The sequence below is a fragment of the Sminthopsis crassicaudata genome, chromosome 4 (genome assembly GCF_048593235.1).
Source record: "Sminthopsis crassicaudata isolate SCR6 chromosome 4, ASM4859323v1, whole genome shotgun sequence".
In the NCBI taxonomy this organism is placed as follows: domain Eukaryota; kingdom Metazoa; phylum Chordata; class Mammalia; order Dasyuromorphia; family Dasyuridae; genus Sminthopsis; species Sminthopsis crassicaudata.
The window spans coordinates 159,987,830-160,059,918 of record NC_133620.1 but is presented as its reverse complement, the minus strand read 5'-3'; the positions used below and the strand labels follow the sequence as shown (position 1 = coordinate 160,059,918).

The 72,089-nt window shown below is 34.3% G+C and overlaps 1 protein-coding gene across 1 annotated transcript; it reads right to left on the bottom strand.

The window, feature by feature from the left end:
• Positions 1-16,034: 16,034 nt before the first annotated feature.
• Positions 16,035-69,145, bottom strand: IL20RA (interleukin 20 receptor subunit alpha). The gene is made up of 7 exons (XM_074309735.1): positions 68,694-69,145; positions 33,027-33,162; positions 27,155-27,333; positions 24,200-24,375; positions 22,544-22,688; positions 19,097-19,236; positions 16,035-18,243 (listed from the first exon to the last, which is right to left on the bottom strand). The coding sequence occupies exons 1-7, from the start codon at positions 68,803-68,805 to the stop codon at positions 17,455-17,457; spliced, it is 1,677 nt and encodes a 558-aa protein (XP_074165836.1). The 5' UTR covers positions 68,806-69,145; the 3' UTR covers positions 16,035-17,454.
• Positions 69,146-72,089: the final 2,944 nt, after the last annotated feature.

Sequence of the window (72,089 nt, the reverse complement as noted above, 5' to 3'; positions counted from 1 at the left end):
AATTAACACTAATACCCTTTTATTTTCTTACATTAAACATATTTTCAATAATCAGAATTGAGAAATAGTATTTAGTTGCTGTTTTTACTTCATGCATTTGTTTTTAAACTCAAAGTGCCATCAACTTTTATTTGAAATTTAATTTTATTATTTTATTTCAATTAAAATACATATTTCCTCTATCCTCCACCACCCCTGAACAGAACAAGAAAAAAGGAAAGAAAAAATAAAGAGAAAACTTATGTAACAAATATGTATAGTTAAATGAGGCAAATTCTCTCATTGACTTTATCTAACAACATGTCTCATTCTACATTTTTAGAATGTCACCTGTGTCAGGAGATGGGTAGTATAATTCGTCTATTGTTGTTTAGTTGTTTCTTATTATTTTTGATTCCATTTGGGGCTTTCTTGGCAAAGATACTGGAGTGGTTTTGCTATTTCCTTTTCTAGTTCATTTGACAAATAAGAAAATGGAGGCAAACAGTGTTAAATGATTTGCTTAGATCACACAAGCTAGTAAGTGTCTAAAGCTGGATTTGAACTCAGGTCCTCTAGACCCCAGGGCTAGCATTCTATCCATTAGTTAGCTGTTCTACCTGTAAACACCCCTATCTATTTTATAATAATAGCTAATTGCTTTCTAAAATTACCTTACATCTACTCTATATACAAGATAGATATCTATCTTGTATATACCAAAGTTATTTACAATCTTTCTTCCTCATCAAAATGTACTTCCTTAAAGACAGGGACAGTGTTTTTGCCTTTCTTAAATCCCTAGTGCTTAGCACAGTGCTTGGTATACAGTAAGTGCCTAATAAGGAATTATTACTTAACTGACAATTGGGAGGACTTCCATCTGGGGTCCATGCAATGCTCCCACATACTCTAGAATAATTATGATTATAGTTGTTTCTGATATTTCTCATTCATTTATCTTAGACCCTTGCTCCAAAGGCTTTTTGGAATCTAGTCAGGGTTTCTAAGGATCCTTCTATTTTCCTCTTACCCTTCCCTTTGCTCTCAACATCTGGAATCTGGGAGAGAAAGAAAAAAGATGATAAATAATCAAGATAACTTTGAGAGTAACAGTAATACATTTTTCACTTGAAATTTCTCTGAGAAAAGACTATACAAAGAATATGGGAATCATATGCAAACACATGCAAATTCATTCACCCTAATGAAGCCCCTTGCCTTAGAATACACTACAAAAGACTATTATGAATGGCAGTCAATACCTAAGTGATAATTATGCAATGAAAACACTAAAATGGGATTTTCAGATTCAAGCCAGCATGTTCTTGAAGTCAGATGAATCATCAGATGTTGACTCAACTGTGTTTAATGAAATACTTAAAGTTAAAGAAATATTCAACCTAATTTAACTGACACTGGAGTTAGGTTGGATCATTTTGCTGAGAATCATGGGTAATCAGTAGATTTAAGGATGAAATAAACAAGTCTTCCAGAATATTATATATTCTTTGATATGTATATATTCTTTGACATGTTAATAATCTTATCTTGGATTGAGGATCTATAGGTATTTAAATAAAAAGGAATTATGACAAATTATATACCAGCCTTAGCTTCTCTATGGAGCTCTGGATGATCTTTTTTAATTCCTACTACATATCTATATCTGGTTGCTCTACTAGCACTCCAAATCAGTATGACCAAAAATTAAGCTTATCCTGTACCCTGTCAATGGCATTACCATCCTTCCAGTCATTGAGGCTTGAAATCTTAGAACTATTGATCTCTTTCTCCATTCTACACTAAATACTGTGGAGTGATAATATTTCCTTAAAATTTCCTGGATCCTTTCCTCCTTCTCATTTCCACAGTTATGACTCTAGTTCAGATTTTTATTACTTCTCCCCTAGACAATTGCAATGGACTCCAAACTGTTTTTCTTGCCTCTAGTTTATCCTTCCTCCATCTCTTATACCACTTCCAGATTCATCTTCCAGAGCTTAAAAATCTTCACTGACTCTCCATTCTCTATGAAATAAGTCTCAGCTTCTTAGCTTAGCTTTAAAAGCTCTTCATTACCACACTCTAATTTTATTTTTAATTTTTACTTTACTTAAGAGATAGCATGAAATTAGAGATAAAGAGCCAGCTCTTGGATGAGAAAAATCTGGATTCAAGTCCTACCTCTGACATATTCTGAGTGTGTAATTCTCACTTACCTTTTAAAATATAAATTTATTTATTTAAAAATTATTCAAAACAAATACAAAATAGGAAAATAATAGAAAAAATATCACCATTTGCACAGAAGAACATGAGAGGATTCAAAATATAAGACGATAAAATTCCATTTCAAAGAAGTCTATATAATAAATAATAGACATTGTGTCCAGAGCTGTTTATTTTGTCTTTGCTTTCTTGTAAGTTTCCTTTTGTTCTCTGCTGTACATTAAAAAAAATTTTTTTTTACTAAAACCTTTATTTTCAATCATGTGCATGCAAAACCTTGTGTTCCAAATTTCCCCCTTCCCTTCCCCTATCTCATCCCCTAGATGGCAAGTAATCCAATATATGTTAAACATTGCAATTCTTCTATACATACTTCCACAATTATCATGTTGCAGAAGAAAAATCAGATCAAAAAAGGAAAAAAAAATGAGAAAGAAAACAAAAAGTAAGCAAACAACAACAAAAAGAGTGAAAATGCCATGTTGTGATCCCACTCAGTTCCCACAATCCTTTCTCTGGGTGTAGATGGCTCTCTTCATCATGTCTGTTGGAATTGACCTGAATCCTCTTATTGTTGGAAAGAGCCATGTCCATCAAAATTAATCATCATATAATCTTGTTGCCATGTACAATGATTTCCTGTTTCTGCTCACTTCACTTATCATTAGCTCATGTAAGTTTCTCCAGGCCTCTCAGAAATCATCCAACTGATTATTTCTTATAGAAAATAATATTCCATAACATTCATATATCATAACTGATTCAGCCATTCTCCATCTGATGGGCATCCATCCAATTTCCAGTTTCTTGCTACTCCAAAAAGGGCTGCCCCAAACATTTTTGTACATATGGGTCCCTTTCCCTTTTTTATGATCTCTCTGGGATACAAACACAGAAGAAACACTGCTGGATCAAAGGGTATGCACAGTTTAATAGCTCTTTGGGCGTAGTTCCAAATTGCTCTTCAGAATGGTTGAATTAGTTCACTGCTCCACCAACAAAGTATTAGTATCCCAGTTTTCCCACATCTTTTCCAACATTCCTCATTATCTTTTTCCTGTCATTTTAGCCAATCTGAGAGGTGTGTAGTGGTATCTCATAGTTGCCTTAATTTGCATTTCTCTGATAAATAGTGATTTGGAGCACTTTTCATATGGCTACAAATAGTTTCAATTTCTTCATCTGAAAATTGTCTGTTCATATGCTTTGATCATTTTTCAATTGGAGAATGGCTTGAATTCTTATAAATTTGAGTCAATTCTTTAAATATTTTAGAAATTAGGTCTTTATCAGAACTCTTGGATATAAATTTTTTCCCCAGTTTATTGTTTCCCTTCTAATCTTGCTGCATTGGGTTCTTTGTACAATTAAAAAAAAATAATATAATAAAATTATTAATTTTGCATTTCATAATGTACTCTAGTTATTCTTTGGCCACAAAATCCTTCCTTCTCCACAAATCTGAGAGGTAAAATATCCTTTGTTCTTTTAATTTGCTTTCATATCACTCTTTTATGTCTAAATCATGAACCCATTTTGACCTTATCTTGGTATATGGTGTTAGGTGTGAGTCAATACCTAGTTTCTGCCATATTAATTTCCAATTGTCCTAGCATTTTTTTTGTCAAATAGTGAGTTTTTATCCCCAAAGCTGGGATCTTTGGGTTTATCAAACACTAGATTACTATAGTCATTGACTCTTGTGTCTTGTGAACTTAACCTATTCCACTAGTCAACTACTCTATTTCTTATCCAGAACCAAATGGTTTTGATGATCACTGTTTTAGGTTTGGTACAGGTAGGCTACCCTCATTTGCATTTTTTTCATTAATTTCCTTGAAATTCTTGACCTTTTGTTCTTCCAAATGAATTTTGCTATTATTTTTTTCTAGCTCTGTAAAATAATTACTTGAAAATTTGATTCATATGGCATTGTATAAGTAGATAGCATTGTCATTTTTATTATATTATCTTGGCCTACCCATGAGCACTTGATATTTTCCCACTTGATTAGATCTGACTTTACTTGTGTGGAAAGTGTTGTGTAATTGTATTCAAATAGTTCCTTACTTTGTCTTGTCAGGTAGACTCCCAAATTATTTTATCTTATTTACAATTATTTTAAATGGAATTTCTCTTTATATCTCTTGCTGCTGGACTTTGTTGATAATATATAAAAATTCTGATGATTCATGTGGATTTATTTTGTATTCTGCCACTCTAAAGTTGTGAAATGTTTCTAGTAGCTTTTTAATTAATTCTCTAGGATTCTCTAAGTATACTGTTATATCATCTGCAAAGAGTGATAATTTGGTTTCCTCATAACCTACTCTGATTCTTTTAATCACTTTTTCTTCTCTTATTGCCAAAACTAACACTTCTAATACAATATTGAATAGTAATGGTGATAGTGGGCAAGCTTATTTCACCTCTGATTTTACTGGGAATGAGTCTAGTTCATCCCCATTACACATGATGCTTTCTGATGGCTTTAAATAGATGCTATTGTCTTATGGGCCAGAACTCTAAAACAAGGATTCTTATAAGACGTTAAGTCACTGGAATTGATGAAACAATGGTTATCTAGTTAAGTGTAGTGCTTAATACTTCTCTAAGTTCAGTATGATTGGTTTAATTTTACAACAAATAATGGTTTCCCAATGATGTAATGATTGATACTCAGTGTAGAGCATATAAGCTGAGACAAACCCAACCAAAGGAGTCAGAGACAGATTCATTTCATCCTCCACCTTTGTGGTGGCTGGAGGCTGAAATACAAACCTTTGGACTCAGACTCCTTTAATCTCATACCACCATGGTGGCCTATCCTCTTGCATTTTCCCCACTGAAACTAAACCCCTCTGAGGACCCCAAGAAAGCTAGCTGAACACCAGGCAAAGGAGATAATAAAGACTTTTGGACTTTAACACCTGGCTATTCTTGTGGTGATTGCTCTACTGAAAGGAAGGCTACTCCAAGACCTCAAGAAAACCAAATAACAGCATTACATTTTGGCCCCAACAAGAACTCTATACTACTGATCATTTTAAAGAAAATTCCATGTATTCCTATATTCCCTAGTGTTTTTAGTTGGAGTGGATGTTGGATTTTGTCAAATGCTTTTTCTGCATCTATTGAAATAATCCTATGATTTTTGTGAGTTTGGTTGCTAATATAGTCAATTATGCTAATAGTTTTCCTAATATTGAACCAGCCCTGCATTCCTGGTATAAATCCTACTTGGTCATGGAATATTATCCTGGGGATAACTTGCTGTGATCACTTTGCTAATATTTGATTTAAGATTTTTGTCGCTAATCAATAATTAGTCTATAATTTTCTTTCTCTGTTTTGATCCTATCTTGTTAGTTCTATGTCATAAAAATAATTTGGTAGGACTCCTTCTTTCCCTATTTTTCTAAACAGTTTGCATGGTATTGGAATCAATTGTTTTTTAAATGGTTAGGAGAACTTACATGTAAATTCATCTGATCCTGGAGATTTTTTCTTAGGGAGTTGATTAATAGTTTGTTCAATTTCTTTTTCTAAAATGGGACTGTTTAAGTAATTTATTTCCTCCTCTATAATCTGGACAATCTATATTTTTGTAAATTTTCATCCATTTTCCTTAGGTTATCTGATTTATTGACCTATAGTTTGTAAAATAGTTTCTTATTATTGTTCTGATTTCTTCTTTATTGGTGGAAAGTTCTCTCTTTTCATTTTTGATACTAACAATTTGATTTTCTTCTTCCATTTTTCTGATCAAATTAAAAGGTTTATCTATTTTATTATTTTTTTCATAACAATGAAAAGTTTTATGAAGATTTGTTTATTAGTTCAATAATTTTCTTACTTTCAGTTTTATTCAGCTCCCCTTTTATTTTCAGAATTTCAGATTTGGTATTTAATTGAGGGTTTTTAATTTGTTCTTTTTCTAGCTCTTTTAGTTACACGTCCGATTCATTGATCTCCTCTTTATTTTATACAAGCAAGCATGTAGAAATATAAAACTTCACCTAAGAACTGCTTTGGTTACATTCCATAAATTTTGGTATGTTGTTTCATTATTGTCATTCTCTCAGATGAAATTTTCAATTGTGTCTATGATCTGTTTCACCCACTCATTCATTGGATCAAATTATTTAGTTTCCAATTAATTTTGGGTCTATTTTCACTGGGACTTTATTACATGTAATTTTTATTGCATCATAATTTGGAAAAGATGCATTATTTCTGCCTTTGATTTTGAGGTTTTCATGTCCTAATACATGATCGATTTTTGTGTAGATTCCATGAACCACCGAGAAAAAAAAAAAAAAAAAAAGAAACTGCTTTCTATCTTGCTTCAATTTTCTCCAAAGATCTATTATGCCTAAATTTTCTAAAATTCTATTTACCACCTTATCTTCTTTTATTTATTTTGTGGTTCAATTTATTTAGTTCTGAGACAGCAAGATTGAGATCCCTCACTAGTATAGTTTTGCAATTTGGTGCATATATGTTTAGCAGTGATATTACTTCATTATCTATGGTATTTTTTAGCAAGCTATGGCTTCCTTCTTTATCTCTTTTAATTAGATCCATTTTTGCATAATAGATTCTGCTCCAGTCTTTTGCCTTTACTCTTTATGTATCACTCTACTATAAATGTATTTCTTGTAAACAACATATTGTAGGACTCTGGCTTTTAATCCAGTCTCCTATGTGCTTCTATTTTATGGGAAAGTTCATCCCACTCACATTTACAGTTAAAATAACTTATGTATTTCCCACCATCTTATTTGTTTTACTTTTATTTTTCCTTTCCTGCTTTCCCTCCTAATATTTTACTTTGGATGGCTTTCTCCTTCAAACAGCCCTCCCCATTTATAGCTCCTTTTCTTCCAGTACAATCCCTTTTCCATCTCTAGCTTCTTTTTTATATTATCACAATAAAATGAAATTATATCTGCCCCCTCTAAGTATACCCATAGAAGAGATACAGTTCTCAAAAGTTAAACATATCTTCTTTCCCCATAGGGATGTAAGCTTTTTCATTTTTAACCCAAACAGTTATTTTTTCTTTCTTTCTTCTTTTTTTTTTTTTTTTTTTTTTTTTTTTTACTTTTTTATGCTTCTCTTGAGTTCTATATTTGAAGATCAGCTTTTGTGTTCAGCTCTCGACTTTTCATAAGAAATAAATAAAATTCACCTGTATCATAGAATATCCATCTTTTCCCCTAAAAGGTAATGCTTAATTTTGCTGGATAGTTGATTCTTGGCTGCAATCTAAGATCCCAGGCCCTACAATCCTTTAAAATGGAAATTGCAAATTCCTGGGTAATCCTGATTGTGGCTCCTCAATATTTGGATATTTTTTTTTCTGGCTGCTTGCAATATTTTCTCCTTGATCTGATTATTCTGAAATTTAACTATAATATTCCATGGAGTTTTCATTTTGAGGTCTTTTTCAGGAGGTGATGCTGAATTCTTTCAATGGCTACTTTACCCTCTGGTTCTAGGACATCAGGACAGTTTTCCCTGATGATTTCCTGAAAGATGATGACTAAGCTGTTTTTCATTTTTTCATCATGGTTTTCAGGAAGTCCAGTAATTCTTAGATTGTCTCTTCTAGATCTATTTCCAGTCCAATTGTCTGTTTAATGAGGTATCTTACATTTTTCTATTTTTTCTTTTTCTTTCTTTCTTTTTTTTTGTTTTGCTTGACTGATTCATGATATTTCATTGAGTCATTCACTTCCATTTTTTCAATTCTAATGTTAGTTAATTATTTTCTTCAATTAGCTTTTAAAACTCCTTTTGCATATGGCCAAATTGAATTTTTAAATGAATTGTTTTGTTCAATGGACTTTTTTTTTCATTTCACAAATTTTGTTATTCAAGGAATTTTTTTTTTGCCATTCTGTCAAATTGATTGCTTTTTCCATTTTGCTGAATTTGTTTTGTAAGGAGTTTTCTTCAGATAATTTCTGTGTTTCCTTTTCCAGACTCTCCTACAATGTATTCATCTCTATTTCCCATTTTTATTCTGACACTCTTTTTAAAGATTCTTTTTGAATTTTTCCAAGAGAGCCTTGTGAGATGGGAACCAACTCATATCAGATATTGTGGTCTTATCTGAAGATGATTTGCCTTCAGTGTCCTCTTCTCTTTCTCCATAAAAGCTATCTATGGTCAGAGTTCTTTTTGCTTTTTTGCTCATTTTTTAAAGGTTAAAGTCTGTTTTTAGGGCAAGTGGAGATTGTCCTATGTTTCCTTTATAGGCAACAGCACCTGCCCTGGGTTGGTACTTCTGACTTCCTTCCTGTGCTGGGGGAGTGTGGCCAAATCTCACCTTATTCTGGGGTTCAGGGGCTCACTATTTGCCTTTTGTATTTGTGTTGGATATCTCATAGCTAATCTGCTGATCTAATGGCTTCTGAACCAGGGGTGTAGCCAACACTGCTATATTTTGGCTAAGAGCCTCCTGGTAAATTCTCCAGAGTGCAGACACCACATTTCCCTGAATTCTTGCACTGCACCTGCGCTGGGCTGCCTCCCTGTGCTGGATTAAAATAAATCTTTTTTGAAGTTCTTCCAAAATATCTTCTGCTGGAAATGTGTTGGATTTCAAATATTTGTGGGTTCTGTCACTCCAAAACTACTTTAGATGCTTGATTTGATGTTGATCTGAGAGACTCCAAGAAGAGCTCAGATAAAAGACCTACTCTTAGCCAACCTGACTCTACCTCCTGCTGTACACTTTTAACTTTTTTCTTTCTCCCCTCTTTCCTCCACTTCCTCTAAGAAAACAGCAATGACGTATATGAAGGAGGAAAGGATCCAAGAAATTTTAAGGAAATATCACTCTACAACATTTAGTCTAGAAGGGAGAAAAAGAACAATGGATCTAAGATTTCAAACCTGCGTAACTGGGAAGGAGAGTAATGCCATTGACAGAGTAGGAGATAAATTCAATTTTTAGTTATACTTGAGTGCTAGTGGGACAAGTAGATAGAATATGTAGTAGTTATATATACATGTGTACACACATTATACACACATGTACATATATATACATATGCATATATATGTTATATATAGTCAAGTTTTCAGGCATTTCTCAGACTCTAAATTTCAATAGATTTGCAGATCTACATTGTCAGGTTCCTCACTGGGAACTCCTTTAACCTTTGAAACCATAGTCTTGATCAAAAAAGGACATAACAAAATTTAAAAACTTACTCTTGGTTTTGTTTTTGTTGTTGTTTCTGTTGTTTAGCCTTTATATCTGAACCCATGGAGAGTTTTCTTGGCAAAGACCCTGCAATGATTTTCTATTTTCTTCTCCAGCTCATTTTACAGATGAGGAAACTGAGGCAAACTGGGTAAAACGATTTGCCTGGGGTTAGTTAGTATCTGAGGTCAAATTTGATCACAGGGCTTCCTGACAAAGTTGGATATCTATCAACTGGGGAATGGTTGACTAAGTTATTATTGTGAATGTAAAGAGATATTATTACACTGTAAGGAATAATAAAAGGAAATGATTCAGAGAAGCCTGGGAAAACTTGTGTGAATGGATGCAGAGTGAAATAAAGAGAACTTTGTTGTTATTCAGTCATGTTCAATGGAGTTTTCTTGGCAAAAATACTGGAATGGTTTGCTACTTTCTTTTCCAGGTAAGGAAACTCAAACACACAGAGTTAATGATTTACCTAGAGGCCAGATTTGAACTGGGGAAAATAAATCTTCCTGATTTTAAGTCCAGTCTTCTCTCCCCTGCACTAGCTGTGCCTGAATAGATTTAGAACAATTTATACTATGACTACCATAATGAAAAGGAAAACATCTGTGAAAACTTGAGAATTGTAGTGATTTCAATGTGCAATTACGATTCCAGAAGACCAATGATGACATTCACATCCCACTTTTGACAGAGAAGTGATAGTCTGTAGCTATAAAATGAAGCATACATTTTCAGACATAAAAAACCAAGGTGCTTAACTTTCATAATTACAAGGCAACCTCCCATATTTTAGAAAGACCTCAGCTTTTCCGTATTTTAGCACAAGTAGATTTTAACACAAGAGAGATCTATTTATAGATATCTCAATAAAGCATGGGACCTTAATCTAACAAGTTACTTGCCTTCATTGAATAATGTACTAATAGCTATTTTCTGTTCATAGACAACTCAAACATTTTATCTTAACTCAGATACAAAAAGATATAGCTTAGGGGAATCTTGGCTTCCTTTTATAAGAGGGCTTTCCTGATTTCTCCAATTATTAGTATCACTTCATCCCTGAAATCACTTTGTATATACTCAAGTAAGCTCTTTAAAGAGCAGGAACTATTTTCTTTTTGCTTATATACTTTTTTTTTTAATCTCTAGGATCCATCATAACTGTCTAGCATGTAGTAGACAATAAACATTGAATTGAAGTGCAAATTAGTCAAAAGTTACCAAGGCGAAAATACTTCACTTCAGTTTGAGATAAATTTGTCTTTTGGGTAACAAGCTTATTTATCAATGATTTGAAATTAGTCGAAATTATTCTAATTCAATTTTAATAGACAAATATCCTTATTTTGTAAATATTAAATTAGATGTCACTTCTGAGATCTGTTTGAAGTCATTGCCAGGTTAAGTACATTTTCTGTAACAAATAGTGCCAAATTCTTACTAAAAACAGAAGTACAGTAATTCTGAGAACTATTCAATAAGCTCATGCTGGTTAATCTAAAAATAACCTAGGCTCATTTCTGGGCTCTAGGAGAGACTCATGCAGGGAAGATGTATAGGAGATGAAAGAAAGATATGTGTCAGATACTTGCATATTTCAAACCTTCATTGAGAATTATAACTAAAAAAAAAGAATTATAACCTACTCATTTCTTCCAAATCGGCTTGGTTCCAGGGATGGGCAGAGAACTAGATTGTATTTATCTCAACCAATGTTCAGCCATCCTCTTAAGCAGCACATGTAATAAAAACAACAACAACAAAAACCATGAACCATATGCCCATCTTCTGGGCCCGAGGATGGACTCCAAGTAGTCTTTATCCCAGAAAATGACAGATTGAGAAATAAAAATAAATCTGCAAGGGTAGGGTAAGCAAGCTAGGCTGGTCAACAATAGAGAGGGATCCAGCTTCTGGAATAACACACCAGCTGACTGCATAATCTGTGGAAAGAAAGGAACAAAAAAGTCTTTCTAAAGAGAGCCTTGAGCACAGTAGAAAGATAGTGCTTCATGGAGAGTTTATACCAATAAACCTCAGCCATCTTAAATGGAATGACATGAATGAAATTCAGCTGCCAGAATAATTAGTCAATAAAATCATTAAAAAAGAATGAAAACATTGTCAGCCTTCAGTGAGATAGAAAACAAGGGTCTTTTGGAGGGTAATTCTGAAGGCTTAAAATAAAATAGTCATACCCTGTATGATTTTGTTGTGATTGAAGTACTCCTTAATATCACAAAATTCTGCTGACGCCAATCAAATCAAAAACTCCTGATCCAAGCTGGCACTATAGGGATGCCTAATCGAGTTGACTCTCTAAGTGTGTTTGTTTATTATCTGCAATATACTTATTTCTTTTATGGAATTAACTGCCTCCAATAAGACACTTTTAAAAAACATCCTGTTTTTGTGGAACCACTATATAGTATTAGATTGGAGTTATTTCAGTAGTGGAAGAGAAATGTCAAGGTCCTATATGGAAAGGTAAAAAAAAATTACATATTTCTTAGAAAAACTGCCCTCCAATACCAACTTTGAGATTTGAGACAGTATCATAAATGTATATAGGTATTTTTCCAAAAGGCATGTTACAGGTTCACTTGAGAACTGGAAAAAAGGGCCTGGCCTATATGGAAAAATTCTTCATGTAATAAATATCCCTTTCATTCAATCTGGATCTGAAATTCTGCATCTTCAAATTGATCTATATTGAGTGAGACCAAATAGCACAGGAAGATTTATTATGTCTTTAGGCAGACGCTCTACACTACCAATGGTCTTTGAGAAGCTACTGGAGATAATAAGATTGGGGACAGAAACTCCGAATGAAATGGTGAAACCAAGCTCTTCCAAAAGCATTGTGCAAAAGTATCTGCATCTCAAATGATATTGTGGGTGGAAGGTAAGTTTGATTTATGACACAGGTGTGTCCAATCGTAACAATCAAGTATTCTATTTAATGCTCTCATCAGAGTTAAACATGTAGGCCTGGCTGCCACTGACTGGGGGCTGTGCAAACACATTTTCTTTCTGCATTTATTTTCATCCCATATGATTGTGCAGATCCCTACAGCCTGTTCACTTTCCCAGGCTGAGGCTACAAATGTCCTCTCTTTAAATAGTCACCCATTTATTTTGTTTGTGACACTGGGCTATTGACAATAACCTTTTTTGCCTGTATCATTGCCTTCTAATTTTTTCCATTTTTGTTACTTAAAAAAATTAATTATGAGTTTGATGGTCATCTTCAGTCTCAAAAGCATTAATGAAAAAGGCCATATCACTCAAACAATTGTCAGTAGAGAAGTATGATAGTTTACCTATGTGGAACTTATGAGATATGAATGTCATTAAGAGATTTCCTTTTTTTTTAATTACAAATTTTGTCATTGTCAACAGTAGCAAACAAATATACTTATAAAACAGGGTTCAAACACGCAAAATTCTTGATTAAGAGGCTTGAAGCAATAAATTAGCAAAACACACATCGGAAATCAAAATAGTATTCTATGTCTCCTTTGAAATCTGCCTGAAATTCTACCATCTTTGGCTATGTTTTCCCCTCTTTCTTTCCATTTACATACGTCCTCCAATACACACATATACATAGAGAGACAATCCAATTAATTCACACACATGTAAATGTGTATTTAGTTCTGGTTTTGCTGATTTCCCTTTGCATCAGCTCATGCAGGCATATAAGTATTTCCTTGACAACTTCACATTTGTTATTATTATTATATAGCATCATAATGTTTCATTGAAAGGCAGTTTGTCACAGTAACTAGAGTTCCAACCATTAAGTCAGAAAGACCTGAATTCAAGGACTTGCTTCTGATATATTATGGCTCTTACTCTGAATAGACCACTTAACCTATTAGTATTTCAAATAAATCTCTTATACTGATGGAAGAAAATTTCATAGTAGGAATTCCCTTATACTAACAAAGCCACATTAAAATACCATAGTTTGTTCCTCTATCCTCTGTTAGATTTATTTATGGTTATTTAGAGAGTTTGAAAGGGAAAAAAAATCTAACATGAAAATAGATTTAGAAAACACTATCATTGTAGGCCAGTTAGTAGATACTATTTCTTTTTCTTTTTTTTTTTTTTAACCATTTCAGTTTCCATTTGAACTAAAACCTAAAAAATCATTCCTTGAATCCCTATATTGTGAGAACAGAGTAGATGGAGCTTCTGGAATAGGTTATAGAAGAAAGAGTAATATAGTATATAAATTATAGGTGACCCCCTGTGCTATGTTGATACTTGAGTGCTCACCAATGAATGGTACATATATCTTTTATGAGAAATTATTTGCTTGAAAATTTGTGTTCATGGTATATTCATATTTTTATTACATTAATATGCTCATAATGTCAAGAAAGGGATATAAATTGCTTCACTAATATTAAAAAAGTTACTAAATCTACCATACTACCAAATGATATTGATTTGGGACTCTAAAGTATAGATAGAAGGGAAGTCAGTGAGTGGAAAACGTGCTGCATTTGGAAGTAGAAGACCTGGGATGTGAATTCTGGCTTCCTCTGCTTTGGAGCTGGGTCAACCTGGGCAAGTCAATTAAACTCTCTGAATCTTGACTTTCTCATCTTATAAAAATGGGGATAATAATATTTTGCTACATACTCATAGGACTGTTATGGAAAAAAATCACAGAAACATTTTATTATAGTTTTTTTGGGAAAACACCCTAAATTTTATTATAGTTTTTTTGGGGACACCCTTAACACAATCCTATTTTCCAATCCTAACTACATTGGTCTACATGCCGTTTCCTTCAGTAAGTAGAGTACAATTTTCTCCCATCCCCATGTCTTTTTGTAAATTACTTTTGGCTGCTCAACATTCTATTTTTAGAATATCTTGAAATCTCAATATATCTCAATATATCTTAATAAATCTCAAATAAAAATGTTTTAAAGGAAGAGAGTGTGTTTACTGCTTGATGAAATTATCTAAAACTATATGTCTTGAAACTGTTTTGGTCTGTGGTCCATATTCAAAGATCATAGGAGTCTATTGATCAGGTTTTGGTACTTTAGTTAGCAGTTACCACTACTACCATTATGAATGCTTATAGCATGTGAGAATAGTTAAGATGAAAATCAAATTAAATGATAGATATTTTAAAATTGTAAATAAATTCCATAGGTAACCAGGTGACACAGTTAATAAAGTGCCAGGCCTGGAGTCAGGAAGACTCATCTTCCTGAATTCAAATCTAGCTCAGACATTTTCTAGCTGTGTGATCCTGGGCAAGTCATTTAACCCTGTTTGCCTCAGTTTCCTCATCTATCAAGCAGAAGAAGGAAATGGCAAACTACTTTAATTTCTTTCCCAATTTCAATCCCAAAATGGTGTCACAAGAGTCAGCTATGACTGAAATGACTGGACAAAAATAAATTCTAGAAACCAATGTGTGGTGTGTGTAATATTTTAAACTTAATATCATGAAGGACAATTTCATGAGACAGTGGAGCTCATTGGGGCACCATAAGTGTATCCTAGATTATACTTTGCTGTATAACTAGTGACTTGAAATGTGTGATTGTGAACATTCATAGATGTAGAACAAAACGGAGTCAAGATAATCTAAAAGTTGGAGGTATTTTGCTATAGTGGAAGGAATTAAGGGCAAAGTCTACAACTTTTAAAGGGTAATGGGAACTTTTGTTAAAACAGTAAGAATGCAAGGCAAAAAAGGTCAACAATTCTATTAAGTTCCCCGATGTTTAAACACCTTAAAAATCTATAATCCTCATGGAGGCATTTAGATATCCAGCATTTATTAAGGTCTACTATTTTTACACTGTGCTAAGGGCTGGGCCACAATGCAAACACTATGTACTCAGTAGCACTACACTGGGCAGGACAGAGCTGAAGATCTTTTGTCTTCTATTCCTTCCTCAAGGCACCATACCTCATCTATCATTATAATCCGATATTTTTTAAAAAGTCCTTCTTTCTCATACAAAGCTCTGAGAGGAAACTCTTGCCACAGAGAAAAGAAGTTGATAGCATTTTTTTTTCCTGCTTCTTTGTTGTGATTGGGTGTTTTAAGACTGAATGAAGTGGTAGAACCTCCTAAATAACTCAGTCGAGAGCTATATAGAGATCTTTATATGTATGTATGTAATGGGGCTCTAGGAATAAGGAAAGTAGATTTTTCTGTTTCCCTCTTTCAACTATTATCACTGTCTGAGCCATCAGTTAAACAGGAAATGGTTCCAAATTATTGTTATGCCAGCTGGAGGGAACTAGATGTCCATTTTCCCTCCATTGATTCAGCACAAGAATTCTGAGGGAGCAATCTGAGGAAACAAAGTGGATGCTGCCATTCCAGAAATGATAGAGTAACACTGCAGAGCCTTCAAATTTCTGTGGCAATGACCTCATTACCTTGCAAGTCCTTAATAATTAAGTAGTGAGGGGCCAAAAGAGTGTGTAGCGTTTCCCCTATTGTGGCAATGGTCCTGGCTTCTAGTGAAAAAGGCTCAATCAACTTCCACATATCATTTGAAGTTAAATTTGAACCCTCTACACTCACCTGCCAATGTGTTGCCTTCAGCCTCTCTATTTTCTAGGGATATAATTTGTCATTCATTGGAAGTCTCTTGATATCTGAAAGTTATGTCATAAGGGATTCAGTTATAAAGTAGAAAATCATCACTCTTATGTTAGTTTTGCTTGATATGTGATTTATTTGCAAAAAGTAACGTATACTTCATTTCAACAAGCATGTATTAAACATTTACTATGTGCAAGTCATTGTGTAGGTGCTGAGGATACCAAAATAAAAACCAAGACAGATTCTTTCTTTCCCCTTCAAAGAGCTGATGTTTTCTGGAGTGATCCCAGTATAAATCAATCACTTAATATCACAACTGTAACATTACAGCTCAACTCCCAGAGCAGTTTAGCAGCAAATGTTTTTCCCAAACACAACTTCAGAAATAAATATGATAATATTTAGCACAGGATTTGGCCTTATTTTGTACACTGGAGTTGATGAATCGCAACAAAAGTATAGTATTTATTAACTATCTAAAATATTCTGAGTTGGAAAGAATAATAATGGAATTTCATGAACTTCTTTATATTCCAGAAATGAACTCATTAAGAAATAAAAGCATGTAAAATATTTTTGCAAATTGTGAGGGGCTATCCAAGTAGAAAGTATTATTCTTATAAGTAAATGTCCAGTTCAGTGTGATGTTTGAAAGATTCAAAAGTCAGTATGAGACTGTAAATGAAAATTTTATGGTCCTAATTACAAATGTTGAATGGAGGTGACCTATTTACACAGCCAGAAGGAAAACTTAAATTGTTTGTGACAGAGCACTGAGCCAGTGAGATGAGAATGTTTCCTACAATCCATCTGTTACTGATTGGTGGATATAGTTTAGAAATCTCTCCTAGGATTCATTCTCTAAATTCAATTTGAAATTGAGGACAATAATACTTGTACAACAAAATCTACCTCAGAGCAAAGGCTCCTGTAACAAAAGGAGCCCTTTCAATGAGATGGAGTAATGAATTATTATTAATATTGTTATTAAATAACTTCATTAATGACACAAAGAACTTTAGGATGACCCTGATGACCCATGCATCTGATAGGTACTCAAAGAATTGGTGTCTCCATGAATTGAGCATTTTAACAAACATTAATACCAAATGAATAAAATATATTTGCAAAACTACATATATATAAGCTTTAACAAATTGCTTGCCTTATCAGTGAGGTAGGATGGGAGAAAATTTGGAATTCAAAATTGTAAAAAATAGAAAAAGAAAGAAATAAAAAGAAAAAAGGTTTAAATTGTTTTTATATATAATTGGGGAAAGATAAAATATTAAAAATTTTAAATCTTTTAATAAAAACTCATCTTTTTCTCTTGTGATTTTGGTGTAGTTGAACTCATCTGTTTGTAGGTATATGCTTTGAAAATATGTCAACAAAACAAACTAAGTTTCTAAAGCTAGTCTTCCATTTGTATGTGTAGTCCCCATTCCTCCATGAATTGCACAAGATAGGTTTCATTTCCTGGAGGGGATTTGTTGGGCACTTGTACATCATAAAGTTTTGACAAAAGTCCCTCCTCTGGATACTCATCACATTCAGAATGTCCTCCTTTCTCATTTACCATATGTTCACAATCAGATAGAGATGGTATACATAGTCTCCCTGTTTGGGGATCCCAGTCTACTAGTATCCTTGATTCTTCTTCCTCTTGTTTCTTCTTTGTCTCTATGTCTTCCTGTGTTTCCTGTTGAAGATTTCTTTGCTGTGGATTGTATGCTTCCTGATCAAAATTTGCTAACGTAGTCTCTGACTCAAGCATTAATTTGCCCTGAAAGGCTATTCCTTCTTGTAAGTTAATTTCCTGATCCTGATATTCTGTACTAAAGTCATTAGGTCTCACATCAAATTCATATTCTATGATTGGTTCATTCTTTGTTCTTGCAGTACAAAGTAATCTGTGTTGAACTGGAGAAAGGCAGTGTAAAGTTTCATTATTGTCACAAAAAATGCCCGTTGCCTTTGAAGCATAACCCAAGTGCTTCACTTCTAGTTCCTCTTGATGGCTCTTACCCTCCATATTCTCAACAGTGCTTAAATCAGAAATGTCACTGATTTTTTCCATTAAATTCAGATCCTTTGAGGAAGTTTTAGAATCTTCTACAATACTGAATGTAATAAAGTTAACTACTATTTTTTCAGTAGGTGCAAAAAGTCTTTGGTCAAATCCAGTTCCATAAATCAATACCTGGAAAAAGAGGAACAGAAATTAAACAAAAAACCAACAACCACCTTTAAAATTTTTAAAATAGACATTTATTTAAAAGAAACATTGGTTTCATCAGATTCTCTTTTTTTAAAAAAAGATTTGGCAGATGCAACCATGACCTGAACAAAAGATACCTCAAAATACTGTCATTCATATCAAAAGTTCCAGGCTTTCTTAGAAATAGCCTGTATGAAGTGTCACATAATGTGACAAAACCAGGGGCAAATCTCATCAACTGAAGAGTTTACTTCAGCTGATTCAATGCATCTAGACCCACAATCTCATCTCTGAACAACAATTAACATGACTTGTTTATGTGGATGAATGAATTTACAAACAATATTTAACAAAGGAAGAGAAGAGCATTGCTTTCTATTTATTCAAAATCATGGTCAGAGGATCCTAGAAATTTTTACTAATATTAACCCATTATTCTTCCTCAAAATATTGAGGAAGGAAGCAAACTTTTAAAGAGGAGAAATTGGACAGACAAAAGAAGGATGCTCATTCATCATTTAGCCAATGTGGTCTTGTCCCCATTTTAAACTAAATAATTATACATTCCTCCCTTGTCTTAAAATGACAATGAAAATTACAAAAAAAAATTATGAATTTTATTTAATCTTCAATTATCCATGTCAATGCCCCTGTGAGTTACTTATAAAGAAAACCTATAAAATATGGGCCAATCTATAATTGTTGCTATCCTGGTGTCAGGGATAGGATTTAAACTCATCTTCCTGGCTCTGAAGTAAGCTCTCTACCTACAATGTCAAGTTCTTGACAAAGAGATGGCCATTATATTTGGTGCTGTTGGATGTTAGGAACTTACCAAATTGGTTGGTTGTTTCTCCTTGCCAATATGTACATATCTGTACATGGAGTAGCCTATTACTGAAAAAATAAAGGCTGTAACAAATATGGGCAAAACATAAAAAAGGATGATTCTTACTTTTAACTCTGAAGTTTTATCTGTCAAGAAAAATGAAAAAAAAATGTTAAAAATGGAGGTAGAGTAGAAAGAAAAGTGAATTTGGAATCTGGATACCTGAGTTTTAGCTCTGATATGAAGGAGAAAGCACTGGATTTGGAGCTGGAGGAACTATGGACTTCAGCCTTAGTTTCTTCACTTTGTAAAACTTAAGTGACAAAATGTATATAAAATTATTTTAAAACTGTAATAAACTGTTGTGGTGCAACTCCATGCCATTTCTTGGCCTGTTCTATATCATGCCAACTCATGTGTACATCTGTTTCCACCCTGTCTGGGTTCCTTTTATGTCTTGTTTTTTCAATTAGTCTATAAGCTTTTTGAGGACCTTGCCTCTTGTTTTTATATCCCAACTACCCAGTAAAACATCTGGAATATAGAAAGCACTTGACAAATTTTTACTCTATTTATCTCTCTATTAATTTATCTGTCAATTTTAGAGTTAAACAGGTAAGAGATCATCTAATCCAATCATACTTAATTATGAAGGATTCAAGGCCCAGGAAGGTTATTACTATATTTTAAAAAGTAACACAGAAGAGGATTATAAATATTCTAGGACTCAAAGACTTCTGAAAGACATAATTAATGCTTACAATCTATAATATAATGGACAAAGGGATAAGCTATAAATAATACCAGAAGTTACATAATTACTCTTCCTATACTAGTCTGGAATATACAAGTTTGTCTTGAATTGATGTCACTTGAGGGTTGATTAAGGAATTAGGCATATTGCCAGAGAGCAGCCTGAAATCAGTTTAAATCTGGTCTCAGACACTTATTAGCTGTGTGACTCTGGGCAGGTCACTTAAACTGTTTGCCTCAGTTTCCTCATCTGTCATGAGCTGAAGAAGGAAATGGCAAATCACTCTCAAGAAAATCCTAAATGAGGTCATGAAGAATTGAACATGATTGAAATAACTGGATACAATAACAAAAATCTGATAGATGGTATATCATCCTTAACTTTTCAGAAAGATGCCATGAAGTTTCTGGAACTGAAGGTTCTAGAATATGCTCCTTCCTTTTTCTTCATAGTATATTTTAGTTTGAAATTTAGATGGGATGGGGAATTGTGTTCACCTATGGGTCCTGTGAGTCTGGGAATATAGCAAAAAAGGATTTAAGCACTTCCTTAAATCAGTGAATTTGAGAGATTAGAGAGGTGGTGGGATGAATTTTAATGTAATCAAAGCAGTTTTTTCTTCCCTTTCAGGTTTCCATTTGGGGGTTTAGTAACCCTCAGATTAAGGAAGAAGGACCAGACATATGCTAGAGCACTTATAATATCTATTATTCCAGTATCTCTCATAGATGAATTTAAAGTTTCACGCAACCTGGTAATCATAACTTAGTCAACTGTTTCCAGGGAGAGGCAAGAAAGAAAGAAGAAAAGAGGGTAATTAAGAAGGAGTGATTAATGAGCTGCTTCTTCCTGCCCCCACAAAATCCAGTGGCCAGATACTAATCATTCTTTGCTGTGCTTTTAATTTAACCTTTTATTTTCCCTGAACATTTTGTTTTATATGAAGAGTTCCTTAGCGCTTATTCTACCAACTACTTTGATACTGAATGACATCCAATGTCACTTCACACAGAAAGCCCTTTCTTTTCCCTTTGGTTTGTAATTCCTAATTCAAAGATCATATTATGTTGAATACTAAGTTATTGGTGTTATTGTCTATCCCCTAATGGAGTAAAAAGTTCCTTGAGGTCAGGAACCAAGTCAGATCTAAGTGTCCTATGCCTCTTAATTACTAGTAGTATTCTTCACATAATAAATACTTTATATGTTTTCCATAGTATCTTCTCCATTGTTAAATCCCAAGGAATCACCTATGACAGTACTATATGTAGCTGAAAAGTAGGGGAGAGGGAAAGAACATATGTATAGAGAATAATTTTATTTATTTATTTTTACAAAATATCAGGTAATGTAGAATATATGAGGGCAGGAATAGTTAAGGAAATATAGTGCATATTTTTAAAAACATTTGCCTCAATCCAAAAAGGAGATAATGTGGTATAGTATTGAATTTAGAACTAGAGAACATAAGTCCAAATCTTGGCTCTCCTGCTTTTACAACTCTGTGATTCCGGACAAGTTATTGAATCTTTCAGTGTCCCAGTATCTTCATCTGTAAAATGAAGAGGTTGGATACCTGGCTTTTGTGGTCTCTTCCAGCTTTAAATCTAGCATCCTATATAATCCTATAAGATTTTAATTTGAATTAAAATCCTTCCATTTAGTACCTGGGTATCTTTGAACAAGTCACTTAATTGCTTTTTTGCCTCAGTTTCCTCATTTAAAAAAATGAAGGCATTGGACTACCTGGCCTCCAAGGATGGGTTCAGGTCTTGTTCCTAAGACTGTGAACTTTGAGATCTAGAAAAACCAATGGAACTAGGAGGCTGGAGGAAGAAAAATGGGGGAGGTCATGCAAGAGAAATGACCAAACATTTAAAAACTAATGGTAAGTATTTTTGAGAGAAACCTGAAAATGTGATCAAGAGTAAGAAGCTTTAGTGAAAGAAACAGATTCAGACAAACCTATAAAGTTCTGAGATGGCAGGAGAATATTATACTGCCAGACAGAGATGTTGCCTAGAGGGTCATTTGGAAAGAAGCCCAGATAAAAGGCATTATGACTCTTCCTTTGGCTTAGAGGAACAGGTCAGGACAGTCTGTCAGTGAGGGATTCAGGGAATAAGTGCAAAGAGTCTTGGGAAATGGATCACATTATTTTGTGATTGCTCTACTCAATTTGCTAAGACTTAAACTGTAGAAAAGATGCTGATGCTCTGAATTAGTGGTGGGAGTTTCTTCACCAGGGAGTTCCCTATACCCATAAAATCAAAGATTCATTTCCTATCACTATCTGTTTTCTACTTGAAAACACCCTTTTAGATTAGATAGTAACTAAAGCAAAGAATAATAGTTATGTTCCAGATAATTATCATTTTTGCCTCTCAGAGGATCATAGGATCCTATATATAGAAATGAAAGGAATTCTAGGAGCTATGTAGTCCAATCCCTACATTTTACAGATGAGCAAGCTGAGGCACAGGTAGATGGAGTGATTTGCCCAAGGTCCCACAGACAATATGTGAAAGATGAAAGACTTGTACTCAGTATCAGAGGTGTATTTGATCTTATGTGCCCCTGCTCTAGAATCTGTTCTTTCTCCTACAACACCCTGCCCCTTGCTTTTGCTTAGATAAGGCAGTCACATAATTCAACTTCCTTCTTCACCCGCTGAGATTTCTTTTTTTTTTTTTACATACCTTTCAAGGTATTGATGCATTGTTTTTCTGAAGGTTTAGTCTTTCGAAGTGGTCCTGGGACATAGACTTGCACAGTGATACAATAGAGTGTCTCTGACTCCAACAGGGAAAGCTCCAAGGTATAATTTATTACAAATTTGTACCACTAGAGGAGGAAATTACAAAAATGTGATTTTTAGAGCCAAATTCAAAGAGAAGATGCTGTCCTAGCTAGAAAGCTGGAGTTGGATTTAAGAAGGTCTGGGTTCAAATCACTCTTCAGATATTTATTTACTATTCTGTGATGACAGGCAAGTCACATAATTTCTCTGAATCTCAATTTTCCTGATCAATAAAGAGATGAGAGATGCTTACTAGTTATGTGATCATGGACAGGTCTCAATTTTTGTCATTCATAAAATGGCAATACATCTTGTCATAATACCCTTATTGAGTTGTCATGAGATAATAATTGTAAAATACTTAATACAGTGCCAGGAACGTTTGTTGTTCAGTTGTTCTTCAGCTATGTTTGACTTTTCGTAATCCCAATTGGGGTTTTCTTGACAAAGATTTTGGAGTGGCTTGCCATTTCCTTTTCCAAGTCATTTAATAAATGAAGATGCTGAGGTAAACAGGATTAAGTGACTTGCCCAATTATCACACAGCTAGTAAGAAAATGTCTGAGGTCAGATTTGAACTCAGGAAGAGAGTTTTCCTAGCTCCAAATCCAGTGATCTATTCTGTCTGGAGCCCAGTAACTTCTATATAAATGTTAGCCATTATTACCAAATGATGTATATAAGATGGTTTGTGAGCTGTAAAATTTATGTAAATGTCAGCCATTGCTTTTTAAGAAAATGTTCTTATCTTTTTCATCTTATATTTGATTGAGATAAAGTAAAAATGGTCCAGAGATAGTCACATTATCTTATCATTGTTCTTTTGAATTAAATGTTTAGAGAATTTTTATGCTGGTGTATAAAATGCTTTTTGTAATTGAATAAAGGATAATGGTAATGATTCATAGGTAAATATAACTCCAGAGAAGAAAAGCAATAAAAAAAAAAGAAATAAAAATTTCTTATTACCACAACTTCTTAAAGGAAAAAAATTACAACTTTCCATCATCTTTTTCCTTTAAAAATAATTTCCAAGTATCTATAATACAGGAACTGGATAGAAGCTATAAATAATAATGCACTAGCTGATTATTATCAAAATCTCCCTTCTTGATTCTTGCCAGCATTTTATAGCCTTTAGTGTGAGGAACTAATGAGTATACAAAAAGAAGATAGGTCATATACTGCATAACTATGATTGCTACATATGACTCTATTAACAAGGCCTACCTATGCTAATAAGGAGTCTCTCTAGAGAAGAAAATCAGGAATTATCTTGCAAGACAAATCTGGAGTCACTTTAACCCATCCTTTTTTTTTTTTTTTTTTTTTTTTTAATAAACATGACATACTTTAGAATAAAATTTTTAAAAAAATAAACAATGCATAAAATTTAAAAATTATATTAAGAAATGCAAAGTGCCTTTCTACACACACACACACACACACACACACACACACACACACAGAGCAATGTGACAAAGTTACCTATAAAAACTGAGTTGCTTGCAATGCAGACATCTACACAATTGCTTCATCCCCACTCTGAATTTACCTTTTTGCTTGTTTTGGTATTGTGGATTGATACATTATATTTCATATTGGGGTAGATTTGGTGCATGGATATAGAAGTATCTTCTGCATTCCTCTTCCACTTCTGAGGGGCTGTCAGAACAACTGAAATTGATTTCTCACCAGGAGTCAAAGCAACCACCGGGGGGCCAATCTGTGCTAAATGGGCAGAAAAATATATTTATCTAATTGCTTAAGATAATGCCACACTAAAAGCACGACAAAATAACATGGAAATCATGAGACCCTTTCTGCCCTTTTGGTTAAATTAAATTTGGTTATATCCTGCATAGGATATAAAGCGAACCCACATTATTTCACATTCTGTGCTTATCACAAAACTGTAACATTAAAAAGGAAAAATAATTGCTTCATAAACCTTGAACTTCAGATTGTTAATAGAATAAGTCTGTGTGTCTTGTATGTAGATAATACTTTTCTAAAAATGACTTCAGAAACCTTGGTAAACATTAAGTTGATGATCATTCCAGATACATAAAAAATCCTCATAATAACTTTTTATGTAAAACTAGACTCTTAAATTTGGCAACATTCTCATGGCCAAAAGGATGGAAGACAAGTAAAAGCAGCCTATTTTTATGGGAGAGAAATCAAGGCATAGATAAATAGAGAGATTTATTGAAGATCTCCTGGGATATGAATAAAGGGTCAGGGTTTGGGATATCAAAGAGAAAAATAAGTGGGTAGAAGTATAATTGGGAGGTTCCTCAGAGCTACTAGAGTGGAGAATCCTCTGTCTCTAGAAGTAAGAAATAAGAAGTTTAGGGTGGGGAAGAATCCACATACCTCCCAGGTGCCTTCCAGGACTATGAGGATCAAATGAAATAATAATTGTAAGGCTCTTAATACAGTGCCTGGCACATACTAAGTGCCATATAATTGTTAGCCATTATTTTTTAAAAGCAGAATCTGCTTCAGATTTTGAATTTGAACTGGAAGGAAAATAATTTTTACTGGTTAATAAAGACGGACCATTGGGAGATAGGCTGATATCTATACTGTTTATGGGAAGACTCAACAAGTTTGGTGACTATGAAACTTTGGTCCAGACTTGAAAATAAACATGGAGATTTTAATAAACCTTTTATTTTAACTTTTTTGCCTTCAAGTCAAAAGTCTGTGCCAAATAGAAAAGGGAAATGAAAACGAAATCGTCATTCTTTTAAATTGATTCATAAGGCATTTTAAATGTTAATTCTATGGAGACTAGTTTTCCATGACAAAGCCAAACAACATCACTGGAAGAATATTGATATTAAAAAGACAGTTCTTTGTTTCAGAGAGAAGCCCTGAGTCACTAAAAGGTCTGTGTAATTTCCCAAGGGCAATTCAGCATGTCTTTCTCTTCAGTTTATCTCTAGGCCCTCTCCTTGTCTATCGTTAGTGTTTATTCAAGATGTAGGTATTGGAAGACCAGCTTCATGAATTTGTTATATGTATATCAAAGTCTGGACAAAAGGCATTCTTTATCCACTTGAGTTTTCCCATGTTACTAGCTAGACTGAAATTTGGGAGGGTGATTCTAAATTTCATTTAGGAGGTTTTGCAATGTTTCAGCACAATGTCATTTCAAAACAGAAAAAAGTATATCAGTAAGCACAATTTTTATTGTGATTCTCTCTTCAATTTAGAAACTATTAAGGATCACCGAAATAGATATGGAGAAACATGTGATGGGCATGAAGAGACTGCAACATGGGACCAATAAGGAATAGAATTTAAAAAATGGCAAAAAAAAACCCCCAGTGGTTTTAAACTCAAATAGAAAGTGGATCCCTACAGGTTGTATACTGACTTAGAAAACCACAAAATAACATTATTTATGCTATATTGCATTTTTATTTATTTTGTTAAATATTTCTCAATTACATTTCAGGGTGGTTTGGGTCACACTCGGAATATAGTAGCCTGTCAAGGGAAAAGGAAAACGTATGCTTGACTTGAAAAAAAAGGTGGCTAGTCATGTATGTGTGTGAGATAATTAATTAATGTTTCCATATTCTACTGGAATTTAGGCAGATTTAGGCAAGGGTTAAGTGTGCTGCAGTGAGAGATTTAGAGTCAGAGGACCTTGGTCCAAAATCTGTCACTGCCTGTGTGACCTCAGACAGATTATTTAAGTTATCTAGTCCTTACTGATTTCCTTACTGGTAAAATGAAGTGATTGGATTTAATGGACTTTAATGTCTCTTCCAGGCCAGTTTGATGGTTCAGTAGATGGAGCACTGGGCTTGGAATCAGGAGATTAATCTTCATAAATTCAAATCTTGCCTCAGACACTTATTAGCTGTGTGACTGTGAACAAGTCACTTAACCGTGTTTGCCTCAGTTTCCTCACCTGTAAAATGAATTGGAGAAGGAAATGGCAAACCATTCCAGTGAATTGGCCAAAAGAACCCAAAACAGGGTCATGAAGAGTCAGAAATTATTGAATAAGGGTTGTTGAAGATCCTCTCCAGCACTCATACTATGTATGATCCTATGATATTGGGCCATCTTCCCTGTGGAAAATTTATGAGGATAAGGCCTAGAGTCATAAAGAATGAGAAAATTTAAATGAGTTGTGATCTCCATTGCTGAAGGAATTACCCATACTGATAATACTACAGATTCATTAAAGTATCAAAGATTAGAATTTTAGGAATAGCAGGGGCTTAAAACCTCTTCATCTTACAATGAGAATCTGAAGCCTAAAAAAGTTAAAAAGTGATTTGCTTAAAGTCATATAGCAAGTTTGTGGGAGGGGCAGAATTAGAACTCCTGACATGTAGTATTATGACCTTATTTTCTATAGTACATTGAATGGTTTTTTAAGGCACTAATAGATCAAAACAGAGAAGTAAAAAAGAGGCTTTCCTTGAGAATAACTGCCTCTCTATTCTGTTTATAACCTTTGATAATAAACTGTGATACTTACTTTCTAACCAAGGATTAAATCGTTCTGTCTCTGCCCATTTGGAACAATGTTTTCCCCAGATGGCCTTAACTCTCCCATAGTATTGTTCTTCATGGTCATAAGTCTCATAAGAGAGGTCGCAGGAGGTCCTGTTTATGTTTCTGCATTCTGATTTATTCAGCCATCTCTTCTGGCCATATCTGCAGAAGAGAAAACAGTATATGATGAGCCCTGAATACCCATTGCTCATTCCAGCCAAAACAGTGGTAACTTAAGTCATTATTAGGATATTCTCTCCAGTAAAAAGCAAGAGTGTCTGTCAGGAAGACAAAGAATGTACTTTTGCTGCTGGCATTTTCTTCATATTCCATCAGGTGAGTCGATGAGTCAATGCTTTTGTCCTTCCCTTTCTTTTCTGGGAATTATCATTTGGATATTTCTTAATGTTCTTGGACTACAGTATGAGTCTTATGTATTGTATGATCTAATTAGGGGGTAATGACATATTCAAGTTTTTAGTCATCATGTATACTACAGTCACTGGGACGGTATAAGGAAAGATAGTCTCATTCTGTTCCTGAACAGTTACTATTGCTAGTTTAATGATTCTATACCTTGAACATTTTGTATAATTTTTAAGTCTGCTTGACATCAAAAAAATCTGATAGAAGTTCAGTGTCAGAGTCCACTAAAATTAGTTGAAAACTAATCATGATAAAGCTTTCATAGCTATTATCTTTCTACTTATGCTGTGTGAGATAGGATGAATAGGAACTATTATTTCCATTTAATAGGCTGAGAAACCAAAGGCAGTTTAAGGGGAGGCAGAGGTAGAAATGGGACTAACTCTGAGGGTTCTTCACACCTGGCATAGTGTCCTCCCCACTAAATCAAGCCATTAATGAAAGTGTATGAATTTTGATATTAGAATTTTCATTTAGATGTATATGATAGAAATATTGTTTAATAATTGGATGCTATTTTTGCCCATTCGATGTATTGGGCAGTTCAATTAAACTCAATTAGTATTCTTAAAACAGCTGGTATGTTTTTCAAATTAAAAGCTCCTTAAGGGTGGAGATTTTTTTTTTTGGCCTCTTTTTTTTTTTTTAGCACAGTGACTGACAAACATATCAATTGATTGCTTCATTGATTGTTTTTAAGACTGGTTCTTATTTCACCCAGGTTGAGAGTACAAGTGCAACTCATAAGTCTGTTTCCATTTTGATTAACAGAAGATCTTTGATCAGCTGTTTCTAAAATGGGCTTGTTTTTTTAACCCTTAAATAAGCTGGAGGACCCCTGCTTCTAGCGGCTTGCCATATTGATGCTGGATCTGAACTACAGAGTTAGTGCAGCACAGAACTCCCAAGCTCAAAATCTATGAGCTTCAGCCATCTTGGTAGCTGACATTATAGATATGTGCCACAATGCCTAGAAACACCTATTTTGTCTAATGCTCAATGCTAGGTGCTAGTGATAACAAAAATGAAGCCAGATAATTTCTGTGTTGAAGGAACAGGACCTTTTCAAGAGCTATTTCCCATGCAGAAACCGTACTCTTTCTTCATCTCTGCTTTAAGAATCCCTATCCCTTCAAGACTTAGGTCAAATATCACTTTCTAGATGAGGCTTTTCCTAATCCCCCTCAGTCTTTATGGGACTCTACCTCCCCAAATTACCATGTATTTATTGTGTGTATATTAGGTACTGTATATTCTTATAAGTGTACATTTTGTCCTCACCCTAAAATGTAGGGTACTTCATTTCTATCCTTATATCTCTAGTGTCCTATCATAGTGCTTGGCACAAAGTAAACATTTAACAAATATTTGTGGCTTGGTTTGATTGAAGGGAGTTTGTAATCTAGTGACAAGAGTAGGGACAGGGAAATATAAAGCCCAGGTAAGCATAACAGAAAGTTAAAATGTGAGTAATGTTATATTCATAGAGGTTTCTCTTGCTTATCATAATTTTTCTATGCACTTATAGTTGGCAGCCACAAATTAGCCCAAATGCATAGGAAATTATGGTAAAGTGGAAAGAGCCCTACCTCTGGAGTCAGGAGACTTGCATTCAAATCCTGCTTTCCTCATTTGATACTTTGGTGCCTTGGGCATCAGCTTCTCCAAACATAAAATAGAGATTAGACTAGATAATTTCTGAATTCTCTTCTCTTCTTGTTCTAAAATCCTTTGAAATTTCTTTAGCCACTCTATGATAGAAGAAATCTTTCCATATAGACACTTGGTATAATGTATATCTCCTATTTATATTAAAGCTAAACAAATCATTCCACAAATGCCTTCCATCAAATACCTTACACTGTACAGAAGGAGGATATGATTTTATCATGTTATCCAATCTAAAATAATAGGTAATTGGATTTATGCAATTGAGGTTTGGCTTTTATAATATGCTATTAAATTATAAAGGGCAGATTGGTGGCATAATGGATAAAGCATCAGGCCTGGAGTGAGGAAGAATTATCTTTCTGAGTTTAAATCTTGTCTCAGATACTTACTAGCTGCCTGATTTGGGCAAGTCACTTAACCCTGTTTGCCTTAGATTCCTTCTCTGTAAAATAAGCTAGAGGAGGAAATGGCAAACCACTCTAATATCTGTCCAGAAAACTCCAAAGGGGGTCAAGAAGCATTGGATGTGATTTTTAAAAATGACAGAACCAGAAAAAATGAAGGAAATATTAATTATCCCCAAACACTGCACAAGAACAATTATCCAAAAAACATGAGTTTAAGATTTGATGATAGATTTGGCACAACAGCTGAGTGAAATTAGGATTTTTGGTAAATGGATCTACCCTCTTTAAAAGAGATATTTATATTTTTGGTAGTAATATATTTCAAGTATGGATTTTGCAAATATACAGTCACCTGTGTTAAAGCCAGCCAAGACATAACAGTGAAAGTTCGATCCTGTTGACCAAAAGGCTTCTTAATCTTTTTTGGCAGGCTAATAAAGCCAATAAAACCCTTATCAAAATAAAGTTTTTAGATGCATAAAATAAAAGACATAGGATTGCCAAGGAAAACACTTATATTGAAATGCAATTATCAAAATATTTTTTAAAGTTAATAAATCTTGAGTTAGTAACTTCTGTTCTAACCAAAATGACACATATCTATTATCACTGCATGAATCCTAATCTGTCAACTATCAACACTAAGAAAATGTTTCTACAGGGATCAGGATAGCCACAATATCTGGTAAGGTGATAGTTATATAGCAGTTCAGATAACACATCAGTAGTAATATTCAACATAAAAAAACAAAAACAAAAACTATTAGATTTTATCTGAGCCTGGGGTAGGAGTAGGATGAGGAGAAAGAAGAAGATTCTGATGGGGAGGGAACCTAGTGTAATGGGGAGAGCAATGTCTTTGGGGTCAGAGTAGATAACTCTGCTAAATACTACCTGAATAACCATTAGCAAATAGCTTCATCTCTTGGAGCCTCAATGTCCTCATTTATAAAATGAGGGCCTTGGACTATATCAAGAGTCCTTATTTTGGGTCTATAGATAGATTTCAGGGCATTCATAAATCTGAAACTTTAAAAATTGTGATAACTTTTTCAATAAAATTGGTTTACTTTTTAATTTTATTTATTTTATTTTATGCATTTAAAAGCATTCTTCTGAGATGGAGTCCATAGGTTTCTCCAAATTGCCAATATGTTCATGCCATATAGAAGAGTAAGATGTCCTGGGCTAAATAGGTTAGAAAGACCTTCCATCTCCAGATCCTGTGTTATGTGCCCTCAAAGTAGTGCTAATAGCTGATCAAAGAGGAAATTTCATGCTATGACTGCAAATACCATCTAGTGGAGTACATAATGATAAGCTATTCCATCTGCATTATTGGGAAGTATACCTCAAAATCAGTGGTCCTCAAACTTTTAAAATAGGGGGCCAGTGTCCTGTCCCTCAGACTGTTGGAGGGCTGGACCATAGTAAAAACAAAATCTCATACTCTGCCTCCGCCCCTCAGCCCATTTGCAATAACCCCGTGGGCCTTATCTGGCCCACGGGCCATAGTTTGAGAACCCCTGTCTTAAATAGTAAAAAGCTAATTACATTCTAACTCAATTTAATTTCATCTCTGTTTATGTAATTTTGTGTAAATTTGTAATCTGTTACCTATAGGTAACAGAATAAATGCAATCTCATTTCTAATCATTGTATTAAGACCAATTAATTTTAAATATAACTGGCAAACTAGCAATTTAGCAAACAGAATGAAAAACAGAAATTCTTATAGTTCAAATAATGCAGTGATTTTTTTCATTATTGTGGAACTGGTTTTATGTTTCTATACCATAATTCCATGATTCCATAATGCCATAAAAACTTACTCGACCTACTCAGGATAGGTATGTATTCAGATATACGCCCATCATAGGCACTTATAAACTATGCCTTTGTGTTATAGCTCATCAATTATGTGTTGTGTCCCCATTAGGTTGTCAGGTCTATTAGGGTGAGTCTTATCTTAGTTAAACTTAAGGACACAGTCTCTTTTAAAATTCCTTATGATCAACAAATGTTGGTTCAGCTGATTTGAAAGGGGTATATAGCCAAACTCTTGCCTTAATGTTTTCACATGGACTTGAAACATGCACAGGCACATAAAAACTCCTTTAAGGCAGATAAATCTTTAAGGCTGCTATTTTTTCTTAAATTATGCAATCAGAACTGTATATTGCTAGCCTACATCATGAATGGTTAATCTTCTCTCCATTCCCCAAACCCCGATCACATTAACAGATAAGGATCAGAATAAACCCTATACCTCCATCTAAAGGAGAATTTTGAAGAGAACAAATACTTAGGAATAAATTCAAATGTAAATCCAACATCTCATTTTAAATTTATAAATTTCCAGTTAAGAAGTTTCTAAATCAACGAGAAAAACTCAACTGGGTAGAAGTCCCATTTTAATGATAGTAATACTGTGAGCTTGTATTTCTCTTTAATGTGTTCTTTTAAAAATGATGTTTTTGTTTATATAGTATCATCAATTTTGGATCTCCTCTAACCTCCAAATCCTTCCCGTATAATAAAGAAAAAGCATTAAATAAAATTACCAACCAGTGACTCTGCCTGACATTATGTATAAAATATTGTACTTGTACTTTCTCACTCTACTACATAAAGGAGAAAGTGAATTTCTTTATCACTTCATTGGGACCAAGGTTGATTAATAGCATTATTCAGCAAATGACAAAGAGCTGATATTGCTGCTCAGGTTTTTGCACCAAATGTATTTGCACCAAATTATTATTTTCTTAAGAACATTTGGGATTATATTAAGCTACTCCTACCCATGAATAAGTTTTATGATATATGATTGTGCCATTCACTTGTGAAGAATAAAAATCATATCTATCCTTTACCACTTAAATATTTATTCCTTGATCAGGACCAATGCTGCTTCTTTAATGAAAACAAACAAAGAATGTTGTTACTTTTACTTAAAAATATTTTGTTGTCGTTTAGTCATTTCTGACTCTTTATGATCCCATTTAGAGTTTTCTTGGCAAAGAAACTTGATTGCTTTGCCATTTTCTTTTCTGGCTCATTTTACAGATGAGGAACTGAAGCAAACAATTAAGTGACTTGCCCAGAGTGAGACAACTAATAAGTGTCTTGAGACCGGATTTGAAGTCAGGAAGATGAGTCCAGTCCCTGCTTTTTATCCACAGTACCACTTCGCTTCTCTAACATATAAAAATCAGAATTTAACAAGAAATTTGATTTTACTTGGCTTAAGAATTATAATTTGATACTATGAGAGGTTTCTCTTCATTCAATCACAAGAATCCTTAGTCAAAGGATGGCAAAAATTAAAAATCAAACAAATAGAAAACTTACATTAGATACTGCACAGTGTAAACAACTTCAGCTCCTCTTAGACTCTCTGGTGAATTCCACTGTAGAACATTCTTCATGTTTACAGATGAGAAAGTGACATTGGTTGGTTTAGGTAAACCATTACTGATACAAGGTGCTGAAAAAAGTAATAAAAAAGAAGCATTCATACAGAGAAAGAAAAACATTTGTCCCTTATTGGATTAGAGGGTGAGTGCTTAAAATCAAAACAACAAAGTTCTATAACAACTTTAAAAATCTTGCTTTTACCAAAAGAATATGATGATGGCTATTACAATATACAAAGTATATTACAATACACAATCAGTGAAAAATAAGCCAATTTGTTAAATAGTTTGTCATGCCAAATTCATGGCATTTAATGAGGATTTAATGAATCAATGGAATATACAGCAAAGCAATTAGTCACTATTTTAGTATAATGTAGATTGTGTATAAAGTGTCTAAATACTACATACTTAGATTTTAAAAGAGGAAGGAAGTCCAATCTTGGAATGAAAACACAAATTTTAATTTCAATGTCAAGAATGATATTGAATGAGAGGAAGAATTTAAATTTCATTTGAGCTCAAGGTAATAGCATTACTGGGGGAGGAACACGTCCTGTCAAAACTGCCCACATATTCTTGACAAGAGGCTAAGAAATATCACAGCAACTACAATGCAGAGAGTCAAAAAGTCTTTCAATGCAGCCATTAAGGATGGGTTCAAAGGGCAGCTAGTGGCACAGTGGATAGAGAACCAGCTCTGAAGTCAGGAGGCCCTAAGTTCAAATCTGACCTCAGACACTTAATACTTCCTAGCTATATGACCCTGGGTGAGTCACTTAACCCCAATTCCTCAAAAAAAAAAAAAAAAAGGATGGGTTCATATATGCTGATAATAGGAATAATAGTAACTGAAATTCATATATTACTTTTAAGTTGGGAAAATCCTTTATATACATTATTTAATTATAGCCTCATTGTAGCCCTATTATTTAGGCATTATAGATAGGTATTACCACTCTCATTTTTAATATATTTATTTATTTAAAACTTAAAGACAAAATAGATAAAAGAAAAAACAAAAGAAAAAAATTAGCATGTGCACAAGTAAACATAAGAATCAAAATATGAAACAGTATATTTTAATTTTAAGACAGAATTTATGACAATTAACTATACATTGTATTCAAAACTGTTCATCTTTTCTTTGTTTCCTTATAGGTTTTCTTTTGTTTTCTGTCATGCACTTATGCACTTTTCACTATTTTTTTTCTCTCTTTTCTCTACTTCCCTCAAGAAGTCTATAGTTAAACACAGATTATATTGATATACGTATATATGTACATACATATATAAATACACATACATATGCACATATACATATATACATATAAATGGATATCTATAATCATAACCAGATACACAACACACACACACACACACACACACACACACACACACACACACACACATAAATGTAAGGTAGCATTCTGCTTGTTTGTCTTGTTTCTCTGGAAGTAGATAACATCAGCCTTCTTAAGTTCAAGTATTTCCATATTTTTCTAAATCCACCAACTTGTTTCCTACACCACAGCAATATTCCAACCTTGTACTATTTAGTTTTATTAAATAGTGTAAAACAATATTGATTAATATGGCTGACTTACAATGTAGCTTCCCTCTTCTTTTTTGATTAAATATATTTTAGCTTTAACTTTGAGATCAATGATTACTATCCCTGCTTTTTTCCCAATAAATTTTATTCCTGATCATCATTATTATTGTTTGTATGTAGCTCTTGTTTCCTGTCCCTGCTAACTCATCTATTTTACTTCTACCTGCTATTTTACCTTGTTATTACTTAACCAATCCCCCTACATAGAACTCTCCCTTATCCTTTCACCTTATTCTTTTCTTTTAACCTTCCCTCTCCATTCCATTCCAATTAATCTACATACCCTTCTATACCCCATCTTATCCTACTTCCTCTCCCTTTTATTTCTTAATGAATTTAAAATAATTTTATACATACACACATATGTTTAAAAAGGTTAAAGAGGGAATGATACATATATACATACATACACATACATACATATACATATGCATAAACACACACACATATATATGAATATCTATAATCATACTCAGATATACACATAGACATATAAGGTTGTATTTTGCTTGTTTGTTCTGTTTGTATATGTGTGTTTACATGTAATGTTCCCTCTTTAATCCACTCTCACAGTGTCAGTAGGATTCCAGAACTACCAGCCCTCTTCCCCCATCTAATTCCTGTGTAAGTTCTTGCTCTTGCACCTCATTTGTATAAAATAATTTTTTAAAAAAAAACCTTTTCTTACATGGTTTTGCTTTTAAGAATCATATCCTATTTAGCTCTACCTTTCTTTTAAATAATCCACTTACTAATGACTATCAAGTATATGGTTTATATTGCTATGTATAAAGTATAAAAAGTTTATCCTTATTGAGTCCATTGGAATTTGTCTCTGATGTTTAGGATTTCTCCTGGATCTTATATGTCACATTGTCTTGAAAGTCTAACAATTCATTGAATATCCTTTTATTTCCACTGAGGATTATTCTGAATTTTTGGTCATAGCTTTCAAGTAGTCCAATTATTCTTATGTTTTCTCTTCTTGATCTGTTCTCCAGATCTGTTATTTTTCTTATGAGATCTCACATTCTCTTCTATTTTTTCCTTTCTTTATATTTTGTTTTCTTTTCTCCTGGTCTCAAAACTTTGCTGACTTTCCCTTCCCCATTTCTGGTTTTCAAGGAGTCCTTTTCTTCCTTAAGATTCTGGATACCCTTTTCTAGTTGGTTGACTTTCTTTTTATAGCCTTCTTGGATTATTATTATTATTATTTAAAAAATTTTTCCTCAATCTCTCTCATTTGATTTTTAAAATCTTATGTATTCTTTCGGAACAGGTGATCATTTGGAATTACCCTTTGGGGTAGGAGAGGCTTTTTTATTTGTGTGCTCCTCTTCCCTATTTGTGTGCCCAATCTTCCCTATTGCTATGGTAATTTTCTATATTTGGGTTCTTTCTCCTTAACTGCTCATTTTATAGCAGATTATGGTGTAATCACTTTTAGTCCTAGAGGGTTAGGGATGGTGCCTCTGGTCTCAGGTCCTCCTTTAGTTTTCCCCTCTGACCTGCAACCCCAAACTAAGAACTCCACCCTCCTTTAAGTATTCACAGCCAGCAGTGTCTCTGCCCCCTGCTTCTGCACTCACTGGTATATGTTGGTTTCTTCTTGCTCAGGGTTGTGTCTTGTCAGCACATATGAGTCTGGTATTCCTTATCAGCAGAGGTCTCAACCTTCCTTAACTCAGACACCCAACTACCCACACTGTCGGGGAGCTGAAAGTTCCTATGGCTGAGGTTGAGTAGTTAATCCCAGGGCTCATTACTTGCTGGTCTGGTGGAACTAACCTGAAGGTGTTTACACTTCACAAGGCTAAATCTCTGTCTACTATCTTTCTTTGGATCTTCTACAATTATCCCAGGATGCCCACTGTTATGCCCCAACTCCTATTTGTTTTTAATCATTCTTCTTTGGCCCTGAGGTACAATTTTCGTTTTTTCATTCTCATTTTTATGGATGAAGAAACTGAGGATCAGAGGATTTTTTGTGACCTCTCCATAATCAATCTCTTTAGGATTTGACTTTCATATCTCATCTGGTATGGAAGTATTCTGAGTTCTTGAAGGTGATATCAGAGGATGATAAGGATCATAGAATTGGAAGGGAACTTAAAGGTCATCTAGTCTAACTCCCTCATTTTACAGATGAAAAAACTGGGGCTCAGAAAAATTAGCAAAATAGCAGCAACAACTAACATTTATGTAGTGCTTTAAGATTTGGAAAGCACTTTATATATATTTTCTCATTTGAGTCTTATAACAACTCTATAACTAGTTAGTAAGCTCTGACAGGTTCTAGCATGCTAGAAAAATCTCTAGCAGGGCCTCCAGCTACAGAAGAATGTTTTTCTCATCTAATTCTAGATGAGAACAGATTGCCTCATCATGTCTAAGTATAGAGAGACACTAAATAGGCTGGCTACTTGATTATTTCTTTGGCCATTGCAATCTACTGAACAAACAAAAATACAAAATGGCCCCCATAACTGTGGAACCTTTTCCCAAGTATAGTGATGATGGGAGAGTGGCAGAAAAGGTAGCAAATAATTCTAAGAATCATAATGTTTAGGTGATCTACGAACTTTACATTGGTTGTTGGTCTTATAAACATGAAAATCTTGGCCAATAATCAATGAGTAGATTTACTACTTTGGGGGCAGTCACATCAATCTTGACATTCTCACTACAAACAAAAGCAAAGAAGAAAGAAAATTGCAGTTAAATAGAAGGATGCTTCACATATTTAGGGAGACAAATAAGAAATTGGTAAAGCTGTTTTTGCATGCCTATTGTCAATAAGAAACAATGTCATAAACTCTTCATAACAAGCTTTTGTAAAACACCTACATGAGAGTAATTGTAACTTATGTACCAATATGTTTGAAGAGATAAATTGTTTGAAGAACATTCTATCGAGAAAAACAAGGAACACAGAAACAATAACTGATCCATCAGTATGAAGCTTTCAGATAAGATACATGGGTTGCTTGAGATAAATAATTGTGAGAAAACTCCTAGCCTCAATCTTAGGAACTGACTGAGTTTCTGGTCAGCATAACCTATGTACTGTTAAGAATCTCTAAGCAGCAGGTAAAGCTGGTCTAGCTTCCAGTCATTCAACAATGCAACAAAGTCCTCTCATAATTTCCACAAATGAACAAAGTTTCCTAACAAGGCAGAAATTGGACTAGCCCATAACTGAATGGAAAGAAAACTGAGATAGGTCTAGAATCGAGTCACAGGATGGAGTGTGGTTCACCTAATTCCCACAATTAACTACTTATTGTCCTAATCTCCTCAGCATAACAGTTCCAAGAGGATCCCTGAAATTGGGAATAGAAATATTCTGTATCCAAGCTAGATCTTTAGGATTTAGGTCAATTCCTACTTCTTACTTCTTTTGTTGTTGTTCAATCTTTTTTTTTTTTTTTTTTCAGTCATGCCAGATTCTTCATGACTCTCTGGCATTTTCTTGGCAAAAATACTGGAGTGGCTTGCCATTTTCTTCTCTTCCCACACCTATATAATCTATATAATTGCCAACCATACTGGATTGAGTGCTGGGCTTACTATAAAGAATTCAGTTTACATCCTAAATGTTTGCACTTTACCATGCTGCAATACTCAGATCTTCAACTGGGTCCAAGATCTTGATTTGGCTGTTCTTTCCAAAGATGTAGATCATAATCTATGAATGCCTGTCTGTTCTATTTAATTTTCATTCGTGTCTTTCTTTAAATTCACTAGAAGGATTTTGCTCAAAGTGCTGTGCTGGGGGCTTTTCTTATTTTCTTCTGATATCAAGAGGAATAGGTGGAACACAGTGTTCCAGTGTCATCACTTATTTCTACCACATAACCTATCTCCTCTTCCTTTCATACATTTCTTTTATGAAATATTCTTTAAAGTTCTCCATACATTGTATATTTCATCCTATTTACACTCACTATGTGCCTCTGAATTTCCCTCTTTGCGATATTAATTTTCAGTTCTTTTAAGGAGTATTACTGCTACATAGCACTACTAATAGAATATTAATATAAAGAAGATGAACATTTATTTCCACAAAAAGCAAAAATATGCTTTTAAAGATTATTATTTTTATTTTTTCAAAAAGATGCTTTTTAATTTCCCAAAGACACTCAAGCCATCTTCTTGCTCAACTATGGACCCAATCTGTTCATTTGCATTATATGTTCCAGAAGAGCTTATCTGTGGCTATTGTTGTTCAGTTATTTCAAATTTCTTTGGGGGTGACCCCATTTGCGGTTTTCCAACAAAGATACTAGAGTGATTTGTCATTTCCCTCTCCAGTTCATTTTATAAATGAGGAACTGAAGCAAACAGTGTCAAATGACTTATCCAGGGTTACATAGCTAGTAAGTGTCTGAGGCCAGATTTGACTTTAGAAGATGAGTGTTCCTGGCTCTAGGCCTGGTTCTCTCTCCATTATACCACCCTGCTGTCCCTAAGTTTATCTATTCAAATGCATATAATCTGGGCAAAAGACATTCTTCATCCGCTTGGTCTTTCCTGTGTAGAGTAGATTAAACTTAATTGTGTGGTTATAAATTACTTTTAGGAGGCTCTGCAGTATTTGGGGACTCAGTGCCACCAGGGGGATACTATCTGCAAATAAAAACTGCTGGAAGATCTCATTATCCATAGGGAACTTGGATTTTTATATAAATTTCTTCCGATATGATGGCAAAATCACTTTGGAAATCCCCTCTCTCTCTCTCTCTCTCTCTCTCTCTCTCTCTCTCTCTCTCTCTCTCTCTCTCTCTCTCTCTCTCTCTCTTTCATGCTTCATCTACTGTTTAGGATTAGAGATTCCATTGTTGAGCATCATTTGTAAAAACCTGCTTGTTCCCTATTAATACCCTTATTAAGCAGCTAGATAGCCCTATGGATAGAATACTGGGCCTGGGTCAGAAAGACCTAAGATTAGCCTAGATTAGCTTATATTTCTATAAGAAATTAATAGCAGGATAATTTCAGAGCGGTCTGGAGAGACTTACATGAACTGATGCTGAGTGAAATGAGCAGAACAAGGAAATAAATCATTATATATGGCAACAACAAGACTATATAATGATCAATTCTGATGGATGTGGCTCTCTTCAACAATGAGATAATTTAAATCAGTCCAATTGTTCAGTGATGAAGAGAGACATCTACACCGAGAGAGAATATTGTGGGAACTAAATGTAGACCACACCATAGCATCTTTATTCTTTCTGTTGTTGTTTGCTTGCATTTTGTTTTCTTTCTTAATTTTTTTTCCTTCTTGATCTGATTTTTCTTGTGCAGCAAGATAACTGTATAAATATGTATACATATATTAGATTTGACATATATTTTAACATATTTAACATGTATTGGACTACCTGCCATCTAGGAGATGAGGAGGGGGGAAGGAGGAGAAAATTTGGAAAAGAAAATTTTTGAAAAAGTCAATGTTGAAAAATTACCCATGCATATGTTTTATAAATAAAAAGCTTTAATTAAAAAGGGGGAAAACTATGTTTTTAATGTTTTTATTTTATGTTAAATTGAAAACTAAAAACTTTTTGGGTTTTGGGGGGGCAGATGGGATAAGTGACTTGCCCAAGGTCACACAGCTAGTAAGTATTAAGTATCTGAAGCTGTATTTGAACTCAGATCCTCCTGACATTGGACTCTATCCACTGTGCCATTCAAGTTACCCTGAAAACTGAAAACTTAAAGAGAAATATTTAAAATAAAACAATCACTTAAATACAGTATTAAGATGTTAGGATTTTTTTAGGGGGTTGGGAAGAGATTTTAAAAGCTAAGTTTTCAAATATATTATCTTGGTTTCAGAAAGTCAAAAGACAATCAGTAGAAAAAGTACTATAAAATATTCCAACAGTTATACTGTATTTTTTTCAGTGGGGAAGTTGTGGTAGGAAAAGAAAAGATAAGGCAATTTGATTACAGTTTAAAAAAAAACACAACTTCTTAAAACTTGATTTAATTTTCCCATTTTCCCATTCTGAAATGAAACACACATTTATATGATCTTGTGGTAAACAGTAGTTATAACTGTGTTGGAACTTCATCTCACCGATTAATTGAACTGCAAACTTGGGGAAAGCCTTCTAAAGCTGAAAGTAGGTCAGAGATTAGACCCAGATATCTTACTTCTTCAGCCAACACTAAGGGAATTACCCAGAATAAATTTTATCATAGAGTCTGCTAATTTTTTACTTACCTTTGATGGGAGGAAATTGAACCATCAGATATTGGGCTTTCATTGTTCTCAGCATATAAGTATCTCAAATTAATATGTTCAAAATAGAACTCATCTTTTCCCCCAAACCCTTCTCTCTCCACAACTTCCCTGTTACTGTCTAGGGCACCATGATCTTCCTAGTTAACCAGGCTCTGCATTTGTCTTTCACAACCTCTCACTCCCATTCATGCCACATATCCAATCTATTGTCATCTTGTTTTTTCTACCTTTACAACATTTTTAGTACATGTCTCCTTTTCTTCTCTCATATGGCCATCACTGATGTAAGCCTCCATCCCTTCCTGCCCATAAAATTGCAATTGCCTTCTGGTCAATTTTTCTGCCTTGCTTCTCTCCCTCCTTAAATCTGTCTTCCTCTAAGCTGCCAAAGTGATTTTCCTAAAATACAGATCTGACCATGACCATGTCACCCCCTCATTCCTTCTAATTTAACAAACTCCAATGATTCTCTAAATCCTCTTAAAAGCCCTTATAATCCAATCTTTTCCTACCTTTCCAGTTTTCTTACACTTTATTCCCTTCCACATATTCTACAATTCAGAGGCACTGGCTTTTTTTCTTTTTTTTTTTTTATTCTTCACATACATCATTCCATGTCCTAATTATTGCTTTTCAGTGACTGCCTCCTTTACCTGGAATGCTCTCTTTTCTCACCTCTGTCTCCTGGCTCACTTCAAGTCTTAGCTCAAATTCTACTTTCTAAAGGAGACATTTTGTAGTCACTCTACCCCCATCTTATTGTGAATGTATCCCTTTGAGGAATGCCTCCTATTAACAAAAATTTTTGTGCAGTTTTAAGTTTATTTTGCTGGTGTCTTGGAAAGTATTCAATGCAATAATTTCATGTTATTATAATGTTATATCTTGTATTACCTAGTTGTTTTCATCTTTTCTTCCTGTTAGAATATGAGCCCTGAGTGTAGGGAATGTGTGTGTGTGTGTTTTTAACTTTTATTTATATACCTAACACTACATTATCTAGTAGTACATAGTAAGTAAGCACTTCATAAATGCTTATTGACTGACATTTCTGAGAATGAAAACTTCATGAATAAAAACTTTGTTTATTTCAATGGACAAATTCCTGATTCATTGAAATCTATATCATCCTCATTCCCATGGCTTGTAAGATTTACAGGTAGAACTAGATGAGAGCTTAGAAACCATTTAGTTCAACTTCTTCATTTTATAGATGAGAAAATGAAAGCCTAGAGGGGTGAAAAGACTTGGGACCAGATCTTATTGGCATATCTATGGTTTACAAGGAATCACTTGAGTTTGATTTAAGGTAATTTCTGTTCTTTCACTGGAAAATGAACAGATGCCCATCAATTAGAAAACAGTTGGGTAAATTATGGTATATGAATGTTATGGAATATTATTGTTCTGCAATTAATGACCAACAGGATGAATACAGAGAGGCTTGGAGAGACTTACATCAACTGATGCTGAGTGAAACAAGCAGAACCAGAAGATCACTATACACTTCAACAATGATACTGTATGAGGATGTATTCTGATGGAAGTGGATATCTTCAACATAGAGAAGAGCTAATCCAATTCCAATTGATCAATGATGGACAGAATCAGTTATACCCAGAAAAGGAACACTGGGAAATGAGTGTAAACTGTTAGAATTTTTTGTTTTTCTCCCCAGATTATTTTTACCTTCAGAATCCAATTCTTCCTTTGCAACAACAACAACAACAAAATTCGGTTCTGCACATATATATTGTACCTAGGATATACTAGAACATATTTAATATGTATGGGAATGCCTGCCATCTAGGGGAGGGGGTGGAGGGAAGGAGGGGAAAAATTCAGAACAGAAGGGAGTACAAGGGATAATGTTGTAAAAAATTACCTATGCACATGTACTGTCAAAAATGTTATAATTACAAAATTAATAAAAAAAAATTTCTGTTCTTTCAGAAAAGGATATTTCAAGGAAGAATTCACTCACTTTATGTATTCTTTTCTTCAGAATAAAATTAATTTTATGATGAAATTTTTACATTTAATTTTAAGATAAGGTCTTTAAGATCTTCAACTTCTAATCCAGAAGATCTTAACCTATTAGCAACCTCCCCCTCTATGTGGAATAGAAAGATAAGGTGAAAAATTTACAGGAATATGTGAATTCTTTTTCTGTATTTTATTTTCATTATTTCTGTGTTTCCCCTATGACCTGTATAATATGTGCAGGCCTTTATTTACTTGAGCCTTGGCCAGATATCTGAAGCCTGAAGGCCTGATTTTCTGTTTCCTAGAAATCAGGTGATTTCAGGGAAACAGAAACCTTCCATTACAATCTCCCCGGTTAGCAACAACCAATTAGATGCCTTCGCCTCCCCTTTCTTAATGCTCTCTTACTTGTGATGTGATCTCTTGTATAAAAGCTGTGTATTGTTATTACTTTTTTAGCCCTCCTACCATGAGCTTTCTCTTTCCCTTATTTCATGATGGGATGGCTCATCCTCCAGAGTTTTAATAAACAATCTTTCTGCTTTCTACTTTGAGTGATCTCTGAGTAGTCATTTTGGGTAAGGGTCTTCTACATCTCACACACCCCCACCACAGAACTCCAAGTGGTCTATGAAAAAAAATGACCTCAGAGGGGGTAAATTTATTTCAATATAATTAGTTTCCTTTTCTTCAGATAGTGTACTGAGCCTGGAAAAGGGAAGACCTGAATTTAAATCTAGCATTAGATATTTACTAGTAGCTGTGTGAGCCTGGATAAGTCACCTAACCACTATTTGTTTCACTTTCCTCATCTGCAAAATGGAAATAATACAGCTTCTACTACCCAGGATTGTTGTGAAGAAGAGATAATATTTGTAAAGTACTTTGCAAACAATCTCTATGAGATTTTACCTCTATTTAAATATTTTCATTGATGGAAAAATCACTATCTTACTATCATCTCACTCAATTTGTACCATCTATCCAAAGTAATATGATATTCAAATGTGATAGCATGTCATCTGTGTGTTCATCCAAATAAAACAATCTGTTGAATAGAAAAGAACAAAGGACAGAAACCTTGGTGTGTGCCATTAGGTAACTGCTTTCAGGATGACATCATTAATTTACAACAAATTTCTATAAAACACCTAAAGAAAAATTAGAAACAGTCCTCAATTATTTGTTAGAAAAATTCTTTGGTTTTTCAAATCTACTTCCAATTTAGTTCACATTTTTTGAATTTTCACTTAGGAAAAACACAAGGACTTTCAAATATCTGGCTAATATCCAAGATACACTATACCTATAACTTTCACTTGAAGATGATGCTACTGTACATACACTCTGACCTAATTTTTATTATTATTTCACCCATAGCCCAAGGAGAAGGAAAGATTCTATATACTCCAAAGTATATACAGTAGCACTTTTAGTAGTATAAGAATTGGAGACAAAGTAAACATTCACCAACGGGAGAAAGACTGAATAAATTAAAATGCCTAAATGTGATAAAATATTATTATGCCTTAAGAATTTATATAAGCATTCAAAGAAAATTGTAAAGACTTGTATGAACTAATACAGAACAAAGTAAGCAGAAGTAAATGAAGTATTTACATGACTATGGCAACATAACGGAAAATAACAATTAATAACATGAAAGATTTTGGTTAACATAGCTGCCTGAATGGAAACAGGCAGATAAGCTCCTACATCTTTTCCAGCAAAAAAACTAAAAATGTCATCAAGGCTAGCAATGCTTAAAAATTATTTTTATTTTATTATTTTTATTAATTTAAAATTGTTTTCCAATTACATATAAAATCTTTTATGTTTTTGTTTTTATTGAGGCAGACCTCGCCACCTAGCTGTTCCCAATCTTTGTTTTTTTTTTTTTTTAATTTGAGTTCCAAATTCCTTCCCTTCCTCTATTTCCCCCATCAAGAAGGAAAGCAATTTAATATAGATTATACATGTGCAGTCATGAAAAGCACATTTCTAAATCAGTCATGTTGTGAAAGAAAATAGACTACACTCCCAATCTGCATTCAGACTACATTACCTTTTTCTCTGGAAGTGTTGATCATATTTCACCACAGTCCTTTGGAATTGTCTTAGATCACTGTATTGTTTAGAATAGTTGCATGCTAAATCATTTACAGCTGATCATCATACAATATTGATATTGATGTGAATGATAGTTCTGTTCATTTCACTGTGCATCAGTTAATGTAAGTTGTTTCAGTTGTTTTTAAAGCATCCTCCTAGTCATTTCTTATAGCACAAAACTATTCCATTACAATCATACACAGCTTCAGTCATTCCCAATTGATTGGTTTTCCCTCAATTTGCAAATATTTGATATTGCAAAAAAGAGCTGCTATAAATATTTTTAATTATACAGGTCCTTTCCATTAAAAAAAAAAAAACCTCTTTCTAATACAGTAGTGATATTGTTCCATCAAAGAGTATGCACAATTTGGTTACTCCTTTGGGGCATAATTTTAAATTGCTTTCCAGAATGACTGACTTCACAAGTCTACCAACAGTGCACTGGTGTCCCAGTTTTCTCACAATCCCTACAAGATTTGTTATTTTCTTTTTCTATCATATTAGCTAATATGATAGGTGTGAGGTGGTACTTCAAGATTTTTAAATTTGCATTTGTTTAATCAATAGAGATTTAAAGCATTTTTGCATATAACTACAGATATTTCTTATTTCTTTGTCTGAAAAATTCCTGTTCATATTCTTTGACCATTTATCAATTGGGGGATGATTTGTCTTCTTATAAATTTGACTCATTTTTTCTATATATTTGAGAAATGAGGAATTTATCAGGGAAATTTGCTGAAAAAGTCGCCCCCATTTTTGTGCTTTCCTTTTAATTTTGGTTGCATTGGTTTTGTTTGTGCAAAACCTTAATGTTTCCTTTAATTCAATAATCATGATTCATTTTATATCCTATAATGACATATACCTTGATTGGGCACAAAATTTTCCCTTATCTGTCAGCTTAATGATTCCATACTACCCTAATTTACTTATGGCATCTATCATCTGATCAAAAAATTTAATGAGAAACTATACTCTAGTAGTATAGTAAAAATTTAATGAAAAACACCCCAAAAAGTTACAAAAATTCAAGTGGAAACCTTCTGGAAATGAGCAAGGGGTCTATCAAAGAAGCTATTTGCTTAGGCAAATAATTAAGCAGTTTCCCAATGTTACCAGAGACATTTCAGAAATGTCATCTGTGAGGTTCTGAGGAATGATTGAAGAAGAATTGAGAGCTTTTTAAAAATATTTTTCTCTTTGAAATTTCCTTTTTTTTTTTTTAACAACTTCTACTCATTGTCCTAATTTCTGTCTTCAGGACTAAACAGGTAAAATCTAATCTGTTTCCCTAATAACAATCTCAAATATTTAGTGGTAGCTATAATATTCTCCTTAAATCTTCTCCTGAATAAACATCTTCAGTTCTTCCAATCATATTTTAATTTAACATGAGCTTGAGAACCTTTACTGTCCTATTCACTACTTTTTGAATGCTCTTTGAAATTCAATTCAATAATATTTAAGTGCCTACTATGTGCCTAAAACTGCTAATCCTTGGGATACAAAGGTTAAAGAAAGAAAGAAAGAAAGAAAGAAAGAAAGAAAGAAAGAAAGAAAGAAAGAAAGAAAGAAAGAAAGAAAGAAAGAAAGAAAGAAAGAAAGAAAGAAAGAAAGAGAGAGAGAGAGAGAGAGAAAGAAAGAAAGAAAGAAAGAGAGAAAGAAAGAAAGAAAAGAAAGAGAGAAAGAAAGAAAGAAAAGAAAGAGAGAAAGGAAAAAAGAAAAAGAGAGAGAAAGAAAGAAAGAAAAAGAGAAAGAAAAAAGAAAAAGAGAAAGAAAGAAAGAACAAAAAAAGAAAAGAAAAGAGAAAAGAAAACAGATCCTGCCCTCAAGGATCTTACTTTTTTTCAGTTTAAAATATTTTTATTTTAATTTTTTATTAAAGCTTTTTATTTACAAAACATATGGGTGGGAAATTTTTCAACATTGATCCTTGAAAAACTTTCTGTTCCAGATTTTTCTCTCCTTCCCCTCACTCCCTGTCCTAGATGGCAGGTAGTCCAACACATGTTAAATATGTTAAAATATTTGTTAAATCCAATATATGTCTATATATTTATATAGTAATCTTGCTCCACACACACACAAAATTGGATCAAGAAGGAAAAAGAAAACCTGAGGAAGAAAACAAAATGCAAGCAAACATCAATAGAAAAAGTGAGAATGTTATGTTGTTTTCCACACTCTATTCCCATGGTTTTCTCTCTCGGTGTACATGGCTCTCTTCATCACTGAATAAGTGGAACTGATTTGAATCATTTCATTATTGAAGAAAGTCACGTCCATCAGAATTGGTCATCGTATAATCTTGTTGCTGCGTATAATAAACTCCTGGTTCTGCTCATTTCACTTAGCATCAGTTCACGTAAGCCTCTTCAGGCCTCTCTGAAATCATCCTGCTGATTGTTTCTTACAAAACAATAACATGCCATAACATTCATATACTATAATTTATTCAGCCATTCTCTAATTAATGGGCATCCATTCAGTTTCTAGTTTCTTGCCACTACAAAAAGGGGTGCCATAAATATTTTTGCATGTGGGTCCCTTTCCCTTCTTTAAGATTTCTTTGGGATATAAGCCCAGTAGAAACACTGGTGGATCAAAGGGTGTGCAAAGTTTGATAACTTTGAGCACAGTTTCAAATTGCTCTTCAGAATGATTAGATTCTCATAGTCTCACCAACAATGTATCAGTGTCCCAGTTTTCCCCACATCCCCTTCTGTTAAGGGCCAGAACTCTGAACTTGAAACAAAGGATTTTTACAAGGTACTAAGTCAGTGGAATTGATAGAGACAATAATTATCTATTAGTATGGTTCAATATGATTGATTTAATCCTACAAGGAGATGTTATGGGCTAGAACTTGAAACAAGGTACTAAGTGGAATTGAGGAGACAATGGTTAAATCTAGTTTAGCATTGATTTAATCCTACAACAAATAATGGTTTCCTAGTGATATAATGATTGGTGTACTCATTGTGGAGCATATAAGCTAGAAGCCTCAGTCAGGGAGATTCAGAGACATTTGGAGAAAAGGCAAAGGACTGGTGGCAAGAGTTTAAGCTCTCAGAACCAAGGGGAGAAATTCAATTTGATCTTCGATCTTCCTGGTGGCCTGGCCTCCTCCACTTCCCCCCTAAGATCAAAGCCAGACTGAAAGGCCCTCCAGAAAGCTTCCCAGCGCCAGGAAGGAGATAATAAAGGATCTGGATTATAAGAAAGCTAACTGGGCCCCCGGAAAGGAGACAAGACTTTGAAAGAGATAATAAAGAATTTGGACTTTAACACCTGGCTGTACTTGTGGTGATTACTGAACTGAAATGAAGGCTGCCTCCAAAAACCCCAATAAAATCTCTACAGAGAACATTACATTTTACAGAGAACACTACACCCTCCAACATTCGTCATTATCTTTTTCTGTCATCTTAGCCAATAAGGGTCTTATTTTCTAGATAGTCTGAACTTATCAACATCCTACCAATATCAATATCCAGTTCACTGAGAAACTGCTTTGTAAAATTTTAACTTCAATACCGTGTTTGGGAAGAGATCAGTTGCAATCATTCAAGAAGGGATCTGAGACAAAGGCAACACGGAATCATCTTGCTTTCACAATGACAAGGAGACCAGGAGAAGAACATTGCTTAAACAGGAAAGGGAAAGAGTTTTGAAATTAAATAGGAGCAAAATGTCAACGAAAGAAAGAAATGGCTTTTTCCCATTCTTATCACAGCACGTATAAGAAGCAAATAACTTATTCTGTTAAGCAGCAAAATCATTATAATGACATGACCTACTTATTGGAAAGAAAATACTTTGTAAATTGGAAAGTGTAAAGTTTTAAATATCATAAGCTATTAACGATGTAGCATAAGCTATTATTATTATATATAAATGCACGATATTATTAACTAAGAAAACCTATGAGAATTTCATAATTATACTTTTATATCTGAATTACATAAAATACAGTTACACTTTCATACAACTGTCATAATGCACTGGATATATTAAGGAATGATTGTTTTATAGCTCATATGGGATATCACTCTTCAAACTCCCACTTTTATCTATTCATCTAGAAGAAAAATAGTACTTTAACTTACTTGTAAAATGGAAAGACTATCTTAAATATAAATTAGTACTCAATTATCATTGAATTGCTTATAAGAAAGTTAATCCAGACCTTCAGACTATGATTATTCCCAAACCTTCCCTTTGACTACTGAATTCAGACTTTCCAATTCACTTTGCTAATGTCAATGTCATCATAAACAAAGGAAAGAACCTGGCTGCACAAGACCTAACAGTCAAAAGTTGCCTCTTCTGGGGATTTCCCCCCTTAGGGGCAATGAAGTTCTCATGGTTTTGATTAGCTAGGGAAGTCATGGGAAAGCTAATCAGAGACTATCACCAGACTTTCAAGGTCTACTTTTGGTTTTCTAAAGTTGGACCTGCATGTAGAATCATGTGAATAACCCACATCAAACAGGGCTCAGGGGCAGGCAGCAGAGCCTAACCATAGGGGATTTTATCATTTGAATTTTGATGGGATCATGTGAATTTTCAAATCTCCTGAGGTAAATCTGTCAATTAACAAAAATTTTTGGAATATCTCCATGCCAAGGAGGTACTCCTTATGCCTGTGTTACATGTTGGGGTTATAAAGACAAAAAAGAAAATAGTCTCTGTCATCAGGCAGCTTAATTAAGATATCTTATATACATATAAGTATATATAAATAGACACATATACACACATATATAAATGTATAGACATACATATATATGTTTTTAGCATGTCAATACTCTTTATATGTATTTATAATATCCTAATTCTTATTATATTTACCTATTAATATATTTAATAAAATTTAATATATTTTGCACACAATGGTTGATTTATAAATGTTTATTGGATGAAAGAATTGAGAGAAATTATTATAATATTAATAACCAATCATTAACTGAGATTAGGGTTTTCCCTTTCTATTTCATCATTCAGAAATAAACTCCTGTAGATCAGCCAGCCAGTGTCTGAAAGACATTGATGACATTCACTTTTAGATCTTGGATGGGACTCCACCCAATTAGGAGAACTTACAAACAGATCCTGCCCTTAAGAAAATAAGCCTCTCTCTATGCTTGGGACCTTCCATTAGAATTTAGGGTTTAAAGAAAAAAGCATTTAGGATGACCTAACTTTGGAAGGTGAAAACCACTCAGTGAGGGCTGGGTAGAGATGGATTCTTTTGCCCAGATTGTTGTAGGCCCCTAAATCTCATGATTAGGTCATACTTTTTGTAGGAGTAGTTGAAAACTTTTTGCTCACTTCCTCATTATGTCCATTCCCTCACTGATTGTTATCAGAATTGATTCCTATCCACTGGGACATGCCCTTTTAAAGACTTTTTAAACATTCATTATTTTCAAAGGTTTTTGAGAGAAAGCCAAAAACCATTTTATTAATTATTTGCTAGCTGTGATTAATAAAATTATTAATTCCCTAGAAATTATGTCTCTCAAACTTTTCATACATCACAGAATGAATGAAAATAGGTAAAGTAGCAGGCAATAAACATCTACTGTATGTAACCTATGTATTTTGAAAGAGGAAAGTACCTTAGAATGTCTTAAAAAATACAATTTTCCACTTCCCCAGTGTGGTTTCTATTGTGGTGAATGAGGTTAGCATGAATTGAAATATAAGTACGTATAGGTGATAAAGCAATCTCTGCAAACAATCACAAAACCTCCATCTTAAAAACTAACATAGGAAATAATTTGGAGAAAGAAAAGTTAAAGAAGATGGTTAATTTAATAGGTGTTATCTTTTAAAATTCTGCAAAACTTCTTCCAACTAAGAACATAATATGTACATATCATAGAATCTGAATCAGAAAATTCCTCAGAGGCTAGCTGGTCCAAACTGATATAGTACTTTCTACAACTTTCCTGCCAAACAGCTATCTATCTCTGAAGTCTTCTAATTTTATCTTGAAAAACTTCAATCCCTTAATTAGTTGATAGGTGTCTTTGATCTTTGAAATTCTGTTCTTTTTAGTTACAAGTAAATTAAATTATGAAAACATGGTCTGGAATTTTGTCTCATGAAAATGATATGTAAGATCCTTTATTAACTAGCTTTCATTATTGATTATTCATGAGAAAAATCCTTTTTTTTGTTATTTTTATCCTTGGTTCTGCTAATCATTTATACATATAATGATAATTCTCTAATATCCATCCATAGCCCTTTTGGGTTTTAATTCCATGGAACATCACGCCCCCACATTTGGTCCATTTGTGTTTGTGTCAAATTTCTCCTATCCCCATCAACTCTGTATTTGTGAAGGGTGCAATCCAAATTCTTTTTTGAAGAATATTTTATATAAACTTCTTGCTGTGACATTTTAGTAAATGCCTTTGATGAGAACTATTTGACTGTACAGGCTAATTGTTAATAGGAAGTATTTTGATGAATGACTGTAATAGCAGTAGGAATACATAAGATCACACTTAGAACCAGAAAGAAGTAGCCATTCTCAAGAGACCACAAACTGCTAATATTAGTAACTTGAGTAAAATGAGAGGATGTCACATTAAGTATCTACTACATATGACATGCTTGGCATCTGAGAGGGATATGAAAATAGACCTGAAAATGCCTTTTCTCAAGAAAATTTTAATCTATTAAGAGAAACAAGGCATACATAGAGAAATATAATACAAATTAGAATATAATAGTACACAAGCTGATCACAAACTTATGAGATCAGTGAAAGGGAAAAAACAACATAGTTTTAGATGGATTCTTTCTTGTCATGTCCTCATATCAAAGCAGAATACCTTATTTTTTTTTCCAAATTGAACTGGGAAATGCTAAACTTATTCCAATAAAGTTGTTATTACTCTAAGTATTTTTGGATTTCCTTTTTTGAATGATCTACAAGCTCAATTTATGACATCCATAAGAATCATAGATTTAGAGCTGCAAAGGACCTTAATGATCATTTGGTCCAGTGTTTTTTTCATGCTCATGCTCATTACCATTAACATTTGACATAGCATTTACCATGTGCCAGAAATTGTATTAACTCCTTTACAATTTTACAGATGAAAGAACTGGGACCTACACAAATAATGACAGAACTGAACTTCTAACTTAAGTCCTGAGACTCCAAGTCTAGTGCTATGCTGCTTTTCTAAATCAATTTTATTCCCTTAAAGACTCTGCTTAAAACAAACAAAGCCCACCCCCCAAATATAAGTAGCACTGCCCAACTTAATTATCTACAGTATGCACCTGAGGTCTGAGTATCTGGGCATCTCATAATCTGATTTTGCAACCAGTCTAGTATTTGTTTTTATTGTTGTTGTTCAGTCATGATGAACTCTTTGTGATCCCATTTGGGGTTTTCTTGGCAGAAACAATAGACTGGTTTTTTCATATCCTTCTCCAGCTCACTTTATAGGTGAAGAACCAGGGTCATGTAGCTAGTAAGTGTAAGCCAGATTTGAACTTATGAACATGCGTTTTCCTGACTCCAGCCTGGCATTCTATTTGTTATGCCATCTAGCTGTCTAGTCTCATATGTATGCCCTGAGAAATAAGGAATGTCTGGCCCTATAGGACCAGAGACCATTACTCTGCCATCAGTGATGGATTTGCATATGAACTTGTCTAAATTAATGTTAAGTAAAAACTATGCTGAATAAGCCCATTCTCCTCAAGACCAAAGTAGGATAGGGGAGAATATACCTTCAGTATTGGGGAAGTGTCTGAATTTTATTTATTGCTATATCTTCAAAGTAAATATCTCTTTTATAAGCTAATTGATATTAAATGGTAAAATAGAACCAGGGACCATTAGTCCATCACTGTTACCTATTAGTGAAAAGAACACCATTGAAGGCAGCTTTACCTGATGGCATTTAAGAAAAAATTTGCCTAATGTCTTAGAATAACCTCAAATTCTCCAGGCTGGGAAGGAAAAATGTACCAATCTGGGTCTGGGAGAGTAAAGTCCCAACATATTCATTATATAGTGATACATTTGATCATGGAACCTTTGTGAGACTTTGAAAGGTGGAAGCAACATGGTTCTAGGATCATATCTATACAGGGCTAAATTCCTTTTGATTTAGAGGCACAACTAAAATGCAATCAAATTAACAGAGACTAGTGAGCTATACAAATCTTGGAGAATTCTTCTAGTAATCTCTCTTTTAGGAATATAAGATGTCAGAAAAAGAAAATCAGAAATGAGGGATCTTATCAATACAGATGCAGGCAATATTGTAGAAAAGGGGAAACTACTGAGTAGTCCAATGGATAGAGCATTGAGCATGGAATCAGGAAAATTTGAATGAGTTCAAATTGGGCCTCAGATACTTAACTGGCTGTGTGGCTCATGACTTTCCATCACTTAACCTTCTCCTTCATCTGTAAAATGGATGGGGATAATAATAGCACCTATCTCCCAAGGTTGTTGTGAAAATCAAATGAAACAATAAGTTTAAAGTGCTTAGCAGAGCCCTTGGCACATAGCTCTATATAAATGTTAGCTATTATTATTAATCATTACTTTGTTTCCACTAAGAAAAAAAAGTCACTGTGTCCTTGTAGATCAATACAGAATGATGAATTATAATCATTATACCTTAACTGGAAGGAACACTAGAGATCATTTAGTTATTCATTTTAAAGGTTGGAAAACTGAGATTAAATAATCTATTCAATATTATACAGCTGGCAGAGCTGAGACTACAGTCCAGTACTCCTTATTCCCAATCTGGGCATCTGTTTGCTTTGATGCTTTTCCAAGTAGAACATAATTATAAGGAGAACACACAAGTTTAAAAAAATATATTTTTCAAGTGATAAAATTAGAAAAATCTGGCCTTGAAAATATGAAAATCTCAACTAAAAGTAAAACCTTAGAAGTTTACTGTAAAAATATCTTTAGAGGGGGGGAAAGTAATTCCTTTCTCTAATGTTATAGATAAAATAGATTTGGTTTAAAGTATTTCATTAAGTATATGAAATTTTTAAAAAATCTGAAAACTTCAAAAACTGGCAAAATTTCACCCAAGATAACTCAATAGAAGAAAGCCAGAATTTAATTTTCATGTTGACTTTCTTAAAAAAGAATGGGAGGCTAACCATTAAATCTATCATCTCCACATATGTTTATCTCTCTGATTCTACAACTCTGTAATAACACTTGAAACTACTTAGCATTTTTAAGAAGAAAGCCTACAAGGAAGAGGATAGGGTTAAGAGGAAGGGAAATGAGAGTTACTAAAAATGTGAAACTCTCCTGCTCCAGAAAAGTCTCATTCATATTAAATATGGAACAATAATGTAAAGAGAGGAAGAAAAGTGCACAGGCAGAAAAGGAAGTGTCAAAACAATAACAAAGGAGATAATTTTGCCAAAATGTCTTATAATGAATGCTTTACCAAACCAAACACAAATATAGTTGCATTTCATGGTGGCTGGTATTATCTATGCCATGATTCTCTTCCAGTAGTTTAAGACAATAATTGGTTTGATCAAAAATGTCAGTTTAAGAAAGCATGCCTGAAATGATTGGACTGTCTGTGTTACTGTTTGATTTTGTGGCCCAAAGAATTGTGAAGTCACAACATTTCTCCACAAACAAAAGATCTAGAATTCATGGGTGACAAATGTGGACAACTCCTAAAAACCAGAACTACAGGAAATTGTAGTTATTTGCATAAAGACACGTCACACACACATAAAAAATACATAAGTAAATTTTGGAAAAAGGATAATCATCTACATATTTATTCTTAAGACTATGGAGTAAATGTGTAACAGAATAAAATACACAATGGTTAAAGGTAATCAATGGGCCATAAGGAAATGGTCCTGATGGAAAATATAAAGAAAATTTTTAATTTCACTTCTCAAGTAATACATTGCTCTTTTTTTTTTTTTTTTTTTAACAATTTGATACTCTGCCTAGACAGAACCAATATGCTTTAGCACTGACTTTTCCATTCAATTCTTTTTTTTTTCATCAGTTTAATGCTAAAATCTGGATGTTTGAACCTTCCAAAAGTAATCAAACTTGAAAAACAGAGTTAGGCTAGTTGTATATGCATAACACTAAATTAGTTGCTCAAGCTATTTCACATCAGGAGGTCTATCTCCCTAAATACAACTTAAAGTAATCTATAGGCTAAATAGCAATATTTAGGCTTACTATTGCATCAAAAACAATTTTTTTAGAATATGTGGGAATATTGTTTTTAAGAAAAAAACAGGCATGTAGAATTTGATTTCTAAATTGTTTTTTTTTTAAATTTAATTATCTAATTGACATAGGATTTAGATCTGAAATTTAGTTATTGATAAGTAAACTTTCTCTTAGAAATGTAGATTGGCACTTATAGTTGTGAGCTGGTAGAACATAGAACAAACAAGTAGCTAAGGAATGCAAGATACTCCTCCTAGAGACCAAATCAGGTTAAAATGTAATTGGGAAATATTAACAAAATGAATAAAAATGCAATAATACATAGATAACATTATGTCAAACTCTAGCTATGTAATCCTGAGCAAGTCATTCAACTCTGTTTGCCTCAGTTTCCTCATCTTTAAAATGAACTAGAGAAGCAAATGGCAAACAACTCCAGCATTTTTCCCAAGAAAACCCCAAATGGGGTCACAAAGAATTGGATGCAACTAACTGACTAAACAATAACAATAGGCAGAAATCTTTATGTACAGATTGGTGACCTCCATTCTATTTGAGTTTGATACCACTGGCTTAGAGAACTGTGAGTTAGTGATTGTCCAGGGTCACAGTTAGTATGTCTGAGTTTCAGAACTTGAATCCATGTCTTTTGACTTCAAGGATTCCTCTGTTCACTCATACACACCAATTCAATAGATAAACAAACCCTTTTTCCCTTTAGCCCAAGATTTATATCTAAAGGGAAGAATTGGCTTACTACCTCAAAACCACACTCTAGACAAAGGATTTTCCCCTTCATGTGCTTGGGTAGCTCAACAAACAGGCACTGGCAACAGGAGATGAACTCTGGGGAATGGTATGTTTCTGATGTCTCTTAATTCCATTATTTCCATTTTGGGGTAAGAATAAAAGCTACTCAGCAAGGGATTGCTGCTATTTTTTCTCTCTAATATTTAAACACTTGAGCTAATTATACAAGTATACATATTCATAAACTTATTTCTGATTGGGGGAAGTTGGGAGGGAAAAAGACACACACAGAGGCAGAAAATGTATGTGGGGGGGGGAGGGCTAAAAGGAGGGGAAGAGACAGAGAAAAAAAGAGAGAGGGAGGGAGGGAGAGAGAGTGAAAGGGAGAGGAGGAGTGAAAGGGGGAGGGAAAGGGAGAGAGAAGATTCACTCAATGAAAATAAATTAGTATTAAACTTATTATAGGACAAAGATTTAGACTGTTTTCTATCTATTATGTCTGGAAAAATTTAGAACCAAGTGCTTTTTTGTGCTATTTTGCTTGATAACTTTGCTCTTAAGCTACTAACTGGGCATATATGTTTTCTGTCATTGAAGGAATACTGCTTTTTGACACTCAAGAGAATTTATTAAATGGATAAGTTCTAAATAGGTTAATGTAGCATGCTAGAAATGCTTAGAATTTTAGACTTTAGTATTTAGAAGGGACTTTGGAGCTCAACTAATCTAGCCTTCCTCATTTTGCAAATGAGGAACCAAAGGCAAGATAGGGGAAGTATAAGAATCCACACTAAGTTACAGGGCAGTCCTAAACATATACCCCTATACTCCTTTTTCCACTGTAGCATTTTGTTGACAAAGGAGCAAGTAAACATAACTTCCCACTGAAATATGAATACAACTCACACTAAATGTTGTTTTTATTAAATGTATTTAATTAATTAAATTTATTGAGTTGCTTCAAAACTAACATGAAAACAAATATACTTTATCTATGAATAAAAATAACAAGCTAGTTTTTAAAAAGTATAAAGTCTCTCTTATCTCAAATATGTCAATTAGTTTCTGGCTCTTTGTGATCACCCTCCATATTAAAAGGCACAATCAAATGTCTTATTGCTGTTTCTGTATCTGTGACAACATCCTTCTTTCATCTACTTCAGATCAATTACAGAAATATTTTTATATTACACTTGAATAAAAAAGACAAAATGTTAATTTGGATAGTTTTATGGCTCACTAAGGAGTATTTCTATTGAAAAGCAGTAGTCATACTTCAGTTCCCCAAAGTGAAAGACTTATAGAATATAAATTACACTTTTGAAATGCAAGTACAATTTTGTCAATAAATTATCACTAATGTTCCACTATCAAAGCATAACCTATTTGCATATATTTAATAGTTTATTTGAAATGCTAATAGCTAACAATTCCTTAATTTGTTAATTATATTGTCTTCAGCATATACTAGACCAATATTCTTCAATTTTAACAAGAAATAGAACTGGCAAGAATTTTGAGGTTCATCTAGTACAATATCCTAATTTTATATACAATAGGAAACTGAAACTCAGAGAGACAAAATGACAGGTCAGCTAGGTGGGACTATAGTGTGCTAGACCTGGAGCCAGGAAAATCTTAATTCAGATCCTGCCTTAGACACTTAACTAGTCATATGATTCTGACAAATCACTTAATTACTGTCTGCTTCAGTTTCCTCAAATGTAAAATGGAGATAATAATGGTGCCTACTCCTCAAAGTTGCTATAATGATAAAATGAATAAATTTATAAATTTTTTTCATGTCTTTAAACCCTAAAATACACATTGAGTTTATGAGAGAGCTTATAGAAAAACTCATGCCCTCAATTCTGGCCCAAATTAATTTCTTATATATGCCATTGCCTCCTTCCTATATTTGTTTTTTTTTTCCTTTCTTCATCACCAGCCTCAGTGAGAAAAGTCAGAGAGAGGCCCTGACACCATACAAAAAGAAGCTTGGGACAATATCCCTTGTGCCCTAGGAGCAGAGTTCAACTTTTTTAAATGAGGAAAAAAAAAAAAAAGCAAAAAGAGCCCTGATCATAGAAAGGTACAATGGTGATTGGGAAGATCAGAATACGAAATCAGAAGAGAACAGCAACAACAAAATATCTACATGTGATGCCTCAAAGGGGGATATAAAGTGTTCTCAAGGCTCAAAAGATTTTCTTGAAAAACTCAAAAAAATCCTAAAAATTCAGTAAGAAAAATTGGAAAAAGAAATGAGAGATGTGTAAGAAATTATGAAAAAAAATTCATCAGCTTGGGGGGAAAGCCAATAGCTTGGAAAAGAAGCACAGAAATTGACTGAAGAAAACAACTCCTTAAATATATATTTGGCAAAATGGAAAAATATATTTACTGAAGAAAACAAATTAGAAAATAGAATTGGAGAAATGAAAAAAAAATCCACTGAACAGAACAACTCCTTTAAAAATATAATTGGCCAAATGAAAAAGGTTGTAAAAAAGGTAACTGAAGAAAAGAACTCATTAAAAATTAGAATTGGACAAATGGAAATGAATGATTCAATGAGACATCAATAATCAGTCAAATACAGAAAATAGAAGAAAATGTAAAATACCTCATTGGAAAAACAACTGACCTGGAAAATAGATCCAGGAAAGATAATTTAAGAATCATTGAAATGAAAAGCCATGATTAAAAGAGAGAGAGAGAGAGAGAGAGAGAGAGAGAGAGAGAGAGAGAGAGAGAGAGAGAGAGAGAGAGAGAGAGAATAAAAGAGAAAAAGCCTGAACAACATCTTTCAAGAAATAATCTTTTTTCTTTTGAAACAATTGAGGGTTAAGTGACTTGCCCAGTGTCATACAGCTAGAAGTACTAAGTGTCTGAGGTCAGCTTTGAACTCAGGTCCTTCTAAATTTGGGTTGGTATTCTATCCACTGCACCATTTAGCTATCCCTTGTAAGAAATAATCAAGGAAAATTGCCCTCATATTCTAGAACCAGAGGGTAAAATTATCATTAAAAAAGTCCACTAAAGACCCCAAAATGAAAACTCCAAAGAACATTGTAGTTAAATTTTAGAATTATTAGGTCAAGGAGAAAATACTATAAGCAGCCAAAAAGAAACTATCAGAATAAGCAGTCTTAAACCTATCTTCTTTTTATTTCTTGAAAATTCTATCTGAGTACTTAAGTTTTCTAGGAAGCCTTTCCTAATTTATCAAAAGAGCCATGAGGAAAGATGGAGAGTGAGTGGAGTATGGTATTCTATCCATTATTTCTATTTTGAGCTTCTTTACCCCTCAAACTTGTGTCTTATTTATTGAGCAACAAAACAAATGCATATGTCTAACCCAGATATGTAAAAATAGTATTGTACAGTGGAAATAAGCAATGGATTTGAATTGGGTTTTGATTCTGTCATTTATATGTAATTTTATTAAAAAATTAAGAATCTCTCTAATATGCTTTATAAGTGGTCATCCAGTCTTGCTTGAAGACTTCCAATTTAGAGAATCCATTCCACATTGGATTGCTCTAATTATTTAAGAACTTTTTTTTTCTTATATTAAGCCTCAATTTGCTTCATTGCAAGTTCCACCCATTACTCTTAATTCTAAACTCTGGGATCAGACAGAGTATGTATGACTTGCCTCCCTGGATATATGAAGGCAGTCATTATAGTCTCATTAAGATTTCTCTCTCTTAGGCTGAATATCCCCTGTTCCTTTAAGCCAGAGTTCTTAATCTTGTTTTGTGTCATGGATCCCTTTAATAGTTTGGTGAAGCCTATGAGCTTCTTTTTAAATAATGTTTTTAAATGCATAAAATAAAATATACAGAGTTATAAAACAAATCAAGTTTATTGAAACACACGCATAAACACACAATTGTATATAGCCCAATTTAAGAATTTCTGTTTTGAACAATTTTAATGCCTTTTTCTGGATGCACCTAGCACAATGTGGCACTCAGCACAATATTCTTGGAAGCTATTTTAATTCTATCTTCAATCATAACAGTTTTTTGGTTGTTGTGCCACCTTATTTATGCATATTGATCTTGCACTACAACAAGAGCCTTGGATTTTTTTTCAGGCTCTCTGAAGTCTTAGCCATACTTTCTTAATTCTTTTACTTGAGAATTGTTTTTTTAACCCAATGTAATATTTTATTTATTGTTATTTGATTTCATCCTGACCAATCTAACCTAATGTCAAAAATCTTTTGGAATCCTGTCATTCAGTGTTAAACTGTCCCTTCCAACTTTGTATGATCTGTAAATTTGATAAGTAGGTCCTCTGTACCTTTACAGAAGTAGCACAATACCAAGTGAAGAATCCTGGAGCTCTAGACATCTCTTTCAAACCTTAGAATGAATTATTGACTAATAGTCAAGTCTGGACATTCAGTGAGTCCAATCCATTCTGAAACCATGTCAAGTATTAGCCCCTATGTCACCATTATTCTCAAAATGACAGGAGACACAACCTAGATTTTAGGAAACAGTTAATATACAATATCCATAACATTCTCTCTCAATTTAGTGACCATGACCAAAAAAAAAAAAGGAAATTAGTTCAGCCTGGCATGATTTATTTTTGAAGAAGCCACTGCTTCCTTTTCTGGACAGTTTTCATTACTTATCCCTTTAATAGTACATTTTGGTAGTCTGTCAGGAATTATAACCAAACTATGGTTTATTCTCTCTCTCTCTCTCTCTCTCTCTCTCTCTCTCTCTCTCTCTCTCTCTCTCTCTCTCTCTCCCTCTTTCTCTCTCTCTCCTTCTTCCTCCCTCTCCCCTTCCTTCCTTCCTTTCTTCCCTCCTTCCTTCCTCCCTCTCTCTCCCTTTCCTTCCTTCCTTGCTTCCTTCCTTCTTTGCTTCCTTCCTTCCTTCCTCCTTCCCTCCCTCCCTCCTTCCTCCCTCCCTCCCTTCCTTCCTTCCTCTTTCTTTCTCCCCTCCCTCCCTCCCTCCCTCCCTTCCTTCCTTCCTTCCTTCCTTCCTTCCTTCCTTCCTTCCTTCTTTCCTTCCTTCCTTCCTTCCTTCCTTCCTTCCTTCCTTCCTTCCTTCCTTCCTTCCTTCCTTCTTTCCTTCCTTCCTTCTTTCCTTCCTTCCTTCCTCCCTCCCTCCCTCCCTTCCCTCCCTCCCTCCCTCCCTCCCTCCCTCCCTTCCTCCCTCCTCCCTCCCTTTCCTTCCTTCCATCCATCATCTTTCAACAACTCATCAAGAGAGTTGTTCTTCTCTAATTTGATGGTAACCTTTTTTCTTCAATATCTTTCCTAGATCATGAGAGTGGCTCAGCAATCACATCTATCAGTTTTTGCTATTCTCTCGGGTGTGATTCTGTTGGGCCAATTCCCTAGAACCCAGTAAGGGGCTGTATGTTCATATAAATTCCAAAAACCTCAAAGTCATAGCTTTGTTATTGCAAAATCCAGATTTTTCTAACTTAGTCTTATAGATTATAGGATCACTGAATCATAGAAGGAATGTCAGAATTCACCTAGTCCAAATCCCTTATTTTATAATTAAAGAAATTAGTAGATTAGGTCATTTGCCCAAGGTCTTATAGATGGAAAGTGTCAGAGATAGAATTGGAATATAGATCTGGAGAGTTTTAGAGGGCCTACTTTGTGGGCATTAATCCTGTGTTTTTTTTTTCCTCCTAAACCTGGAAGAAAACACCTGCCTTTATATTTACTTTTCTCTAAATGTAGGTGTATGTTTGTTTTAAGCTCTTAATTGGCATTACATTTTTAGATTGGCTTTTATAATGTAACCCCAACATAAAGTTGTCAAATAGACACTATTAAGTAATACGTTTACCTCATGGAAGCTCAAGACAAAAAATTTCAAGCGACTCTTCAGCTAACTTTAGCCAAAGGGAAAGGCAACAGGAGTCTCAACAGGAGTCAATAACAACCCAGTAATAAATCACTCAGGAGTAATCAAGAGATCAAATTTCAGACTCTGCTAGCCAAAAAGATGTGGAGATTTGGAAAGGGTTCAGAAAATTATGAAATATGTTAGGAAGATGAAAATGTGTCTTAAGTTTAGATTATTTGGAAAACATAAAATATGAGAATAACTCCTATTGTCCTACTGAAAGAGCATCATAGGAATAGAAATGTATCTATGTAGGGTGGGCCAAAGATTTCTAAGACATCTTCACCATAACTACTTGGAACATTTTGGTTCATCCCAAATATGTAGAATTATTATGAGAAGAGTAATGAAGAAAATTTGGTGTTTTTTTTTTGTTTGTTTGTTTGTTTTTAAGCTTTCCCCAAAGCTGTTTGGTATAGAGAACAAATAGTGGGCCTGAACTAAGGATGGAAGCTTCCTAAGTAAGGAAGTTCGAATCTTGCCTCTGATATTTACCAACTATTTGGTTATAAATGGTGACTTCACCATTGTAGAGAATTCTCAGTAAGAAAACTCCCTAAACTTAAAGTCTTGGAGAGTTACCTGGGGGCTTGAATGATGAAGTAGCTTTGTCCAGAGAAAGCCAGTATGTTGGTCAGAAGTGGATCTTGAAAAGAATATGCAAGGGGACAATTAGGGGGCACAGTGGATAGAGCACTGGTCCTGGAGTCAGGAGAACCTGAGTTCAAATGTGACTTGAGTTCAAATGGGTGACTCTGGGCAAGTCCATTAATTCCTCATTGCCAACAAGATAAATATACAAAAAGAAAAGACTATGTTAAAAAGAACAACAGCAACTACATATAGCTATTTTCCCCTAATTTCCAGCTTGGTTCTTTGTACCTTCTTTTCTAGCTGCCTCTGTGACTACGGGTAAATCACTTTAAACTCTTACACTATCATTTCTCTGCCTGCCTTAGAGAGTTGTTGGAAAGAAAACACTTCATAAACTTTATGTTAGTTGTTATTATTCTGTGAGGATCAACCAAGAAGAAATGAGATAAAAATGTATTCAAGGAAGAGCTATATTAGTCTTAAAGGAAAGTATTTTGGTTTTTTCAGGCATTAAACCTTAATCAGGTTGCTAAAGATGACAGGAGAGTATTCATTTATTAATGGAGTTCTTTAAAAATAGAGAAAATAAGTGCATATCTTTAAATGGTTTGTGAACTAGATCACATGGACCACTGGGTCACTTGGATTGGTGAGCTTGGTTTTTTGATAAAATATTTCAGATGAAAAAATAGTTTTTGTATCCATAAGTATGGAACCAGATAGACCCAAATATGCAACACATGACTCTACCATTATATAAGGAAGACAATGCATCCCTGAACAATATTGGATGTATTCTTCTTTCATTTTTTCCAACTAGAAGGAGGAGAGGTGGGTACACTCCTTGTCTCTCACTGTCACTTCCAGACCTGACCTTGGTCAACTTTGTTTGATTTCTCTTCATTTGGATTCTGATTGCTTTCAAACATCAGGCTACTCTTTCTCCTTTGTCAAAATACCATACCTGGTTCACAGCTTTCTGCTCCCCTCTGAACTGCCCTCATCCTTGGAGATGTCAATTTTTGGCTCTGATGCTCCCCTAAACAGTGGGGGGTTCTAATTCATCAATTTCCTCAACTTCCATGTACATATCTTTACTTTACCTTAGCCACAGACAGAGAGTCACACCTTTTATTTAAACATCATGCAGAGAAGTTAGACTTTTGTTTTCTAGAATTCTGAAATTCTAATATCATACCTAGCCATTTCTTCCTCTGGTTTTCTCCTCCTAAACATATTCTAAATTATTATTTTTCAGAATGAACCTAACAATCATCAATCATTAATTAATCATCAACATTTCTCTATTCCAAGAATAAGAAAAAGGAATTGTATAAGAAATTGAATTTATATAGTCTGTTTTTAAAGATTATATATATATATATATATATTATAGAGAGAGACACACACTCATATATACATATACACATACATATGTATGTAAGTGTGTGTGTTTCAGTCTTGAATACTACCTGACTGCACAAGTCATTTAAACCTGTGTTTGTCTCAATTTCTTCATGTATAAAATTGATATAATAATAGCATCTCTCATGGTTGTGAGGATCAGATGAATTAATATTTGTGAAACAGAATAATGCATAGAATACAGTAGGAATCATATATACTTATATGAGCCATAGGATATATACACATATATACATATATGTGTACGAATTTGTGGGGGACATACTGTATACAGATACACACACACACAGAGTTTAAAAGGCAGTAACAAAGCTGCTTTATTTGTATCATTCCATCCTTTACATTTTTTCCTTCTGTGCATGGAGAAACTTTTATTTATGTTTTTTTTGGAGGCATATTTATCACCACTCACTTATTACCTATTCTTTTGTAATAGAGATGTAGATTTAACCAAAATAAATCAAAGGAGTCAGATGTGGGGGAAGAACAGGAGGGTACTGATGGAGAAGCTAAGATACTAGAGAAGCAGGGAGAAGATGCTAGCTCAACTCCACACAATCCCTCCACAAAAATTTTTAAAAAGGTACAAGACTGAGTTCTGACCTGGGAAATCCAAGGGGGAATCCCCCCAAAATCCTGAGTCATTTTTCCCATACTGGTCAGCAAAATGAGACAGAAAGCAAGATTTGTGCACATTGAGAAATGGTTCCATGTGGCATTCTATCCCTAGAAGTAGCTCCATACTAGAGCAAGAAAACTTTTCAGATCCAGCAAAGAGGGTTCTGATCCTGAGCTGGTTACTGGAATAAATGCCAATTATCAACTGTTGCTCACTACTCACTACTGGGTCTTGGATCCAGGGCTATCTATATAAGGGAATTTGAACCATGGGGTGTTAGTCCAGGATAGTGTACCTAGAAAAGAGTAAGTTCAAAAAAAAGAAGGAACAGCTACATAGCCTTGACCTTAGGAATGGAGCAATATCTCAGTTCCAGTTTTGTCTAAAGTCTTCAGGGAAAATAACCAGAGAAGCCACCCCAGATTAAAAGCAAGCCAACATACAGTACTGGTGCTCGGAACCAACAGAGCTTTTCAGCTGACTGATGGTGGCTGAGTCCAGCAGCAATTTAATGTAACTCCAACTCCCATCTATGTATTAACCAAACTCAAAAGTAAGTCAGGAACTTGCAGAACTCAGACTAGGGCATCAATTGGACTTTGGCCTAGTTCAGATCCAACTTCTTTGAGAATATGAAAAGCTTGCTGGTATTCAAATCTACACTTTAATGGGGAATTCAACATTCAAATAACTATCCACCTGTAAGATTAGGTGGAAGGTATCTCAGAGAGAAGTCGGGGACAATATAAGAGAGGCCAGTAAATGAATGTTTCTCAGTCTTTATCCCTTGTTTTTCCTTTCTGTAGCATTTGACACTATTTACTCTCTTCTCTGAATTTTCTTGCATTACTCTTTCCTTCATATGTCTGCCAAATTGATATCCTTAATGTACAGATCTGACCTTGTCACTTTCCTGCAAAGAATTTTCACTGGTCCCTTATTATATAGAAGATCAAATATAGAAGGTTTGGCATTTAAAGAGAGGAAGCAAACAAGCATTTATTAAATACCTAGGATGTACCAGGCACTTTGATGATTAAAGTGCTTTGCCAATATTATATAATTTGGTCCTCAAAACCCTGGGAGGTAGATGTTATTTTTATTCCCATTTTATAGTTGAGGAAGCAGAGTTAAAACTGCCCAGGGTCATATAGCTAGTAAGTGTCTGGGGACAAATTTGTCTTAAGTCTTCCATTGGATCACCTAGATGCCTCGTTTAGGTCTTTCATAATCACTTTCCAAGTTATATTTCTATACTGTTTTCACATTAATCTATTTCATGCATTCCATATTCCAATCAACTTTATTTATTTTCCACATACAAACTGTGCACAAAATTCTATCTTCTACAACCATGACTTTGTATAAGCTCACTCCATTTTACATCTACCTACCATAATAAGAAGATCATAAAACTAGAGACAGAATGGGTTTCAGATACTCTTTAATATAAACTCTTCTTTTTTATAGATGAAGAGAATGAGACAGGATGAAGTGACTTACTCAAAGTTACAGAGATTATAATTATCTGAGGCAGTTTTTCTAAAGGAGTAATGCTACATCCACTGTTCCATAGTGCCTCTGAATCCTTGACTTTCATTAAGGCTCAATTCAAATATAATTTTTCTACATGGCTTGTCCTAATCACTACAATTTGTGTGCCTCCCCAACTTGATTACTTACTATATATTTTATATTAATTTATGATCATAAGATCATTAATTTTGAGCCAAAAGGAACTTTAGTTCTCAAACTTTTGTTCTCAGTAGTTTTCTATTATTAAAAATTATTGAGGACCTGTCCAAAGAGTTTTTGTTTTTGTGGGTTATACTTATAAATATTTACCATATTATAAATAAAAACAAATCGTGAATTTTTAGACCTTCTAAAATAGCTTCAGAGACTACCAGGACTCTCTGGATCATACTTTGAGAACCACTGATTTAAAGTAACCCTTTAATTTTGCAAATGAGGCATTGAGGACCAGAGAAATTATATTTTACCTAGGGTCACACAGTAAGTAATTGAAATAGAATTTAAACCCAGGTTTTCTGGAATCCAAGTCAATGATAGCTCTAGCTACCAAATCATTGAGGGCAGTTAGGTGGTATAGTTGATAGAGCACTGTAATCAGGACAACTCATCTACATGAGTTCAAATCTAGCCTTCATTTACTAGTTGTGTGACCCTGGTCAAGTCACTTAACCAAGTTTGCTTCAGTTCCTCATTTGTAAAAGTGAATTGAAGAAGGGAATAGCAAAACACTCCAGTGTCTTTAGACGAAAAACTCCAAATGAGATCACAAAGAGTCTTCCACAGCTAAAAACAACCACCATGCCATTATCTCTGTATATGTTTTTCCCCCCAATTGAATAAAAAATGCCTAGAAGTCAACAAGTACTTCACTTTTGCCTTTCTGTCCTCAGTGTCTAGCACATTGTAAACACAAAAATGTTTGTCTAAATGAATCAAGTAATGTGGGTTTTAGCCCCTACTCCACCAGATAGCAGTCTTGCCTGAATTCCAGTCAATTTTATGCAAAAAAGGAAATTACTGCTTACTTCTTATGATTATTCTGGATATCATTTAATTTGTATTCTTTGGCAACCATGAGGTATAATGCAAATGTAAAACATTGTATCAATTTGTTTTCTTACCACTTGTCTCTCCTAAAACTGGGGTGCAAAAAAGGAATTTTTTAAAATTGAGGTAAAATAAAAATGTGAACATTATATCAATTTATTTTCTCACCAGTTGTCTCTCCTAAAATTGGAGTGCAAAAAAAAAAAAAAAAAGAGGAATTTTTTTTTAAAAAACATTGTTTAATTTTATTCCAGTTAATGGAAACTTTACTGTACTTTTAGATTTACTTGTTATTACAATAACTTTTTTAAAAAAATAAATCATGCCTCGTGTATTTGCTCTGCCTGGAAATTAATGTTTTTGACTGAGTCATAATTTATTGTCATTCAACTAATTCAACTAATAATTTGAAAGTTGTTTTACTTCTCAAACCCATCTGAAAATAATCTTCTTGAAAGTAGCTACAAAGGAAAAAATGATGCATCAATGAAAGGACAGTCTTATTTTAAGTATTTCTTAGCTTTCTTCTTTGCAGATGCCTTTACTAATAAAAAATTATTTAATATTTAACAGGGATATTAATTATTCGATTTGTAACTAACCTATGTAAAAGTTTCAACTAGTTGGCAGAACTTCAAAAAAGGTCAAGATCGATGTTATGCTTACAAGAAACTGGAATGGAAAGAACATTAGAGGCAACTGCAATGGATTAAGCTCTCTGGACCTGAATTCAGGATCAACTAGGTTGGAAACCTGCCTGCCTCATCTAGCAACACCCTGAGCAAATCCACCAACATTTCAAGTTTCATTTTTCTAATCTTTTAAATGGGGGTGATGATAATCTTTGTGAGGACTGATCAAATTAGGATAAATAAAGTGTTTTAAAAAAGTTTCCAACATTATTTAAAAAAAATTCAGCTTTTCTTACAGGAACTATCATTGAAATTCTGGCTGTGCCACAGTATCTGACAAAAATTATCAAAGTGATTTCCCTCCTCACATCAGTAAATTGTATGAGGACTAGCTAGATAACTTCACCCTGAAACCTCTTTTCTAGCCCTATCTCATCTCTTCCTACAATCAGATTATCCAATTCCTGGGGTGAAAAAAAAAAAGGAATACCAACAAAGTTAGCTATTCTGCCTTTTGACTAGGGTGAGAGGAAAGGGAGTTTCCCCACCTCCTAAGTGCTGGGCTACCTCCAGCCCCGGCCCGGATCTGCAGTAAGGTAAGAAGGGAGGAACCGGGGAGCATCCGTGTAGAACTCTGAAGTGGGCGCTCCGCAACCCCGCTTCCCCACTTCTGGGGAAGCGCCAGTGGCCCTTGGTGAAAGCGAAACACGGGACGAGGAGGAAGAAAGAGGAGGAGGAGGAAAATCAGGCTCATAAAACTTGGAACCCGGAGCAATTGGAATGCCCTTTTGCAGTCCCGGGCCGGAAAGCCAGCTACAACCCCCCCGGGAATAGAGGAAAAGGGCAAGGGGACTGAGGAGGGGGCGCGAGCCAGGGGACACCCCCCCCCTACTTACCTGAGAACACCAGCTGCAGAATGTGAAGCAGGAGCGGTACCACTAGGGGCAGGTACCAGGGTGAGCAGAGCCCTTTAGCTGCTGTCCTCCTGCGGGGCCGAAGGGTCCGCATTGGGCAGGAGCGCAAGGTCACATGTCAGAATGGCCAGGTTACTTCGCAGACAAGCTAGGTCACAGTTCTTCAGGCGGCCGCCACTGCACGGTCATGGGGAGCTCTGCTCAGCTCCACTCCGCTGGGTTTGGCTCTGCTCTGCTAGGCGCGGCTCGTCCCCCTCCCGCTCCAGCACTGCCACCTGGCCCCACCGCGCTTGGGCAGGTACGGGGACCTTTTCCTCACTCTGCTGGACTCTGTTGGGTCCTTCGAGTTGGAAGAGCAAAGGGGCTAACTAAGCCAAGGTAGTAAGATAAGGTCCGGAGAGGAGGAGGTGTTTGCTAACCCCACCCACTCCTGGCGCCCGGGCCCAGCTCTCTGGGGGAGGAAAGAAGTCATTTAAACTCCGAGGAGCCGGACAGTGGCGACTGGGGAGGAAGGCAGAAGCCCCTGCAACCAGCATTATGGCGGTTAATCTTGGATGGCCCTGGGACAACTTAGCACCAGCCATCCATCAAACAACTTTCTGGTATAAACTCTTTGAGAGTCCGGACTGATTTGTTTGTTTATTTATTTTTGGTGATTGCTTTTTGGTCTTTAAATTGCTTTAGCCTATCACAGTCCCCTACACAAAGTAAGCCATCAAAAAGTTTCCTCTACAATTGACCTGAAAAAGTAAAATCTTAGATAAGTTTCATAGCTCTCCCCACCCCTTTCATTACTAAGCATTTCACATCTGATAACTTGAGTTTTTCCTGCTTCTTTTATTTAAATCCTATTGGTAATTATGGAGAATGGATGATAGAGCATGTCATTTTTCAGCTGTGTCCAATTCCTTGTGACCCTATGGGTCACACCCCAATACTGTTCATAGGGTTTTTCTTGGCAAAGATACTGGATTTTTCTTCTCCAGTGGAATAAGGCAAACAGAGATTAGATGACTTGCTCAGGGTCACATAACTAGTGAATATTTGAGGTCAAGTTTGAATTCAGGTCTTCCTGACTCCAGGCCAGCCACCTTGCTGTCTCCCTAGAAACCTTATGAGTCATAGGCTCATAGATTTAAAATTGTGACTTTAGAAGTCATTACACCCACATTTCAAATTTTACAGATGAAGAAACTGAGGCTCAGAGAGATCAAGGCACTTGCCCAGGGTTATACATTTGCCAGGTTAAGTGCACAAGGAAGATTGGCGCACCATCCCTAATCTTAGGGATCACAAGGCTGACCATAAATCTGCATTTTCAGCATTTAGCTCACACACACCCAGGGAAGAGAAGATATAATCATCATAAATATTCCTCTCAGATATTAGCAATATTTTCTAATTAAAATACCTACAGCTCAGGCATTTTTTGTTTGCTCCTTACTGGGCTAAAATCCTACTAAGCTGCTACATTCCACAATGCCTTTACCCTTGACAGATGGAGTTTTGAAAGCCTTGCATGGGGCACACAAGCACAGTATCATTTTTCAGTGTAGTATATATTTCTCTTTTATTTCTTTTTGTTTCTCAGCTTCCCCTTTTAACTTGAAAAATACAAAACAAAGTTTGGGGAGATAGCACCATCATGATTTATGTAAGCAGGATAATTACTTTGTATGTAATAAATGTTTTCTGTGAACTAATCCTGGCATATGATTTATGCTTAACACATGTTCAATTACCATAAAGAACTTCCTGACAACTTTTCTTTGTTTTTTAACCAATGACCCAGACCTATGTTAAAGAGTCTCCTTGAATGTTTTTCTACTCCAGTATATTCCCCACCCCTTCTAGGACACTCCCTTTATTTCTCTCCCCAGTTCTAATCCTCCCCAAGTAAATTAATCCTTAGATTCTCTTCCTTAAAAAGATTTTTCAAAAATGACTCACCCTTCTCCAAATTGAATACTTTGATGGATCTATGATCACAGATGGGGAATATAGATTGCAATCAATCTATAGACTTTTTCATCTAGTCCCACACATGGGAAATTTTCTGCCTCACAAAACAACCCTTCCCATTTTTAATAGTTCTAATAAAAAAAAAATTAAAGTGCTTAATACTATTTTATTTTTTTCAATTACATGTAAAGATAGTTTTTTTTTAACATTCATTTTTTTTTTACTTTTTTTTAAAATATTTTTTAATTATAGCTTTTTATTTACAAGTTATATGCATGGGTAATTTTTCAATATTGACCCTTGCAAAACCTTCTGTTCCAACTTTTCCCCTCCTTCCCCCCACCCACTCCCCTAGATGGCAGGTAGTCCAATACATGTTAAATATTTAACATTCATTTTTGTAAGAATTTAAGTTGCACATTTTTCTCTCTCCCTTCCTTCCTCCCCCCCCCTCCAAGACAACAAGCAATCCAATATAGGCTATACATATACAGTCCTGTTAAACATATTAGTCATAACAGGTCTAATTTTTAGGAAAATGTTTCTTATATTGAGCTAAAATATTCCATCCTGTAATGTCTATTCATCAATTTCATCTGGCCACTAGAACTACATAGAATATATTGAATCTGAAATGACCAAAATAATAGGTAATCTTTATATGATGCTTTAAGATTTATGAAGCATTTACTAATAATTTATCTAAATCTTCTCTTCTTTAGGCTAATGTGACTTACACAAGGGCTTAAATATAGTCTTCTAAGCTCTGCTTTTTGATCTGGTTCTCCCAGGGGTGCCCTTCATTTTTCCTTTTGGACTTTTCCAAGCAGAAAGATGAATGAGCAGCAGTGTTTATCATTTCTCTTTCTTTTTCAATCTAAGATTTGGACAGTCTGAGTGGTTTGTGTCAAGGTAGGCCCATTTAGACCCAGGAAAAGTAATCTAATTCTGAATTTTATTATAAAGGCAATGGGAAGTCAGTGAAATTTTTTGAGTAGGACCAAGTAGCATAGTTGGACTTGTACCATGAGGGAGCTATTTTATCATCTCTTGAGGATGGATTAGAGAAAAGAGAACAGAGAGCAGAGAGCTGTTAGAAACAGAGATAGAAGGCTATTACAACCAAGCCCACTCTCTGAAGAAGAGTTGAGAAAATGAAACTCTTTCTTATTTGCAGACATGAAGCAGGGTGCAGTTATTGGGGTAGAATGTTGCATATACTATACTATGTTCAGTTGATATGTTGGGGTTCAGGGATGCAGATGAATCTCCAAAATATATTGGGGTTCTGGACTGGTGCTGCAGATATTCCAAAATAATTTGAAAGCTTAGATAATAGTCCCTTCCTAAGGCCACATGGTCTGAGGTTTCTTGAAGAGTATTGGGTCTCTAATATTAATACATACTAATTCTACT

What these genes read in the sequence shown, in the direction of transcription:
- IL20RA (XM_074309735.1), bottom strand. Translation starts at nt 68,805, where the DNA reads ATGCGGACCCTTCGGCCCCGCAGGAGGACAGCAGCTAAAGGGCTCTGC. An exon ending in TCTGCAGCTGGTGTTCTCAG is followed by an intron (nt 33,163 to 68,693) that starts GTAAGTAGGGGG and finishes TACTTTTTTCAG; the next exon opens with CACCTTGTATCAGTAATGGT. An exon ending in AGAAACAACCAACCAATTTG is followed by an intron (nt 18,244 to 19,096) that starts GTAAGTTCCTAA and finishes CTCTTTTTCCAG; the next exon opens with GTATTGATTTATGGAACTGG.